The 72089-nt window shown below is 38.6% G+C and overlaps 6 protein-coding genes across 6 annotated transcripts in view; all 6 read left to right on the top strand.

Moving 5' to 3' along the window:
• LOC140697500 (olfactory receptor-like protein OLF3) overlaps nucleotides 1-520 on the top strand; it is a 2432-nt gene extending 1912 nt beyond the window's left edge. Inside the window, exon 2 of the mRNA XM_072965344.1 lies at nucleotides 138-520. Within this exon, the coding sequence (XP_072821445.1) occupies nucleotides 138-520 (383 nt within the window). The remainder of the gene's footprint in view (nucleotides 1-137) is intronic.
• A 6534-nt stretch (nucleotides 521-7054) lies between these two features.
• LOC102536191 (olfactory receptor-like protein OLF3) lies at nucleotides 7055-8008 on the top strand. Its single transcript, XM_006210065.1, has one exon. The coding sequence runs from the start codon at nucleotides 7055-7057 to the stop codon at nucleotides 8006-8008; it is 954 nt and encodes a 317-aa protein (XP_006210127.1).
• Nucleotides 8009-23821: 15813 nt separating this feature from the next.
• On the top strand, nucleotides 23822-24900 carry LOC102536441 (olfactory receptor-like protein OLF3). Its single transcript, XM_006210066.2, has one exon. The coding sequence runs from the start codon at nucleotides 23858-23860 to the stop codon at nucleotides 24809-24811; it is 954 nt and encodes a 317-aa protein (XP_006210128.1). The 5' UTR covers nucleotides 23822-23857; the 3' UTR covers nucleotides 24812-24900.
• A 15495-nt stretch (nucleotides 24901-40395) lies between these two features.
• Nucleotides 40396-41349, top strand: LOC140697287 (olfactory receptor-like protein OLF3). Its single transcript, XM_072964300.1, has one exon. It carries the CDS (start codon nucleotides 40396-40398, stop codon nucleotides 41347-41349), a length of 954 nt encoding a protein of 317 aa, XP_072820401.1.
• A 15339-nt stretch (nucleotides 41350-56688) lies between these two features.
• Nucleotides 56689-57624, top strand: LOC102529591 (olfactory receptor-like protein OLF3). Its single transcript, XM_006210097.1, has one exon. The coding sequence runs from the start codon at nucleotides 56689-56691 to the stop codon at nucleotides 57622-57624; it is 936 nt and encodes a 311-aa protein (XP_006210159.1).
• A 13595-nt stretch (nucleotides 57625-71219) lies between these two features.
• The window catches only part of LOC102529870 (olfactory receptor-like protein OLF3), a 942-nt gene continuing 72 nt past the window's right edge, over nucleotides 71220-72089 (top strand). The window contains exon 1 of the mRNA XM_006210098.3: nucleotides 71220-72089. This exon is cut by the window's right edge and continues 72 nt beyond it. Within this exon, the coding sequence (XP_006210160.2) occupies nucleotides 71220-72089 (870 nt within the window).

Here is a 72089-nt window from a genome sequence, read left to right as displayed (position 1 = left end):
TATTTTTTTTTGACTCAGTTGGTTGGCTCTGATTTCCTCCACAGATTAAAAATCTTCACATTTAACAGGAACAGATAATCAGACTTCAGTGAGAGAGTTTATTCTGTTTTGTCTTGTCCAGTGACTGGGACATTCAGGTCTCTCTGTCCTGTCCTTGATCACGTACCTGGTGACAGTGCTGGGGAACTTCCTCGTTGTTCTTCTGATCAGACTGGACAGCCGGCTCCACACCTCCGTGTATTTCTTCCTCACCACCCTCTCCATTGTTGATGTCTCTTATGCCACGAGCATCGTCCCTCAGATGCTGGTGCATTTTCTTGCAGAACGTAAAGGAATCCCGCCTGTGCGCTGTGCAGCCCAGCTATTTTTCTCCCTGGGCCTGGGTGGGATTGAGTTTGTTCTCCTGGCAGTGATGGCCTATGACTGCTACGTGGCTGTGTGTGACCCCCTGAGATACTGGGTCATCAAGATGGAGGCCTTTATGCTGGTGGCTGCCAATCCTGGGTCAGTGGCTCAATGAACTCTCTCATGCAACAGCTGAAAAATGAAATAATTATTTGTAAATCTGACAGAACATGTACAGAATTTATATGCTGAGAACAACTTCATCTGTGTTACAGCTTATTAAAAAGTTAAGTCAAAAAGTATCATAGACTTATAAAATGTAAATCTATAAATTTTTAGAAAAAAACAAATAGGAGAATAACCTTGGGATCTAGGGTAGGCAATGTTTTCTTACATTGGACAGGAAAAGCATGGGCTATAGAATGAAAAATTTTCATTGGTCTTCACCAAACTATAAAATCCTACTCTGAGAAAGACTTTGTTAAGACGATAATGGGAAACCAAAAATATTTGCAAAACACATATCTAAAACAAAGGACTAGTGTCTAGAATACATGAAGAACTATTAAATTTCAACATTAAGTAAACAAACAGTCCAGTTAGAACCTGACAAGAGACATGATGAAGCATTTTACCGAAGAAGACAGACAGATGGCAAATAACCACGTGAGAAGAATTTCGACATCATTAACTTTTAAGAAAATGCAAATAAAAACTATCAGAATAGAAATAACAATACTGACAATACCAAATGCTGATGAGGATGAGGAGAAACTAGACCATCCATTTGTTGCTGGGAGGGGGAATGTAAATGATGCATCTGCTTTGGAAAATGGATTGGTAGTTTCATGAACCATAAAACAAAACAAAAAGCCAAAAACATCAAATCACGCAAATGCCATACAACCCAGACATTGCACGTCTGGGCAGTTTGTCCAGTCAGATGAACACTATGGTCACACAAAAACCTGTAAATGAACATTTATAACACCTTTATTTATAATAGCCTCAAACCAGAAAACAACTCAGATGTCCTGTAACATGTTAATGGTGAAACAAAAGGAATTTCATACATAGAGTAGAATATTCATCAGCGATTTAAAAAAAATTGACTATTGATATGCACAACAGCCTGGATGCATCTCCAGAGAATTATATTGACTGAAAAAGCCAATTCTAAAGGAATATACTGTTTGAGTTTATTTATATATATTTCTTAAAATGCCAACATTATAGATACAGAGAATAGACAGTGATACCCAGAGGCTAAGACAGAGGCTAAGGAGAGAGCAGAGACTGGGCAGATACAGGTGTGGCTATGAAAGGACAGCATGGGGGATTCTTGTGGGGATGGAGGTGTTCTGGGTCTTGACTGTCTCAATACCAATCTGTTTTGATACTGTATTTTACATCATCATATTATATCAATTGTACAATATGATTATAATTTAATTATACAATTACGTTATATACCATATTATCTTATTCTGTTTAGCTTTGCAGGATGTTACCATTGGGGGAAACTGGCCAAAGGGTACAAGTGATACTTCAGTATTATTTCATACAGTAGCATGCAAATCCACAATTTCTATAAGCACAAACTTTAATTAAAAATAAAGTTTGAGGATGTGTAGAAGTTTCATCCTCTATGTTAATGATTTTGGATGACCTTGTTGCTTTTCCATGTTATTTTTTCAGTAATTGCTAATACTCCCTTTATTAACTTTTTGTAGATTTGGATATTTATTTATTTATTTATTTATTTATTTATTTAATCTAAATGTAATTTCATGGCTTGTAGATGATCCTTTTATTTTTAATTTTTCTACAATTTAAAGACTACTTTCCATTTTAAAGTTATTACAAAATATTGGCTGTACTCCCCTTGTTTGTACTATACATCCGTGAGCCTGTCTCATACCCAGTAGTTTGTACCTCCCTCTCCCCCACCCCAAACTGCCCTTCACCTCTCTTCTCCCCATTAGTAACTATTAGTTTGTTCTCTTTCTCTGTGAGTCTGCTTCTTTTCTTTTTAATTACATTCACTAGTTTGTTGTATTTTTTTGATTCCACTTACAGGTGATATCACTTAGTATAATATCCTCCAGTTCCATTCATGTTGCTGCAAATGGCAAAATTTCATGGTTTATTTCTATGGCTGAGTAGCAATCCACTGCATATATGTATATACCACATCTTCTGTATCCATTCATCTGTTAATGGACGCTTGGTTGCTTCCGTGTCCTGGATTTTTATATCTGTCTATGTGACGCTGTTAGTTTTGGAGCTTAAGTAGTACCATGAGACTTACACTGGGTTATCTGTCATACTGGCAGTGCTCACAGAAGCTCATGAGACTGTTTACACATACATCAGGGGGGTGAAGCACATCTCTCCTGTCTCTAGGAGAAGAAATAAAGGCACCTGGAGCCAAAAGGGAAAGAATTGGTTTTTACACTAGATTTAGATACAGCCCCAGTTGCTGCTTCCTAGATTAGGGGATTGCAGGCTAAAGTTTGATTTGGGTCCTGGGAGAACAGCCTAAAAGCTCAGTAAACTGGCTTCTCTGACTTTTCAGAATGACTTAAGGCTCTGATGAAGATGTTGGTGGGAGAAGGATGGAGAAGAGCCTTCCACAGGGAGAAGGGCAGCATGGAGGCCCCACCCTTGTGAATTGGGTATGGGGACAGCAATTAACATTGTAAAGCATAGAGCTCCTGAGGGGAATCTGAGGGCCCTACACTGCCAGTGCAGCTGCTGCCAAAGCTCATTAGGTCTGTGTTGGAGCTGGTTTTGGAGCTCTTGTGACCTTCCTCCCAGTAGTGTCCCTCACAATCACACTTAGTCCCAGGTGCCTTATGAGCCTGGAGCCCAAGCAATTTGGGATGACTCTCCTATATGGTCCCTCCCTTTGTTGGAAGAGAAAACACTTTAGACTGACTTAAACACAGTTGGAAGCAAAGATGTTTATTTTGTCAGACACTGTTTAATATTTGAGAGGCATCAACATCATGTGGGAGTGCGGGTTTAGAAGGGATAGAAATAGTAGTTATGTGACTTACAGGGACTTAGGAGCAGGGATATGAAGCATGACTGGTGAAATCATCCACCCTAAGTGTTGCAGCAAATTTAGTAAAATAACTGCTTTACTGAAGTTTTAGGCTTGGGTACAATTTTTTTTCAACAGGCTTCTCAATTCTGAGCCTTAGTACTGACATAAAGAGATGAAGACAAGAAAGAAACCAAAAGTATAAAATCTTTAGTTAGGTGTTGATATTAAATAGCAGATGGTAGGAATATTATATTACATTTCCAGAAAAGATAATTGTCAATTACTTGAAAGCCTCTTGTTTCAATTTTTTCTGAAGGTTTTTGTACGTAAGATATCATGATTTTCCTTTTTAATAACAGAAAGTCAAGATGTAAGACAGTTAATGGCTTATGCAGAGACCTTTGGCACACAAGACAGGGAACTGGAATTAGGATTTAGGTCTCCTAACTCATTCCAGGGTTTGTTCCTTTGGAATTGGCTGTAGGGACTGCTGTATGGAGACCTGACGGACAGAGGGAATTACACTGCAAATGAAAACCTTAGTCTTAGCAACAGGGAAAAAGAGATATAAATAATGTGAGGATTTATCAGTTGAGATGATAATAAAATAAATCACCAAAGGTGAATATCAGGATTGCACATGTTTGAGAAATGGGATCTCAGAATTGGTCTCAGATTGTGTGAAACATCAGGTAACCAAATCAGGTTGGAAGAAGATCATAAGACCCAAAAGAGAATAAGTTAATTGTTCTTTCAGCACGTCAAACCCATCTTTGAAATATCAGCTGCACAAAGGGTGTGAGCTCTCTGTTTCCATACAGTAAGATGATGCACGTGCTCCTTCTCAGGATGGAGGCACTCACTGTCTACATCAACCAGCTCTTTGGTTACAGTCAGAGAAATCTTTCTCTAAATGAAAGTAACATTTCCATGGATAGTTCAACTTTATATAAAGGTATGGGCTCTGAGTTGTTCCGATCAGCATGAAAGAAACATATCCGTATGTTGTGAGACCTACCTTGATGTGTTCTGCTTCTGTTTTCAGGATTTTCACTCTTCCCAGCCAAGATTGTGAAGAACACCAATAGATTTAAGCTTTAAGCTTAAAGGGATACGTTTTCTTTATTTAAGCAAAAAAATCATAACTGACTAAAGTTGGACTTTCTAGTTAGTTATATTAAGGTATATTAAATGACTTGTATTAGGAATCTGAAAACTTATTTTTTATTCCCTTTTCTCTGTCATAGGGGGAAGGCATTTGCTCTAAGTTTAATAACTGGAATAATGGGAGAAGGCACATGGAACTAGGCTTGGGTACAATTTTAACTAGGGTCATCAAAGGTTATATTTTAAGAGTGAAGACTTGGTCTTTGGTCTCCAAAGCTCATACCTAAATTTTCCTGTAATTTCTGTGTTATTTCTCATCCATCCCCCATTTGTGAGGATCTCAGTTTTTACTCTTAAATCACTTATTTTAAAGGGTCACAATAAGATCAGATCATTCATATTTTTAAAGTCCCATTTTAGAATAATAATGCCTAAAAAATTCGCAAGGATAATAATATCAATATAAAAGGAATGAATTACTAATATTTGAGTTTCAAGCATCCCTGATTGGGCCAGAAAGAGATAATTTGTAACAGAATAGTTAAATGGTGACTTCATATTTTATCACTTATTATATCTATTCATTATGGCCACAATAATTTTCCTACATCCACCACAGTCCATAAAGGATGAGCATGAAATCCTTCCTTCATGGTGCCCATGCCTACGGAGTTGAACCACAGGGGTACATCACTATTCAGTACTATGTTTTGTGCAGACAGCACGGATTATTTATTTCTGAATAGACAAAAAAGGCTCAAAACATTTTTAGCAAGGTGTGGTTTGAAGTTTGTTGAGTGTGAGGAAGATATGGCCCAAACCATATAAAATAGCATTTTATGGTTTATTAAAGGAACATGAGGTACCTGCAGAAAGATACAGTAGCTGGAGCTGGGACACATACTGAGAAACAAACACGAACCATCTTGTGTAGAAGGAAGAGTTAACAAGACCAGCTCTTAACTGTGTTTATTGATCAAACCTGGCTTTTGAACGAGAGCTATGTTCCTAGTCCTATGTGAGGACGGCTTGCTATCTCATTTCTGTTGTGAAAAATGGGACAAATACCCATAAAAGTCTGTCTTACCTGTTCATATCATTGAGTAACACAGGTTTGTGGCTAGCATCAGATCCCTGGAATCCATTAGAGTTGAAAAGATCAAGCTTTAGATTTCTGAAATCAAGTGTCCAGATACACACCTCTGGACCAGGTATTTCACTGTACACCCTGAGGTCCACTGAAAGCTGAGCAAAGATAATATTGGAGATAGTGTTCATTGCAGGTGTGTGAACATTATCTGACAAATTCATTTTCTCTCCTTTACTTGGCTTTAAAAACATAAATGCTATTTCTATGTTCTTAATCTACCAGAAGTCCAAAAAGGAACTCTGTGATGGTAGAAAACAGGAATATTGGATGTCAAGTAATTTGAATTTAAATTATTTTAAAATTAAGGAAATTATCTTTAGAAATATGTATGTTCTTTGATGGATTAAAAATAATTAGCTGACATATCCATGAAAGGTATTTAAGTATTAGCAGAATATTTTAATAGAATGCTTTGCTCTGAAACACATACATGATTATGAATACTAACAATCAATAAAAGACAGTGCAGGTCTAAATTAATGAGTATTCGGACACTTCCCCATTCATGATATTCCTGATTCCGTTAGTAGTTATCCATCACAAGATTTGTTTGTGCATGAAAGATGTATGATTATATTTGTATTTTAGGACAGTCATGCTAGTGTTGAGTGTAGAGAGAAGACTTGTCAGGGAAAGCACAGCTGTGCTCTCTCTCTCCCAGGAAGGAGCTCATGTTACAACCAACACCTGTACTGCTAAAGTACCACTCACTACCCGTAAGTTTATAAAGTAACGTCCTCATAAATTATTTACATTTGATCTTAAATATACTTGTAAATTATGAAATATTATCACATTCTCCAGGTAAAACTTTACATCTCTAACCCAGTCACACATCTGGTAAGTCATAAAAACAAGATTCAAATCCAGGTTCCCTAATTTCAAATCTATTCGTGAGACACTAGCCTTGTTTGTACTATACATCTGCCAGTGCCAAATGTCTCTCTCTCTCTTCCTTTTTGGTGGTTTATTTATTCATTTCATCATGTTTGATGTAGTAGATTTATGTACGGTTCTCCTTGACTTTGAACCATGTTTATTTTCGTTGTTCATCACTTTACCTCCTGTTGTCACCTACCATCCTCTTTTGCTCTGGAACCTAAGATATGTGGGAGGGATATAGAGCTTCTAAAATTGCACTTCGTTATCTCCAGGTGTTAATGAACTCCCTGAGACCATCTTGTTCTACTGAAGGCAATGACTCTTCTTATGTACAGTAGATATAATGCATAATAGGATCAGGCCTGTTACTTAGGCCCATAAAAGATCTAAAACATCTGGCTAAGGCTGGAAGGTTGTATACAGTATGTATTCTTTTAAGAAGTTATTCTTACAGTTATTTCAACAGGTTCTGCTATTTCTGTCTCTCTCCATAGGTTAATAACCCTCTCTTTTTTTTAATGGGAACAGATAACCAGACTTGGGTGAGAGAGTTTATTCTCCTTGGCCTGTCCAGTGACCGGAACACACAGGTCTCTCTCTTTGTCCTGTTCTCGCTCATGTACCTGGTCACGGTGCTGGGGAATTTCCTCATTGTTCTTCTGATCAGACTGGACAGCCAGCTCCACACCCCCATGTATTTCTTCCTCACCAATCTCTCCATTGTTGATGTCTCTTATGCCACAAGCATCGTCCCTCAGATGCTGGTGCATTTTCTTGCAGAACATAAAGGAATCCCACCTGTGCGCTGTGCAGCCCAGCTGTTTTTCTCCCTGGGCCTGGGTGGGATTGAGTTTGTTCTCCTGGCAGTGATGGCCTACGACCGCTACGTGGCTGTGTGTGACCCCCTGAGATACTCAGTCGTCATGCACGGAGGGCTCTGTGCTAGGTTGGCCATCACATCCTGGGTCAGTGGCTCTGTCAACTCTCTCATGCAGACCACCATCACCTTTCAGTTGCCCACGTGCATAAACAAGTGTATTGATCACATGTCCTGTGAAATCCTAGCTGTGGTCAGGCTGGCCTATGTGGACACGTCCTCCAGTGAGGTTGCAGTCATGGTTTCTAGCATTGTGTTGCTGATGACCCCTTTCTGCCTGGTTCTCTTGTCCTACATCAAGAACATCTCCACCATCCTCAAGATCCGGTCCATGGAGGGGAGAGAGAAGGGCTTCCACACCTGTGCCTCTCACCTGACGGTGGTCGTCCTGTGCTATGGCATGACCATTTTCACTTATATCCAGCCCAGTTCCAACCCCTTTGTCCTTCAAGAGAAGTTGATTTCTGTCTTTTATGCCATTTTGATGCCTGTGCTGAACCCCCTGATCTATAGTCTCAGAAATAAGGAGGTGAAGGGGGCCTGGCAGAAACTACTAGGGCAATTACCTGGATTAACGTCAAAACTGGCAACTTGATGAATCATGAACATCACTTAGAGAAAAGAGCTTTGCCTTTGTGTTCTCCCACCCAGCTGAGATCTGAAGCATTAACTGCATCACCCTGGCAACCAGGAAGGAGATGACAAAATGTGTGCTGGTGATGTTGGGTGGGAGGCTGAGTGGCTGGGCTAGGATATGGAATGTGGAGGTATTTTTATGTCATAGCAGCATGTTCAGAGAAATTAAGCACTACTGTAATAGAAATTGCCACACCTACTCAATCACCATTCATTTAACCCAAGATTAATGATAAAAATATATCATTTCCTGTTGTGATGTATCATAGTGTTTGTAGTCATGGATCTATTCATGGATCTTACTTTGGACCACTGTTTCTTAAACATGCAAATTTTTAATGAGATTATTGTGTTTCCATTGGGAACAAAAACATTTTCACTTTTTAGATTTACTTACAATAATGTATGGTGTATGTATCTGCATCTAGTAATTGTGTGAGTCACTCTTTTGTGGTGAATGTTGCTCTCCAGGCTGAATTAAATGTTTTGTGCAGGACCTCTGACATGTGGACATAAAGACTTTGTCTCAATGCTGGAGGTAACTCAGTGGAAGAATCATCTAAATATCTCATGTTTACATTGATAGTGTATAACTAAAGGTGTTTGTACACATGGCTCTTATTGGCCAAGGAAAAGTGAAGTTTCAAGCTTCCCTTGATGTTATACAAAATGAGAGGAATTTTCATGCATTTATAAGCAGTACTATTCAAATGTTAAAACTGTCCAATCTGTGATAAATCTAATTCTTTTCCTATGTTAGATACAGAATTAGCACATAAAATTTGAAATAATGAATAAAATATATCAATTATGTAGTTAACCTATGAAAAGGCAGATTCCTCAGTGAAAACTGAGGGAAGATAAGACAACTTTGATATGGATTCGGGGACTCAGGATAGTTCCGTCAGCTGGGCAGATGTCACTCTCCAGGCTCCACATTAAACACCTTCTCCCATCCCTCCTCACACACAGTGGGGTCCTCACTGATCTTTGTAAATCTAGTGAGTTGGATTATTCTGGAATAGACCTCACCTCAGAAAAAGCCTAAATAAGGAAAAACAAAGGGAAGGAATAATTGTACGAGAGACAAGGAAGGAGAAAGATGAAAGAATGTGATAGCAGCTCATCTTCATCCTCCCTTGAAATCTCAGAGTCCTTCCCCCTGCTGTCTCTTCTCTAGATCAGGTGATGTGCACTTCTTCCGTTTGTGAACATGTGTCACACAGTCTCAGTGTTCAAGCAGAGCTGAAATCCCACTTGATATTCAATTTTACCTTAAAGTAATTTAGTTCTATAATTTGTGTTGTAGGTAAGCATCCACAAACATGTCAGTGCTGGTGGACTGAATGTCTCTTGGCGTTAATTCAGTAAATGGTCATGAAGAGTCTACTATGTGTATGACAATGAATTGTTTTTGAGACACAGGAATCCATATGATACAGTTCTGGCAATAATATGACCCTGCGAGGGGATGACAGAACACACTGTGATAAAAGTCACAGAGACTAAGGCTTCAGGGCTGATTTCAGAAGTCTTCTGTATGAAAGGACCAGAAAAAGTTCAGGTGGAGACCCAGAAAAACGAGAAAGGTACCTAGATGGCAACAACCCAGTGAAACAACCTGTGAAAAGCGTAGAGCTAAAACATGAGCGTTCAAAAATGTGCTGAGGCCTCGCGTGCAAGGCAGGGAAGACTGAGGCAGTTGTGATAGTGAGGCAGGCAGGTAAAGAAGGGTCAGAGCATGGAGGGCACTGATGTCAAATAATCTTTTAACTTTATCTGATAGCCATGTGGAGCTAGTAAAGATTTTTAAGCAGAATCATGGCTTGATAAAATTGACATTTCTGAATTATCACTTAAAATTTTTTTAATAGACGTGTAGTTGATTTACAATGTGAGTTTCAGGTGTACAGCAAAGCAATTCAGTTATACACATACATACATATATATACAAATATTTTCTCCCATTTCTTTTCCATTGTATGTTAATACAAGAAATTGAATATAGTTCCCTGTGCTCTACAGTAGGTCCTTGTTGTTTATCTATTTTATATATAGTAGTGTGTATATGTTAATCCCAAACTCCTAATTTATCCCTACGCCCCTCCTTCCTCTTTGGTAACCATAGTTTGTTTTCTATGTCCATCAATTGTCACTCTTGCAAAGGAGTCAAAGGAAGAAGAGATGAGAGGCAAGGAGACCATGTAGGGGGCTGCTCAGTGATTGAGACATAAATGGACTCTGAACTAAGGTAGAGGCAATGGGCAAAGAGAAAAGTCAAGTAAAGCCACATGATAAAAGGTTTCAGAGGAACATTTCATGTTTTCCCAGATTGGAATTCCTATATGGACCTACCACCTCCTCTAAATGTTATAAACCTCCCTGTATTTTCTGTAAATTATGAAGTAAACAGGAAAACATACCAGCAGGAGCACACAGTGTATAAAATGGTAGGAAAAGGAGATGAAAGAAGCAGAAAATCAAAGATACAAGTGTACACATGTCAAACATACACATGACACTTAAAGAAAAAAAAAGTGTGAACATACCGATTCTCATTTCTGCACCTGGTCGAAACGTTTGCAACTCTTTACTCTTCATCCCGTGAACCCGTTGCCTTCACCCAGCCTCCACTTCTTTGCTCATGGCCCCTTCTCCCACCTTCAAGGTCAGCAGCACAGGAAACCTCTCTCTGAATCTGATCCCCTGCTTCTGTTTTCACATCTTTCTTCTGACACTGCTCCCATCTCTCTTGAAGGATTCTTCTTATTGCACGGGACCATTAAGATTATCCAGAATAAATCCTTAATTTAATACATGTGCCAGTTTCTTTAACATAAAAGGCAGCATATTCACGGGTCCTAGGAACGAGGACATAGACACCTGCAGGGGGTCATTACTCAGCCCACCACAGAGCCTATTCAGCTTGGACACGTAGTCCTTCCACATGACCCTAGTAATCTTCAGGAGCTTCCTTACTGACGTGATACAGTATACGCCCCCATTTCTTACATTTCCTGCTTTATAATGGAAATTATTTCTCTGAAGAGTTCATCAACATTTCTTGTGAAATGCTGCTGGAAAATAATTCAGTTTGTTTGCCTTAAAATACCTTTATTTCTCCTTCATTCTAAAGATGCTTTCTCTACATAAACAATTCTTTGTTGACCATCTTCTCACACCCCTGATCTCTAAAAACGTCCCTCATGTGTCTTCTGGTTTGCATAGTTTCTGAGATGAATTCTGCTTTAGTTTAGATCTTGGTTCTTCTGTACGTGGTGTATCTGTTTCATCTTGGGCTGCCGTCAGTATTTTCACTTTACTTTTGGCTTGTATACAGTTAGAACATCGTGTGTCTAGGTTTTTATTCTTTCTTTATTTTTCAGTCCTATTTGGCTGAGTTTCTTGGATTTGTGCTTTGATTTCTTTCACTATTTTCTTTTTCAGACATTATCTCTTTGCTGCTTCCTGTAATTCTGTCGCTGTTTTCTTTGTGGAGTTTTCCAATTTCAGGCAGGTTAGATTGTTTGTTATTGTCCCACAGGCCCAGGAGGCTCTTTTCTCTTTTTATGATTACAGTTTTTCCTCTTTATGCCCCAGTTTTGCTGACTTCTACTGACTTATCTTTATCCTCACTGGCTGTTTCTTGGCTCTATTGAGTCTACTCATAAGCAGTCTTTGTTTCTGTGACTGTGCCTTTCATGTCTAGCATTTCCGTTTACTTCTTCCATATAGTTTTCAATTCTCTGTTGAATTTCCCTAAGGACTTAGGACGCTGTCCGTCTTTTCTGCTAGATACTTTAACTCATTTATGAGTTACTTTAAGGCCCCGTGCGGCAGTTCTTATAATCCAAGTATATCTGATTCTGCTTTTTAAAATTTCTTTGTTCAGCACAGTGTACATTTTCTTGCCTTTTCCTCTGACCTTTAATTTTGACTGGAACGCATTCATTTTGTGAGTACAATAATTGACGCGGAGATAAATAGCATTCTACCTTGAAATGGACACATCTCTTCTGTTTCATGTAGTCTTGTGAAGAGGCTGGAATCAGTGCAGTCCTGGGTGGAGCTTGGTTTGGGTTTTGTGTTGCTATGGTTATCCTCAGTGCAACATCAATTCCATTTTTTCTGTGTTTCTGAAGAGTTATTTGTATTTAGGGTGGGATATTCAGTCATTGGAGGATTTTTCCAGCCTTTCTGTTCCTCCCTCAGTTTAAGCTCTCCCTGTGAGACTGCATGTCACAGAGTGTGTCGGTCCACATGCTCTCTCTAATCCGTGGTAAACTGCTGTCACATGTCCCTCCGTTCTTGCTAGCCTGGTGACAGAGGGTGAGGGCTTATCCTCTGTGGTCCTGGGTCTGTCTCAGGCTTGGGCACATCCTTAACCCCGTGTGTCTCAGGGTTGGGGCTTTCTTAGCGGTCTTGCAGTTTCTGCATAGTGAGGAGGTAGATGGCTCATGGTCTATGTGCAGAGTGATTCCCTGCCCCAAAGACCCCACATGAGAATTTATGTATTTCTGTTATTTTTCTGTTTTCCATCTTTAATGAATCTTCAGCTGTCTCTGAGGAAAACAGCGATTGCTGCCCTTCCCCCAGTGGCTTCAGGCTTTTGTTCCATAATGAAGGTGCTTTGGCGGTTGGAGCGTTCCCTCTGCTCCCTGCAGCGACTGTGGCTGCCTTCACCTAGGCAGACACCGCGAAGGATTTCTCTGATTTTCCACTTTCCCCCAAGTGTTCTTGTGAGGGCTGTTCTAAGCCTGTGGAGAAAATATTGAGAATTGGTGGGAACTTCTTTTTTCGCTGTGGCCCTCCGCCATTCTATACTGACAGTAGCCCACACTCAAATGTTAGCAATTTGTGAAAGCAGTTCTCACCGGTTAGTTAGTTGGGGAGCCCTATTTTCCTTCCATGCTCTGGTCCAGGTAAGTAAGAGCTCACATCCTATCTCTTTCTGGAGGTACCTATCTTTTCTGAGATTTCATTCTGTTTGTTTGCCCTGCAGCCTTAGTTTACTAATGATTTCAAGAATTATGATTTTGTAGATTATCAAAATTTACCTTGCTTTAGGATGGAATCATTATTCCTTCCAGCTTTCTACAACCTAAGTGGAAGCTAGAGCAAGCTCAATTTCTTTCTTTTCAGAAGACTTTCTTTATTAGAGCAGTTTTAAAATCACAGCAAAGTTTGAGCAGAAAGGAGAGCGAGTTCCCATATAGTATATCTGCCCCCAACCCCCCTGCAACAGACACATAACCTTTCCACTGTAAATATCCTGCATCAGAGTTGACATTTTCAAATTTTTAAAGGTCAGTTTTAAAGATAGAGTATACATGGGGGATGTGGGTGATAATTTACAGCTCAGTAATATATAACAGTGAAAATAATGTTTTTTAAGCTAAGGAATTTTAAGTCAGAGAATCCACTTTTTGGAAGCAGCTTACCCAAATTATATGCATAATTTTGGAGCAAATAATGTGTTGTATTCATGCTCTTCTTACAAACCCAAGGATACGTACTGATAACATATATAAGTGTGTCTGACACAAATGCTTCTTGAAGAACTATTTCAATTTCTAGGTAGACATCTATGAGATAAACTTCCCGGGTAGAAGATAGCATTTCCTGTTTGGGGAACAGCAAGAATTTTAGAATTGTAGGGGCTCACATGAGGGAGAAGCAGGGAAACTCTCAAATTGTGGAGACTCTGGTTGACTTTACAATTCTCTCTTAGGTAATTGAGATATGGCATTAAAGTCATTGGAAACTAGATCAAATATTTGTAGAGTGGTTAATGGTAGAAAAACAGTGTTGTAGTGAAAATTAATGTGACAGTGATCTACACAGTAAATTGTTCAGTAGTTCTCAAATTTTATTCTCTCAGAAACACCTGAAAAGTGTTTTATTCCATCAGAAAATCTGAGAGGCTCCTTAAAACACAGTCTGCTGGATCTTATCTGCATAGTTTCTGATGCAGCAAGTCTGCGTAGAATGAAGCCTACCACACTTTGAAAAGCACTGAGTTACATCACATTTAGGAACAAAATGCTAAAGTAACTGAGACCAGCAGCATTAATCATGGAAAGGAAGGGTCCATGTAACAGACACTTAGAAGTGAGAGCTGATGTAACTTGCTGAATGATAGAGGTTGAATGAGGAGGAAGATTTCCCCAGGTTTTGAGCAGGAGTGACTGAGAGGGCTGTGAGTCCTTGTGAAAAGCTTGGCGTTTGGGAGTTGACCTCTGTTGTCTGCACACGAGAGGAGAAACCAGTAGTGATGTGAAGTCCTAGATACTGTGACCAGAACCCTCATGGTAATGGAATTTTTCTAACTTGCTCAGAGGAAATATGCAATGAACCTGTCCATTCTGTGAGAGTTTGGGAATTCAGGTGAGGAGTGAGAAGCCTCTCCACTTTCCCTTTCTGTTGCCTGGGACATCCAGAGGCACTGGGGCTGTGATGTCAGAAGCCATGGGAACATGATGGAATACGCCAGCAGGTTAGCAGAAGCATGATATGTTGAGTGAGTATAAGAGACTTGGCCAATAATGAATGGATGTTAGGTAAAGAGATGAGTGGGCATGTGGATGAGGGAATACATAAATGCTTGGATGAGCAGATGAGCAAAGGGATGAAAGAATGTTGAGATGGTTGTAGACGGTCAGGTAAATGGTGGTGCTGAGAATTACTGGGCACTTCACTTGGCAGCTGAATAAATAAATGGATAAATGATTCATTTGAAGGGAGTATGATGCCTAATGAATATTTCAGAGACTGATAAATTAATTATATTCTGTCTGAATTACACTGACTCTTTGGATAAATATCAAAAATTTGAAGAGGTATACAAAGTTCACACTCTGTATTTAAGGACTTTGCATCCTCTTTTCCTTTTTTTTTTTTGAACTTGGATACCATAAAACGTTATTTTTGTACATTTTATTTGGAGTTTTTAATGTCTTATAACGTTGCAATATTGCAACAAGTTTTGGAACTTAAATAGTACCATGAACATTGTACTTGGGTGTCCATCTAAAATGCAGTGCTCACAACAGCCCAGTACACTCCTGGCACATAGTTCAAGGGAGTGAAAACAACTCTTTTATCTCTAGAAGGAGAGGTAAGGGCATCTTGGAGCAGAAGAGGATCCTTGCTTTTCACCTGGTGGATGCAGGCCTAGTCACTGCTCACTACAGTAGGGGCATGAGGGCTAAAATCAGTTTGGGCTATAGGAGAACTTCCTAAAACCTGGCTTCACTGAGTTTTTCGATGACCTAAGGCTTTGGTGGAGTGTTTCAGTTTGAGGAGGGTGGAGGGAACTTTCTTGCGCAGGGAGAGGAAGGGTAGCATCAAGGGCCCGCCCTTGAGAATTAGGAGTGGTGGCAGCAGTGAAGACTCTACTGCATACAGCTCCCGAGGGGAATCTGTCAGCCCACATCGCTGACTCAGCCACTGAGAAACCTCCCTGGGTCTGCGTCTGAGCCAATTGTGGGGCACCTGTGAACCCCCTCCCAGCAGCTTCCCTCCCAGGCTAAACTAGTCCCAGGTGGTCTTAGTCTGGGAGCCAAGGGGCCTGGACCACTCTCTGGTCCATCACTTTGTTGGGGGAAGCACTCTTTAGAAATCAACACAGACCTAGACTAGAGGAGACATACCTGTTTTATCTGGCACTAGTCAGTGACTGAAAGCTCTGACAGAGGTATCCACAGAGTGTGTGTAAACAGAGGTAGGAAGGCAGAAATGGATCTTATCTGATTTGTTAGAGATTTTAGATCAGTCATATGAACCATGAATGTTGAAATCTTTTCACCTTCATAAGTATGGCAAAGGTAATGAAGTAATTCTGCTTTATAGAACTTGGGGGCTTAGGTATATTTCTGTTCTCAAGGTTCTCAATTCCAAATGTTAGTACTGGCAGAAAGAGTAATAGTGGAACAGAGGGAAGGAGGAAGAGAATGATTAATATTTAGAAACTGAAGATGCTATGGCTGAATTCTAGCATAATTGAGTGAGATGCTAAGGAACAAACCAAGATCTGTAAAACGATAGTAAGGTGCTTACATTCATGAAGATGTAGTAGAAGTGTATTACTTTTCCAAAAAAGATAAATTGTTAAGTGCTATGAAGTCTGTTATCTCAGTTATCTCCCTGGGAGCATATATACAGAGTATCTTGATTTTCCTTTGAGTTTTAGGAAATAGAAATGTAAGATGATGAAATGGATTACTCAAAGTCATAAAATACTCAGAGTGTTAAGTGGGACTAGAGTTGAGGTCTCCTGACTCTAATCTCAAGGCTGGTGATTCTAGAATGGGCTGTAGGGATGGATCATGCCGTGGAGACATGGTTAACTGGGGGCATTACACTGCAGAGGAATGCCCTGGGCTTACCTATAGAACAAGACATATGAAGAAGGTGAGCATTTACAAAATGATGTCATGATAACACAAATCATCAAAGGATTCCTGGTTTGCATTTACTGGAGAAGCTTGGTCTCTATAATTGTTGATTATGTGAAAAGCCAGGCAGCCAAATCCAGACAGTAGAAGAAAGCTAATTGCCTTCTGAAGATATAAAACCATTTTTTTGAGAAATCACCCATCCCACTGGTCTTGGGCTCTCTGTTCCAAACGTTAGGATGATGCAAATATTCCTGCCCATGATAAATGCATTCAATGTATACAAGAACCATACATTCAGCCACAGATCAGGTGACTATTTGTCTAAATTAAAGTGGCACTTTCATTGACAACTGTGTAAAGGTATGGTTTGCTTTATTTTGATCAGCATGGAAGAGAACATATCTTACGTTGTGGGACTCGCCTTCACGTGCTCTGCTTTTGTATTCAGGATGTCTCTTTGTATCAACCAAGATTGTCGAGGACTCTAATAAGAAGTCCAATATGATCGACTCAAAAGAGTGTTACAAAACGTGTGCACTGATGAAACTTTCAGGAGAGAAAAAGACTTCGGCTTTTTATCCCTTAGTTACAGGGCACCTTTTTTATAACGAAATAGAACATAGGATGGGTAATAGGCTCACCCCGAAGCCTCACTATGTTTCAGATGGGATTTTTGAGGCTGATTGAAGGTTTTGTCCAATTATGTAGTCTTTGAATTGGCATGGATATTGGGAAGACTATTACTCTGAAATATAATACAATTCTGGAAGGTAAGGTATTCAGGAGCACTTCTATTGTGTGCATAATTCCTGAACCTTTTCAAATCAATACTTCTCTTTTCCGAGCATCGGAGGAGAGGGAGGAGATGACTTATTGAAGCAGACAGCTAATGGAGTTAGAAAATGCTGTTAGAGAGTTTTAAATGTCTGATACACCAGGGTAGGATAGTAAAATGTGGTCATGAATTGTTGCCGGTAGAAAAGTTAGCCATGTATTAAGCCCTGAATACTTCCATCTTTGCAAAATTTAGTCGACTGTTTTGGAATGTTTGTTCACAGAGTAGCAATGGAAACTTAATGCAATTAATAAATGATTTAAAAATGGGAACATTAGCCTCTGAAGACAGTTCCAGAGAACTGCAAGTAATGATCCTGTCTATGTGACATCCACATAATGAAAGTTCTGTCAATATTCATTTGGTTTTGTCTGTGGGTGAGTTTTCTAATCTTTCCTGATGAGCAATTGCTGTTTCAGTCGAGGCCATAGTCATACTACTAGAGCAGGGAAGGTGGGGGGAGGAAATGGTAAAAAGTTAAAGAGTTCTTCATGTTGAGAAGCCACATGGTCACTCGGGGCTACACCTGAAGGGTGCACGGTAGAGCTATAAGGGAGTTTGACCCCGAGGGCCTTTCATCTGGGAGATCTCCTGCTCAGAGTTTAAGTAAATTGTAACAGACTAGTTGGAGATGCCTGATTTCCATGACTATAAGTTACCAGGTGTTTACAAATTTTACCAAAAATTACTGCCAGAGAATTTAGAAGTAGAAATATATTTAACTTAAGATCTTAACTTTCCTGATACTCTTTTTAAGAAGAGGAAAGGGCAACCTTTGAGCATGGGCCATTTCTATTGGAAGGAGGCCTTGGTGTGGTAAGTTACCGAGATAAACTCTGACCCATAGATGAAGAGTTGGAGGACAGACCCAGAGAAAGGGGGACAGGAGCACGCTAAAGCCAAATTTTATCTTCCTCCTCCAGACCCTCACATGAAGACTGGTCCTGGTTTAATACCAGCTAGCATGGTTGTCAGAATTTTACACTCATCATCTTGCTCAGGTGATGTGTATTTTCAGCTAAAGATGTTATTAAGAAGTAGAAGATTGAAATAATAGGAAAAATAATTGTGGCTGAATTTATGGAGGTAGAATAGGTTGAAAAATAACATTTAACTTGTTACAATTTACATCAAGTTTTATAATCCAGAGACTGTAACAGTTCCCATGGAATCAATGAATAAATTCACTTTTATACAACAAAGACAATGACTGACTAAAATTTAACTTTTAAATTAGAGGTATTTTGTCATGTAAATGGTGTTGTGTGAGAAATACATTCACCTACTTTTTATTCCTTTGTCATCAGGAAAAGAATATGTCAGTCCTGATATTTATGTAACTAATAATTACTGGATAATGGGAGAAGGAACATGGAGGTAGTTTTAACCAGGGTCTGTGCAGGCAATATTTTAACTGATAAAATTTGGTCTTGCTGTTCATACCTCACCTCTGACTTCTCCTGCAATTTCCATGTCATTCACACACGGGTTTACAATAAGATTAGGTACTTTGTGTTTTAAATTCCCTATTTAATGTTATTTCACATTTAAACACTTCATCAAAAGAACAATGCTCAACAAAAAAGTAGCAGATTTCAGGCATTAGTAACAGTTCTTTAGAGAGAGAATTTTTCATGGACTGTTTCAATGGCATCTGTAATATTAAGTTGCATAGTGGGCTCTCCTAATTTTCGCCACAGCACTTTTCCCATATCCACCATAATTCATAAAACACAGGCATGAAGACATCCTTCCTTCATGGTGCTCATATCTAAGGAGATGAACAACAGGGCTACATCATTCTTCAGTACTATGTTCTGAACCAGCAGCATGGATTGCTTATTTTTGAATAGATAAAGAAAGCTCAGGACAAATGGAGAGGTGTGGTTTGAGATTTGTTGAATGTGAGCATGAAACAACCCAAAAGATGTAAAATGGAATTTTGTTTCTTTATTAATGGAGCACTGTGAACCTGGAAAGAAGATGAATTAGCCAGAGTTAAAATGGATACTGAGAAGAGAATACAAAACACACTTGTACTGAAGCAAGACCTAAACAATCTGGCTCTTAACGATGGTCATTGTTCAGTCCTGCTTTTGAACATCAGCTGCATGACCAGCATGTACTAAGGTTTTTGTTGTCTTGTTTGTGCAGACAAATGGTGCAAGTATTCTCACATTTCCCCCTTAGTGATTTGACTTCACACACACACACACACACACACACAATTTAGGTAGAGTTAAATATCCTGCAAATGAGTTTGGGCTGAGCAGACCAAGCTCTGGCTTCCTGATAGGAGCAGTGAGATATGAAGTACATTGTCAGGCACTAGTCCACTCTCCACCCCAAGCCAGGATGGAAACCCAGCTCTGTTGAAACGGGGCTGATCCCAAAGAAATACGGAGACAGTATTAACTGCGCGTTGTGTTAAAAGCATCTGATGAACGTATGCTTCCTCCCTCATTTGGATTTCCGAATGCTGCTGCTATTTCTATTTTATTTATCTACTCTGAGTCCCAGAAGGGACTATGTGAGTGTGGTTAAAAGCTGTATTTGGATATAAATAATTTTGAAATAAAACATGGTGTTTGAAGCCTTGGGTTAAAAATTATCAGGTAACTTATCAATGAAAGATATTTCCGCTATTTTAATAAAATGCTTTGCTGTAAAACACAGCACGATAACACTACAGATGATAACATTTAGAAGTAGGGCAGCTGGAGGTTGTGGAGTGTGTGGGAATTCTGTTCAGAATAAGCTTAGTTCTGCATACACTTGGACATCATGGGTCGGTTTGTGTATGACAGTGATATGAGTACATTAGTCTTTTGCATAATTAATGAGGAGGGCATGTGGAGGAGGTGTGGAGTGGGTAGAGGTTACATCAGGGGAGTTTACAAGGAAGCCCTTGCACTCCTCAAGGTGGGACTGATAAGGGCAAATGTAAGTGTGAGTGAACCCTCAGTGAAAGATGGAAGATATGCAATTAAAAACCAAAGAATTATTTACTCATTTGAAGATTAAGTAAAAGAGAATTTATTCAGTGGAGTGATGAGAAGGAGGAAAAAAATCAGACAAGGTATATTGGGAGAGTGGGAGAACGTTTAGTTCCATTGACAGACATGATGTCGGGAAGGAATACAGTGTGTGGGGAGCTGAGTGGAGACGCTGGTGAGATGTTTATGAAACATTCGTTACGTTGCTGGTGAAAGCATCTGCACCTTTGGAGGCAAGTCTAGGAGATAAGTGCAGAATTGAGGGTGAGCTGCATATAGTTGATAATAATTGTAGTTAGAAATCACAAACTCTTCAAGAAAAAATAAGTTTAGAACGAGGAGTACAAACTGTGAGCACACAAACTTACAAAATTCTCTAATGGAGGAGGAGAGTTTAGAAAAACTACTCAAGAATGCAGATGAGGAATAATTGGAGGAAAATCAGATCAGAAGTCAATGATAGAACTGAGAGAGAAGGAAAGAGTAATTAGTTAACATTGTTAAAAGATGACAATGAAAATCAAATGACAGTCTCCCGGTATGATGCCTAGAAAGCCGTGAGTGACCTTAAAGAGTTTCTATGGATTAGTGAAGGTGAAAACTACATTTCCATGGCCTTAAAGATAAACATTTGGAGGAGATAAGCCTGGCAAGTGGACACCAATCATTTGAAAACTCTGGATGTGAACGGAGGAAATAATTAGAATGATAAATAGCAAAGATTCCTCTCTCCATGTTGAGAAGTCTGTATAATTTTTGTAATGAGGGAAAAGGAGTTGATCGGGAGTAGGAGAAACCCCAGGATGGCAAAGAGAGACACTAAATGAAGGAATAAGATCCTGAAAAGGGTGGGGGGGGAAGCATGAAATCAAGGCTTTGATCGATTATCATCACCAAGGGGTGGGTACCTGTCCTAATTCAGTCACTAGAATAGGAATGTTGGATCCTCAACCCCTTAATTTCACCAGTGATCTTTTCAATTGGCCAATATTATCCACATTTTACAGATGAAGAATTAGGAGACTCATGGAGACCAAATGGCTTGTTTCAGAAAGTGGAAGAGAATGAATTCAAAGCAGAAATTACTAGATTCTGAAGCTCATACTTGCAATAAGATGTGATACTGTCACTTGCAATGAGGCAAAAGCTATGTTAGAGAGATATGCAGGGTGAGTCCAAGGAGCAGAGGGAGGCATGGTCTGGCGTGTTCTCCAGGCACCTTGCACATTCACCAGGGAAACAGATGATGTGATGATGCTCTGTTTTGTGGATGGTTCAGGCCTTTGAATACAGATAGCATAATAGTCACCTTGAAACACCAGCATCTGGCAAAGATGGCACTTTATGGATATTTGCCATATTAATAGAAAAAGAAATACCTGATTTTTGCTATGGATCTGCTATTTATTCAGCAACAGTTAACCTATTTTTAAAATTGAACAGTCTCCTGTAGTTTTAGGATTAAATTTCAATGCCCTCTTTGAGGCAAGCAGATGTTTTCTGAGTCTGACCTTGATTGAAGAAAAGCAAAGTGAGGGTAGTGTTAGTAGTATCTTGATAGAGCTGCAGAGGAGGAACATAAAAGGAGAGGTCAGGTTTGAGAACATTAGGAAACAGGTTTATACAAATATCTACATCTGAACCATGAAACAGAAGGGCATTTCTAGACCTACTTGCTTTGTTTTGTCCTCTACCAGGTTTTGACCTTAAAAATAAAACAGCTATTTTACCAGCAAAATGGGTTTATTTGGGAATAGCAAGATGAGTTGTAATTTGAGACAAAAGCCATAGGCAAGTCCCACAAACAAAGGAGAGGAATCTCATTTTATAGAGAAAAAGGAGAATGCTGGAAAGGGTGGTTTTGAACAAAAGTCCTTTGGAGGACAGTGAGAATTTAGATTGATGACAGTTTCATTGGCTGAGTTGCTGGGGTAGCTGCTTTCTTATAGGACATGCAGTGTGTGTCTTTTCCTGTTGGGGCTTGTAACAGGCGATTCATTCTGTTGATGATTCTTCTTCAAGATCTGTAATTGACAATCTTTCCAGCAATTTGTATTGATGGTCTGCTCAGACGCCCCGTCTGGTCTCCTTACTCCATTTTAGTGAGGGTTTCCCTTGATTAATTTTCACAGAGGGGAGAGAGCTGAAGCCTAGACAGTACTCAGTTTTCTGCTCAGAAACCCCATCCTAACTCCTCCGGGTTTGGGGACAACACAAGGACCTCCGTTTCTGCCCTCGAACCCTTTTACCACCTTGTCTCCTACTTTCCCTTATTTTGTACACCGCAAGAAAAGGAAAGTTAGTGAATTAGGCAGACATGGAGAAATAATAGAATGAATCAGTCCTATAAAAATGTTTAAGAAATATAAATGGCTTCTGATTAAATTTCAAAATTGAGATGATAACATACAGTTCCACTGGAAAAGTGCTTTGTGGGTGAAAGAAAACAAAGTGTCGACTCCATTCCATTGTACACCTACCTGAATTCATACCTCCTTCTCTGCCTTGGGCAAGGAAGAAGGGTGCTCGGATCCTTGCTTTTCTTCCTCTCTTGTCATTATAAAGCCGAGTATCCACACTCTTATGTCTTTAATTTTGAGCCAATATAAAAAGGTAGATTCTTAAACAGCAAGTTGAAAAGAGAAAAATGAAAAGAACAAGATACAATCACAATCATCTACCCCATCGTATCACACCGAGGCTGAAGAGACCCAGACTATCAGAAAGACAAGTGGTCCCCCAGGTCCTCAGAGTGACCCAACTATTCCAAGCCCTGAGTTCTGTTAAAACTTTCCTCCAGTATCATTTATGTCTGAATCTGTGGGAGGTGGGGTGCATGCGAAAATCATGTTTGCTGCTTTGCTCACCCTGAGACAGAGGTCATGTTACGACTAATACCCATACTCCTGTGGTACTACTGCCAGGAACAGTGCACAAAGTACTTTTTCCGTAAGTTACCTACATTTGAGCTTGAATGTACTCATGAGTTGTATAAAATTGTCTTGTTTCATATATAAAAGTTTGTCACTAATGCAAAATCACATAGCTGGTAAATAAAATCAGTTTTCAGACCTATGTTCTCTGATACGAGATCTTTTCACAAGCCCCTGCCTTCTCCGAGTATCTCCTTTTATGATTGACTTTTCCATTTCATCATGATGGGTCCAGTTGACATAATTAGGTAGTTTTTGTAACTTTCCAAGCAAGTTTTTCTTCACTGTTTGTCATTTTACCATTATTACCTGCCATCCTTTTCTTGCCCTAGAATCTGAGGTAAGTTGGTAAAGATGTGGAGCTCCTGAAATTGTACTGCGTTATCATCAGGCTTTACCTGAGTGCCCCAGGGACCACATCATGTCCTTATCAAGGCACTGGCCTGTTCTCGTGATGCAGAATGGATACAGTGTATTCAGGATAGAGCCTGTCATCCTGGCCCACAAGTAATCTTAAACATTAGACCAAGGTCAGTTGTATGCAGTATGTATAGATAAAATTTCTTTTATCTTTGTGGTTCTGTGATTCAACGGCTTCTGTTATTTCTGACTCTCTCTGCAGGTTAATAATCCTTACATTTTTTAATGGGAACAGATAACCAGACTTGGGTGAGAGAGTTTGTTCTCCTTGGCCTGTCCAGTGACCGGAACACACAGGTCTCTCTCTTTGTCCTGTTCTCGCTCATGTACCTGGTGACAGTGCTGGGAAACTTCCTCATTGTTCTTCTGATCAGACTGGACAGCCGGCTCCACACCCCCATGTATTTCTTCCTCACCAACCTCTCCATTGTTGATGTCTCTTATGCCACAAGCATCGTCCCTCAGATGCTGGTGCATTTTCTTGCAGAACATAAAGGAATCCCACCTGTGAGCTGTGCAGCCCAGCTATTTTTCTCCCTGGGCCTAGGTGGGATTGAATTTGTTCTCCTGGCAGTGATGGCCTACGACCGCTACGTGGCTGTGTGTGACCCCCTGAGATACTCAGTCGTCATGCACGGAGGGCTCTGTGCTAGGTTGGCCATCACATCCTGGGTCAGTGGCTCTGTCAACTCTCTCATGCAGACCACCATCACCTTTCAGTTGCCCATGTGCACAAACAAGTATATTGATCACATATCCTGTGAACTCCTAGCTGTGGTCAGGCTGGCCTGTGTGGACACGTCCTCCAGTGAGGTTGCAATCATGGTTTCTAGCATTGTGTTGCTGATGACCCCTTTCTGCCTGGTTCTCTTGTCCTACATCAAGATCATCTCCACCATCCTCAAGATCCGGTCCACGGAGGGAAGAGAGAAGGCCTTCCACACCTGTGCCTCTCACCTGACGGTGGTTGCCCTGTGCTATGGCATGGCTATTTTCACTTATATCCAGCCCAGTTCCAGCCCCTCTGTCCTTCAGGAGAAGTTGGTCTTTCTCTTCTATGCCATTTTGACACCCATGCTGAACCCCCTGATCTATAGTCTCAGGAATAAGGAGGTGAAGGGGGCCTGGCAGAAACTACTAGGGCAATTATCTGGATTAACGTCAAAACTGGCAACTTGATGAATCATGAGCATCACTTAGAGAAAAGAGCTTTGCCTTTGTGTTCTCCCACCCAACTCATATATGACAAACATCAGCTTCATTGCCATGGCAACCAGGGAGGAGATGATGAAGCGTGTACTTGGGTAGGAGGCTGAGGAGTTAGGTTGGGGTGTTAAGGCAGGGACCTTTTGTGTCACAGCAGCATGTTCAGAGAAATTAAGAACTGCTATCATAGAACTTCTTGTGCTTGCTTGTTTCCGTTCATATAGCCTGAGAATAATTGAAAAAAAATCATTTGCCGTCTTGATTTGTCATATTGTTTGTAATCATGAATCTATTCATGAATCTTACTTTGGATCACTGGTTCTTACATTGTACAAGGTTATAGTGTTTCCATTGGGAACAAAAACGTTTTCACATTTTAGACTTATATAAAATAATGTATGTGCTATGTATCTACATCCAATACTTGTGTGAGTCACTGTTCCTAGGAAAGTATTGCTCTCAAGGCTGATTAAAATGTTTCTGTGCTGGACCTATGACATGTGGACATACAGCCACATGTCTGAGTGCTGGAGGTAAGCCAGTGGAAGGATCCATTAAAGGTCTTGTTTTACACTCATATAACTGAAGGTGTTTGTACATCAAGCTGTTACTGGTCAAGGAAAAGTTGCATTTCAAACTCTTCTTGATACTGTACACACAATTTGAGAGAAATTTTACTGCATGTGTAATGGGTACCATTTAAATCTTAAAACGGTCCAATCTCTGGAAAATCTAAAATCTGTTTTTCTAAGATCTTAGAAATAAATAAGCACACAAAACAGGAAATTATATACACAACATTAAAAGTGTAGTTAATCTAAGGAAGGACAGATTCCTCAGCCAAAGGAAGTGAAAGATAAGACAACTTTAATATTGTCTTAAATTGGGGACTCAGGATAGTTCAGTCAGCTGGGCAGATGTCACCCTCCAGTCTCCGTATTAAACACCTTCTCCCCTCCCGCCTCCCACACACATAACAGGGCCCTCACAGATCATTTGTAAATCTACTCAGCTGGAGTAGTCTGAGAGCAGACCTCACCTCTGAGAGAAAGCTTAAATAAGGTAAAAGGGGTCTGGGAAGAAATAACAGTACAAAGGATAAGGATGGAGAAAGAGGAGAAAGAATGTGACGGTAGCTCATCTCACTCCCTTAAAGATGTCTCAAAGTCCTTTCTTCCATTGTCTTTTCTTTAGGTCAGGTGATGTACAGTCTTTCCATCTATGAACATATTATCACACAATCTCACTGAAGTTTCATATAATCCAAAGTCCATTCAACATTGTAAATTTACTTTAAAGTATCAATACTAAATTTTGCAATATAGGCAGGCACCCTCAAAGATGTCAGTGCTCGGGGGCTTGTTGTTCATTCAGAAATATCAGCAGAGGTGTCAGTGGCATGTATGGTTCTTGAGAGATGATAGTTAACATACAATCCTGATGGGGATATGACCATATAGCAGGGATACAGCAGACGCTTCCCAGAAATGAGAATCCTTCAGGGGTGACTACAGAAATCTTCCTGTATGAAAGGACCAGGAAAGGTCTGGATGGGGACCAGACAAGCGAAAACAATTTATCTAGATGACAAGCAACCTCAGCAAAGGAGCAACTTGTAAGGCGCTGAGCTGGAAGAGAGATGAGAGTTCAGACATGTGCTGGAGGCTCACTTGCAGGCAGAGAAGACTCAGGAAGTAGTGAGGATGAAGCAGGTGGCAGGGAGGAGTCAGGTCTTGGAAGCCATCAAATGCTAAATTACTTTGAACTTTATCCTCACAGCAATCAGTAAAGATTTTTAAGTAGGAGCATTGCTGTTTGAAATTTACATTTTTAAATGATCCCTCTGGCAAGTGAGTCAAAGGAAGAAAAGATTGGAGAAAAGGAGACCAGCTTGAGGACTGCTCCAGTGATACTGTTGAGACATTAGGGAGATCTGCAGTAAGAAACCGGCAGTGGGCAAAGAGAAAAGTCACGTCACAGGATTTAGAAGAGATTTCAGAGGAACATTTCATCTTTTCCTGGATTGGAGTTCCCTTATCAATCCCATTCCTCCTCAAAAATGTCATAATTCTGTCTGAAACTTCCCTAAATTGTGGAGTAAACATCAACTTTTATCACCATGACCAAACCCTCAGTAAAAGTGGTGGGAGGAAGAGATGAAAGAAGAAGGAAATTAGTCCATAATACAAATGCAGAATGCACATGCACTTCAACGAGGAAGTCACGTGAGAATCCTGTCTCTTCATTTCTGCAGCTGCCATGTGGTCACAATTGCACTTTTCCCCACCACCTTCCATGACCCCTTTGCCCTTACCCAGCTCCTCGGCCTGTTTGGGTTCCTCTGAAGAATTATACCCATCTTCATTTCGCAGGAAGCAGATGTGTTGAGAACGGGCTTTAGGTCTGTAGAAACAGACTAGTGTAATCCTATATTCCATGTGTTGTTTCTACTTTTATCTCTTTTATTATAGACGCCTTTTTTCAACACAGTCTTTTCTCAGTAAGTTAAATTCTCAATAAATTAAATTACTTGGATCACTTAGATATGACAGACATTTCTAATTAGTAGTTGCTTGTGAAGGACATTCCCAGTATAGGGGAGGAGAGAACTGTTGGAACAGGAGCAAAATAAGATGATGATGTTGTTGTAAACAACAAAGTCATCAAATGTAACTTTTGAAAGCTGGACACTGAAAAATATTTAAGAATGAAATATTGTTCCTTATTTAATAACCATAAAAAAATCATGAGATTTCCTGGAAAAAAAATGCCTAGCACTTATAAAAACTATGGCTTGTTCAAATAATAATCCAAATAAATCCATACATTGTAATTGTCTACTATGTCTCTGAAGAACCATTCAATCTATAGGGTCACCCTCAATTTTCTTTTTCCCCCTTGGAAGTATTTGTTCACTAAAATAGGGCTGTTTGTCCCAGTTGGGTTTCCATGCATCTGGATTTTTTGATGATAGCCTATTGGTGTAGTTTTTCATGTTCTGTTGGCCCACCCTGTGTCTCCTTGACCAGATTTGTGGGTTTTTTTTTTTTTCTTGGCAAGGATATTTTCTAGATGGTAGCATATACATCTATAAAAGGGTGTATAGTGTTTGATTTCTCTTTTCTAGGTTTTATGCAGTTACTTAATTGCCAAGTTCAGGGTTTCTCAGTAGCAGCAAACGTCCATTGACACTTTGGGCTGGATAAATGTTTCTTGTAGGGGCTATTTTGTGCTCTGTGGGATATTTGGTAACATTCCTGACCATTTCCCACTAGATGGCAGCTGCATCCCCTCCCCGCCATCTTCCAGTTTTGACAATGAGAGAAGTCTCCAGACATTACCAAATGTCCCCTGGGAGGGCAAAGTCACTCCTGGTGGAAGACTACTGACCTAGCTCCATTTATTTATTAGAGGTTTCAAGGAGGTGATATATCTCTCACCCCTTTTTATCTTTATTATCTGGAATATATTTATAAATAGAAACTTCCTCCTCACCATCATTTCATCTTCCTGAGTTATAGTTGGTATAGAAAGGCAGGATATGTTTTTCATTTTTCCCTTTCTTTAACACTTTTTTAATACAACAAACAAGTTTTTTTAATCCTTATGAACTCATCCATGTAAACTTATTTGCAGTGTTTTAATTCATTGCAGTTATATTCTTATTGATGATCAAATCTGCCCATGTTTACTGAATGGGAGCGTATTTTTATTTCCTTCTGCCACTGTAACAAATCGCCACAAACCCTGTGGCTTAAAACAACAAAAGATTTTTATCTTACAGTTCTGAAGGTCAGAAGTCTGAAATGCATTTCACTGGGCAAAATCTAGGTGTCCACAAGGCTTCATTCCTTTTTGAAGGGTTAGGGAAGAATCAGATTTCTTGCTTTACCCAAGGAAGCCTTCATTCATTCGTTCATGGCCCCTTCTAGCTTGAAGGCCAGCAGCACAGCATCTTCAGAATCTCTCAACTCTGATTCCATCATCACGTCTCTTTCTTTGGTCTCTGATCCTCTCACCTTGCTCTTATAAGGACCCTTGTAATTGAAATGAGATCACACAGATAATCCAGAATAATTTCCCTACTTTAAGATCCTCAATATGAATAAATGCATGTGCAAGTTCCTTTAAATGTGAAAAATATTCACAGGTTATGGATATTAGGACATAGACGTCTTTAAGGATTCATTACTTTGTTTATAAAAGAGCCTATTAAAATTGGCTTCTCATTTTTTAACCACATGATCCTAATAATCTTTAAAAGCTTCCTTACGTTCTGGTGTGATACAGGATTACAGTCCCATCCTTTACACTTCTTGCCTTCTAATGGGAATTGTATCTCCAAGAAGCTTTGGTTCCTTTTGGTGGAAAATGTTATTTAGAGAACACAGTCTGAGTACTGTGGCTTACTGGACGTTTAGGGTTGGTTCTGCTGTTGGCCAGATGGACAGTTAGTAATGACAGCAAATGAATTAGTCTTGGCTAACTGGAGTCCAAGTTACTAAACTCATAGGTAGTCATCGTCTTTGCTGCTGTAGCTACTGGTGTGCTTAGGAAATGAGGCTGATTGACTCCTAAGTTGTGCCATATTCTTGTCCATATGAAAACAGAAAATCTTCTTTGCCATGAACAGTCACATGGCGCACTCATGAATCTACTTCTGTTTCTTTCCTATGGCTCTGTGTCTACAATCCTGGGAATTTTATCTTTTATATTCAAGCAAAAGATTAGGCAAGGCCTTTAAATCCATGTGTATCCTGGCTTCAGATCATTTTCCTTCCAGGCAAAGTGATGGTGAAATGTACTGTTTTAAACTCTTCCCATTAGGAGAAATACTTTCTCCATGGTCTTTCTGGGCCAAGCTTATTAGGAAGTAGTCCTACTGATTCCACGGGAGGACATAATTGTGGGTTGAAGTCTTGGATAGGGTGGCAGAAACAGACATGGTGGGCATATGAACCAATTGTTTATGAGGTTGCTTGAATCGTATGCTCAGGTCTAGTTCTATATATAATTTAAGATTTGTTCCTCAAAGCAGACTTTAATGTACAGCCTTGGGTGCGTGATGACTTGGTTTCTGATGGCCTGGCATTCGGTTACCAGTATGGCCCAATAGCAATCAAGAGCTGTCTCTCAAAAGAACAGCCACCTCCCTGAAGAGGCATGGTTTTTCTCCAAAACCCCGTGGACCACCACTTTGAGCTTCTGTTTATTATCTCAATCTGATGTAGAAACTTCAAGTACCAATGGAAATGTCAGGCCATCAGGACCAAGTAATAGAACTGTTTGTACTACAGATGGACCATCTGGAGAGTCTTCTCTTACTTTGGGCTCCACTGGAGGCTAGCATGGATGTACCCTAGACTGACTGGCCTTCTCACAGTAAACCCCGAAATGGACCAACATGGAAAATACTGAGTCTTGAAACACAGGTGCAGGTAAAAGGGAGATTGCATTGGTGTTACCACACTAAAAATTTCAAGGCTGGGTCTCCAGACATTAGGCCTTGAAAACATAATGTATTGATTAGAGAAGTTATTGCCTTGTATGATATAATGTCTCTCTGCCTGGGCTGCAAGGATCACTGCCTTACAGTGAGTTTCCATGAAATACAACCTGTTCCCCCGCCTGCAATTTAAAGTATTCTTTGTACTGCTTATTTCTTAGATCAGGAGCAAACCAATTTAGAAGCAGACTAAATCTCCAGTCTGGGTCAGTTTCTTTGGTCTGGGCTGTTGAGGGTGAAGATCACTGCTGTTGGGTTTCTCTCCTGACATGACACTGAGAGGGAGTAGGAAATGACAAAGCTAAACGCTGCTCAACATTTACTCGTCAGCGTGATTTCACTTCTTACTGTCAAGGACTTTCTTCTATGGGGTTTGAATATTCTAAATAGCTCTCTTAAATTGTAGATTTCTGAAATAAACTCATGACCTCAAATGTAGCCTGATCAAGTCAGAGTCCAGTGCTTGTGGCAGAGACTGGCTACTTGCTCATTAAATTTATTTCCTCTTCTTCCTGGTACACAGTTAGGCTAAATGTGAGTTTCTCCTCCACGGTGAACTGCTGTTACTTGTTGCTCCATTCTTGCTGGCTTGGTGATGGAGGGTGAGGACTTACTCTGTTGTCCTGGTTCTGTCTCGGTCTGAGGCACATTCTTTGTCCCAATGTCCCAGGGTTGGGACTTTCTTAGTGGTCTTGCCCCCTCCCCAGCCAGAGGAGATAGCTCCTGGACCAGACCTAGAATGGTCTCCTGCCCCATGGGAACCCAAGAGCTGGAAGGTTTTTTGTTTTTTGTTTTTCTCCTGTTCCCTCTCCTCAGCAATGAGTCCTCACCTGTCTCTGAGAAGAAACAGGGTTTGCTGCCCTTCCCACAGTGGCTTCAGGCTTTTGTTCAGTAAGGGAGACAAACGTGGTGGCAGGAGCGGGTTTTCTCCTTACTGCAGCCACTGTGGCTGCCTTCACCTAGACCTGCACCACGAAGAATGCATTTTCCGCTTTTCCGACCTCCTCCAGACGCTCTTGTGAGGACTGTTACAAGTATGTGGGGGCAATTTTGAGAATTGATGTGAACTCTTTTTTCTGTGGCCCCTAGCCATCGCGTGCTTGTATTACTCTCACTTTCAGCCTTGAACAATCTGATAAAGCACTTCTTACAGGCAAGCATGGTGGCCCCACATTCTTCCCATACCCTCTAGCCCAGGTAAGGCAGAGCGTACGCCCCGTCTCCTTAGAGGTACTTATTTCTCCTGGGACATCTTTCTAGTTGATTTTCCTGCAACCTCAACTTTATGATGATTTCAATATAGTTATGATTTTGTAGATTATCTGGTCTTTTCTTATTTAAAATGGAGGCATTGTTCTTTCAAACTTCCAACAACCTAAATAGGATCTAGAAGAAGCTAAATTACTTTTTAAGGTCAATTGATTGATTTACTTACTTCAGGGTAACTTTTTTTTCTTTTTCATATTCTTTTTCATTAAAAGTTATTACAAGATATTGAATATAGGTCCCTGTGCTATACAGAAGAAATTTGTTTTGTTATCTGTTTTTATACATAGTAGTTAATATTTGTAGATTTTGAACGTCCGAATTTATCCCTTCCCACCCACTTTCCCCCAGTAACCATAAGATTGTTTACTGTGTGAGTCTGTTTCTGTTTTGTAGATGAATTTAAGGTCTGTTTTAACAGACAGAGTAAAACAGGGAAATGGGTGCTATTTTTAAAAATTTATTTTAAAATTATTTTTTATTATTTTTAATTTTTAATTGAGGTATAGTTGATTTACAATATTGTGTTTGTTTCAGGTGTACAGCATAGTGATTCAGGGTTTTTGTGGATTATAGTCCATTATAGGTTATTACAAGATAATAGGTATGATTTCCTGTGCTATACAGTATATCCTTGTTACTTATCTATTTTATAAACTTTGTGTCTGTTAATCCCATACTCCTAATTTGCCGCCTCCATCCCACTTCTTCCATCTCCCCTCTCCCCTTTGATAACCACAAGTTTATTTTCTTATTTGTGAGTCTGTTTCTATTTTGCATATACATTTACTTATATTATTTTTTAATGATATAAGTGATATCACACATATTTGTCTTTCCCTGTTTGACTTATTTCACTCAGCATAATATTCTCTAGGCCATCCATGTTGCTGTAAATGACAGTATTTTATTCTTTTTTATGACTGAGTAATATTCCACATTGTTTGTATACTGCATCTTTTTAATCCAGTTGTCTGTTGATGGGCACTTCAGTTGCTTTCATGTCTTGGCTACCGCAAGTAGTGCTGCTATGAATATAAGAATTCATATACCTTTTTGAATTACTGTTTTAATTTTTTCCAGGTATATAGCCAGCAGTGGAATTTCTGGGTCATATGGTAGTTCTATTTGTTTTTTAAGGAACTGCCATCCTGTTTCCCATAGTAGAAACACCAATTTACATTCTCACCAAAGTATACTAAGGTTTCCTTTTTCCACATCCTCTCCAACACTTGTTATTTGTCAGTTTTTGATAATAACCATTCTTATAGGTATGAGGTGATACCTCATTTATGGTTTTGATTTACATTTCTCTAATAATTAGTGATGCTGAGCATCTTTTCATGTGCCTGTTGGCCTTTGTATGTCTTCTTTGGAAAAATGGCTATTCAAGTCTTCTGCCCATTTTTTGATTCGATTGTTTGTTTTTTTGATATTGGGTTGTATGAGCTGTTTATATATTTTGGATATTAACCCCTTATCAGTCATACCATTTGCAAATATTTTCTCCCATTTGGTAGGTTGTTTTTTCATTTTGTCTATGGTTTCCTTGGCTGCACAGAAGCTTTTAAATTTAATTAGGTCCCATTTGTTTATTTTTGCTTTTATTTCTTTTGCCTTTGGAGATTGATCCAAGAAAATACTGCTACAATTTATGCTGAGTGTTCTGCTAATGTTCTCTTCTAGGAGTTTATGGTTTCAGGTCTTACATTTGGTCTTTAAACCATTTTGAGTTTATTTTTGTGTATGGTGTGAGGGAATGTTCTAATCTCATTGTTTACATGTGTCTGCCCAGTTTTCCCAGCACCACTGAAAGAGCTTATCTTTTCTCCACTGTATATTCTTGCCTCCTTTTTTGTATATTAATTGACCATAGCTGTGTGGGCCTGTTATTTCTTGGCTCTCTATTCTATTCTGCTGATCTATATGTGTCTCTTTTTTGGTCAATACCATGCTGTTTTGATTACTGTGGCTTTTTAGTATAGTCTTAAGTCTGAGAGGGTTATACTTCCAGCTTTGTTCTTTCCTCTCAGGATAGCTTTGGCATTTCTGGGTCTTCTGTGGTTCCACACAAACTTTAGGATTACTTGTTCTAGTTATGTGAAAAATGTCCTGGGTATTTTGATAGGGATTGCATTAAATCTGTAGATTGCTTTGGATAGTATGGCCATTTTGATGATATTAATTCTTCTAATCCAGAAAGTGGGATAGCTTTCCATTTTTTGAATCATCTTCAATTTCCTTCATCAGTGTTTTATAGTTTTCACCTCAATGGATAAATTTATTTCTGGGTATTTTATTTTCTGATGCAATTTTAAATTGGATTTTAAAAATTTTCTCTTTCTGATTTTTCATTATTAGTGTACAGGAATGCAGCAGATTTCTGTATTTTAATCTTGTATCCTGTAACCTTGCTGAATTCATTCATTAGTCTAATAGTTTTTAGGTGGTGGGTGCTATTTTCAACTAAGTAATATAACAATGGCAATACTCTTTAGGCTGAGGAATATTAGGTCAAACAAACCACTTACCTGGTATCAGCTTATCCAAATTATATATATAGTGTTTGAAAGAAATAATGTGGTGTATTTATGCTCTTCTTGCAAACCTAGGCCTACAGATTGAAAGTAAATGTTAGTGTGTCTGTCATAAATGCTTCTTGAAGGAATTATTTCAATTTTAGGTAGACACCTAGAAGATAAACTTCCTGGTCAGAAGAGAGAGCATTTCCTTTTGGGGAACAGCAGGAATTGTAGGATGGGTGAGGGCTCATATGGGAGAGAAGCAGAGGAACCCTGAGATTGTGGATATCTTTGGAATTCTTCACTCTCAGTTGAAATATGGGATTAAAGTCATTGGAAATTTTGTATTAAATATTGTGAAGTGGGGTAAAGTGTTACAATGAAAGATTAATGTGACAGTGGTCTACCAAATAGATTGCTACAGTAGTTCTCAAATTTTATTCTCTCAGAAACACCTGAAAAGTGTTTTATTCCATCAGAAAACCTGAGAGGCTCCTTAAAAAACAATCTGTGGATCTTATCTGCATAGTTTCTAATTCAGCAAGTCTGCATAGAATGAAGCCTACCATACCTTGAAAGGCACTGAATTATGTCACAGTTAGAAACAAAATGCTAAAATAATCAAGACCAGCAGCATTAATCCTGGAAAGGAAGGGTCCATGTAACAGACATTTTGAAATAAGAGTTGATGTAACTTGCTGAATGATAGAGGTTGGATGAGGAGGCAGATTTCCCCAGGTTTTGAGCAGGAGTGAGTGAGAAGTTGTGAGTCCTTGTTAAAAGCTTGGCCTTTGGGAGTTGACCTCTGTTGTCTGCAGATGAGAGGAGAAAACCAGTAGTGATGTGAAGTTCTAGATACTGTGACCAGAACCCCTCACGGTAATGGAATTTTTCTAACTTTGCTCAGAGAAAATATGCAACCAGTCTGTCAATTCTGTGAGATATGGAAATTCAGGTGAGGAGTGAGAAGCCTCTCCACTTTCCCTTTCTATTGCCTGGGACATCACAGAAGGCTTGTCAGAGGCACTGGGCCCTGTAATGTCAGAAGCCACGGGATCATGATGGAATGTGTTCCTGGATTAGTAGATGGATAATTCATTGGATGAGGACTAGAACGTTTTGAGTTTATAATTAATGAATAATAAGAATATAGGCAGGTTATGATGTAGATGATTTACGGAATACATAAATGGTTGGATGAGCAGATGAGCAAAGGGATGAGAGAGTAATGAGATGATTGTAGATGGCTGGGTAAATGAGTGGATATGTATAGTGATGTTGAGAGTTGTTAGTATTTGCCTGGGAGATAAATGACTCACTTAAAGTGAGCATGATCCATAAAGAATGTATTAGAGAATGTTAATGTGACTGCATTTTGTCAAAATTACATTGAATCTTTTTATAAAAATTAAAGATTTGAAGAGGTAGAGAAAGTTAATTTCAGATGCCTTTTTCCTTTCCTCCGTTTCCCCTTTTAAATCATAAAATTTTCTTCATCTTCTTTTTTGGGATCTTATTTGGAGTCTTAAATCTTTCTATGCGATGTTACTGTTTTTAAAAGTTGAATACCAGTGTAGGAGATGCACTTGGGTGTTCATCCGTCCTTTCATTGCTCACCGCACTCCGTTAGACTCTGTGCTCATATCTCATGAAATGAGATGAAGCACACTTTATTTTCAGAAGGAGAGATGAAGGTATCCTGGAGCCGAAGGGTATAACTGGGTTTTTTAATTAATTTGGATGCAGGTCTACTTACTGCTCACCAGAAAAGGGGTATTGAAGGCTAAATATCACATTTGGGCTGTACAGGAATATCCTATCCTTAGAAAGACGGCATCTCTAACTTTTTAGAGTTTTGACTTAGCCCTCCGTGGATTGTTGTGGTTTGAAGAGGCTGGAAAACCACCTTCCACAGGGAGGAGAAGGGTGACATCAAGGCCCTGCCCTTGATAATTAGGAGTGGTAGCAACAATTAACCCTCTAACATTTAAAGCCCCTGAGGGGAACCTGTCAGCTCACATTGCTGATTCAGCCACTGAGAAACCTTATTAGTTCGCGTTTGAGCCAATTGTGGGGCACCTGTGCACTTGCTCCCAGCAGTTTCCCTTCCACTCTAAGCTAGTTCCGGGTGAATTCTTAGCCTGGAAACCAAGGAGTCTGGGACTCCACTTTGATGGTCCATCACTTTTCGGGGGGAAAGCACCCTTTAGAAAGCAGCATAAACCGTGACTAGAGAAGACATGCCCATGTTGTCTGGCACTAATTAATGTCTGAAAGCTCATGACAGAGGTAGTAACAGAGGGTGGGTGTAAGCAGAGGTTTTTACAGAGGCAGCAATAGATCTGATCTGATTTGTTAGGGACTTTGGATCGGAGATATGAACCATGAGTGTGGAATCTTCTCACCCTGAAGAGTACAGCAAATGTAGCAGGATAATGCAGCTTCCCAGAAGCTGGAGGCTTCTGTGGTATTGGATTGTAAAGGTTTCTCAATTCCAAACTTAAATACTGGGAGGAGATAGATTGAAACAGAGGGGAATGGGGGAGCAATGGTGAACAGTTAAAGACTGGAGTTCCTATGGATGAATTCTGCATCTTTTTTTTCAGGAAGACACATCTATAAAATAATTAATAGATACTGATATTCTTGAACCTATGGAAGTATATTACATTTCCAGATAAGATAAATTATCAATAGTTTTAAAGTGTCTTTTCTCAAAGCATTTGGATTTTCCTTTCAATGATAGAAATTTGAAATGTAAAATTATCAAATGGATTGCTTAAACTCATAAATACTGAGAATGTGACCTGGGACTAGAAATGAGGTCTCCTGACTCTCATTTCAGGGTCAATGCCTCTAGAATGAGCTGTAGAGATTGTGCTATGTAGATTTACCAGACAGGGAATTAATTATACTGCAAAAGAATACCCAAGTCTTATTTATAGGGGACAAGCGATATAAAGAAGGTGAGTATTTACAAATGAAATCATGGTAACATGTCATCAGTGGTAAATTTCAGACTTGTACATATTGGAGAAACTGTCTCAATAATTGGACTCAGTTTATATGAAAAGTCAGACAACAAAATTTAGATATGATGTAGATAATAAGACCACAAAGAAGAAAAGCTGACTGTCCTCTCAGATTATAAAACCATATTTGAAACTTCACCTACCTAAGTGGTCCTGGGATCTTTTGTTTCCAGACATTAGGATGATGCAAATATTTCTGCTTATGCTGGAGGCATTTAGTGTATACAACCACCAAGTATTCAGCCACAGGCCAGATGACTCTTCAAGTGAAAGTGCATTTCTATTGACTACTCGAATGTGAAAAGGTATGGTTCTGCTTTGACTAGCATGAAAGAAAGCATATCCTTGGGTTGTGGGACCTACCTTCATGTGCTCTGCTTCTGTGTTCAGGAAATCTATTTGTCTCTGCTGAGATTGCAGAGGACTGCAATAAGAAGGCCAATGTGATTAAGCCTTAAAAGAGTGTTACAAAAGATGATGCACAGACTCTCTGGAGAGACAAAAGCTTTTGGCTTTTTATCCCTTAGCTAGAGCTGTCATCTCTACAATGAATGGGATACAATATGGGTAATGGGCTCACCTGCAAGCCTGACACTTTGAGATTGTATTTTTGAGGTGTAGCCAAGGTTTATCCATCCACACTCTCTTTGAATTGGTATGAATAGTGGAAGGTGTAATTATTCTGAAATAAAGTATAATTCTGGGAGATGAGACACTGAGGAATTCTAGAGTGTACGGGCCTGCTAAGTTTTTTCAGTGCTTTCTTCTTCATAATGTGGGGGAAAGGGACGAGGTAATTTATGAAGCTGTCAGCCAGTAGAAGTGGAAGGTATTGTTAGATGGTTTTAAGTTTGTAATACAGTTACCAGGGTAGGATAATCAAGTGTGGCCATCAGTGAATGTGTCTCAGCTTCTTCTACCAGTTTTGAAGTGGGTATTTTTTCAGTCATTTAATGTGTAGGAGTCTCAGGACTAGTTTCTGGATTTCTCTCAAAGGGAACTGATCTGTGTGTAGGTGTTTATTTGATGCATCCATGGGAGCCTCCTATTTTGCCATCTAGAGAACACAAACAAACTTACACAGGCGAGGGGGCTAAATAGGGCTGACTCTTAACTCAGTCCTTGTTCAGCTCTGGTTTCCAGGCAAGTAGACATTTTTTTTTTTCAGATTGATCATGCTTGAGAGAAGCAAAGTTATGAGACTAGCGTGATACAGCAGGAAAGAAGGAACTATTGAAAGGGGAGGTCAAGTTCTGAGGAGGACATTAGGAAGGAGGTTTATGAAAATGTATGTGTCTGAATCATGAATGAGAAGGGCATTTGTAGAACTAATTGTTTGTTTGGTCTTCACCTTTCTGCTCAGAGCCCCTGGCCCAACCCCTTCATGGGTTCTGAGATGAGACAAGCTGCTCCGTTGGTGCTCTCCGTCTCCTTTGCTGCCTTTCTGTCCTGGTTTCATTGCTTTGTCCACTGCAAGGAAAGGACGTCAGTGCACAGGCAGGCTTGGAGGAATAGTAAGAATGAGTCCGTGCTTCTTTAGATATGTCTAAAAATTTTAAATATTTCTATTTTATGTTCAAAACTGATATTAAAACATTTTAGGTCTACCGAAAAACACTTCTTGAGCAAAAGAAAACAAAAGGGAAATTCTATTCCAATGTATATCTGCGAGAATTCATACCTTCTTCTCTGCCTTGAGCAATAAGAAAGGGCCCTTAACCATATGCTTTCCTTTCCCTCTCATATTGAGAAAGTCTAAACGTTCATACCCTTCTTTGCTTTCTTTTGAACCAATATGCAAAGGGTAGATTATTAATAGCAGTAAGTTGAAGAGGAAAAATAAAACAGGACACAATTAAAATTCTCTTTCCCACCTCATCCCTTTCAGGCTGAAGAGACGAGAGTCTATCAAAAATACCAAAAGAAAGGAAAGTTCTCAAAGTGTCCCATTAACCTAAGCCCTGAGATTCATTAAATGTTGCCTACAATTTTATTTTTTTTAAATATATTTTATATGTGTCTGAACTTATAGAGGAGATCGAGGAAGCTAACATTCGCTGCCTTATTTCCCCCAGGGCAGAGGCCATGTTACTGCCAGCACTCCCACTCCCATAGCACTGCGACCAGGAACAGCTCACAAGGTGCTTTCTCCGGAAGTTACCTACATGTGAGCTTACATGTGCTTGTAAGTTGTATAATATTACCTTTCTTGTATATAAAAGTTTGTCACCAAGCCATAATCATACGGCTGCTAAATAAAATATGTTTTCAAACCCAGATCCTCTGATTCCAGATGTTTCTACAAGTTCCTCCCTCTTCCCAGCATTTCCTTTTATAATAGATTTATCCATTTCATCATAATGGGTCTAGTTGACATATTTAAGGTAGCTTTTTTGTTTGTTTGTTTTTCATCTTTCATGTCAGGTTATTCTTCATTGTTTGTGATTTTACCTATCACTGTCACCTACCATCCTTTCCGTGTCCTAGAATCGGAGGTAAATTAGTAAAGATATAGCTTTGTACCAACATCGTACTGCATTATCTTCAAGATTTAACTGGGTCTCGCAAAGACTATATTGTGTTCTTATGAAAGCACTGGCATATCTCTGATACAGATATAATGTGTATTGTATAAAGCCTGCATCTTGGCCCATAAATGATCTGAAATATCTGACTAAGGCTGGCCAGATTCATACAGTATGTGGTGATAAAAGAACTATTTTTATGATTCTTTGATTCAATAGCTTCTGTCATTTCTGACTCTCTCTGCCGATTAATAATCTTCAGATTTTTACACATTTTTATTGAGTTATAGTCATTTTACAATGTTGTGTCAAATTCCAGTGTAGAGCACAATTTTTCAGTTATACATGGACATACATATATTCATGGTCACATTTTTTTTTTGCTGTGAACTACCACAAGATCTTGTATATATTTCCTTGTGCTATACAGTATAATCTTGTTTATCTATTCTGCATATACCTGTCAGTATCTCCAAATTTTGAAATCCCAGTCTGTCTCTTCCCACCCCTCTCCTCCTTGGCAACCACAAGTTTGTATTCTATGTCTATGAGTCTGTTTCTGTTTTGTACTTACGTTCTTTTCTTTCTTTTTCTTGTTTTTTTTTTTTTAAATTCCACATATGAGTGATCTGATATGGTACTTTTCTTTCTCTTTCTGGCTTACTTCACTTAGAATGACATTGTCCAGGAATCTTCATATTTTTTAATGGGAACAGATAACCAGACTTGGGTGAGAGAGTTTATTCTCCTTGGCCTGTCCAGTGACCGGAACACACAGGTCTCTCTCTTTGTCCTGTTCTCGCTCATGTACCTGGTCACGGTGCTGGGGAACTTCCTCATTGTTCTTCTGATCAGACTGGACAGCCGGCTCCACACCCCCATGTATTTCTTCCTCACCAACCTCTCCATTGTTGATGTCTCTTATGCCACAAGCATCGTCCCTCAAATGCTGGTGCATTTTCTTGCAGAACATAAAGGAATCCCACCTGTGAGCTGTGCAGCCCAGCTGTTTTTCTCCCTGGGCCTGGGTGGGATTGAGTTTGTTCTCCTGGCAGTGATGGCCTACGACCGCTACGTGGCTGTGTGTGACCCCCTGAGATACTCGGTCGTCATGCACGGAGGGCTCTGTGCTAGGTTGGCCATCACATCCTGGGTCAGTGGCTCTGTCAACTCTCTCATGCAGACCACCATCACCTTCCAGTTGCCCATGTGCACAAACAAGTATATTGATCACATATCCTGTGAAATCCTAGCTGTGGTCAGGCTGGCCTGTGTGGACACGTCCTCCAATGAGGTTGCAATCGTGGTTTCTAGCATTGTGTTGCTGATGACCCCTTTCTGCCTGGTTCTCTTGTCCTACATCAAGATCATCTCCACCATCCTCAAGATCCGGTCCACGGAGGGGAGAAAGAAGGCCTTCCACACCTGTGCCTCCCACCTGACGGTGGTCGTCCTGTGCTATGGCATGGCCATTTTCACTTATATCCAGCCCAGTTCCAGCCCCTCTGTCCTTCAGGAGAAGTTGGTCTTTCTCTTCTATGCCATTTTGACACCCATGCTGAACCCCCTGATTTACAGTCTCAGGAATAAGGAAGTGAAGGGGGCCTGGCAGAAACTACTAGGGCAATTATCTGGATTAACGTCAAAACTGGCAACTTGATGAATCTTGAGCATCACTTAGAGAAAAGAGCTTTGCCTTTGTGTTCTCCCACCCAACTCAGGTATGACAAATATCAGCTTCATTGTCATGGCAACCAGGGAGGAGGTGATGGAGCGTGTACTGGCGATGTTGGGTAGGAGGCTGAGAGGTTGGATTAGGGTATAGGATGTAGGAGTATTTTTATGTCGGAGTAGCATGTTCAGTGGAGTTAGGCACTGCTGTAATAGAACTTCCCATCATTACTCAGTGTCCATTCGTATGGCCTGAGAGTAATTTTTTGGCCCCCGAGTGTGGGAACAAAGGAACGAGCCTTGGGCCGGAATGGTAAACAAGTTACAAAAAGCTGCAGACTCAAGAGGTGAGAAGGCTGGTTAGCCAAGGACGGGTAGGATCCCCAGAGGGGGGCAACCTAAGGCAGGCACAGCTGCCTGAGTCCAAGAAGAATATTGTGAAGCAGCCATTTCTCATACATTCTGCCCTGATAAGCTGTAAGGCTCGTTGGTGCCAACAGGAACATGATTTACCAAAACATAAAGGGTCTTCTGACCTTGAGCCGGACACTGCCTGCTAACCATTTCCCTTATCATTCTTCTTTGCTACATAAGACTGTGCAACTTAATAAAGCTTCAGAGTAGCCATCAGCTCTCTCCGCATACAGCGTGTATGTGTACATGGTATCTGACACTGACATAATTGAGGAAATATCACTTATTGTTTTGATTTTTCATACTCTTCGTAATCATGGACCTATTCATGGATCTTGCCTTGGAACACTGGTTTTATTCATCCACATTTTAAAGGTGCTATTGTGTTTCCATTGTGAGCAAAACACATTTTCATATTTGAACACTCACTTAAAACAATGTGTGGTGTATGTAGTCATATCCAGTAATTGTGTGTCACTCATCTAAGGAGGGTGTTGCTATCAAGGCTGATTACAATGTCTTTGTGTAGGATCTACTTTATGTGGATATACAGAGTCTGAGTAATGAAAATATTTGAGGGGAGAAACATTAACTAAGTCCTTATTTTACTCTGATAAGAATAGAACTAAAAGTTGTATGTACCGAATGGTATTATTTAAGGAAAATATGAACTTCATTTACTACTAAATAGCATATGAATAATTTGATAAGAAAATTATTGTATATATATTGGGAATCATGCAGAAGGTAAAATTGTCTAATTTTTGAAAATTCATCAAACCTTTCTTTTCTTTGAAGCTTTGGGAAAAAAATAAGCAAATAAACAAGGAGATGTATGAATACAGTATCAAGACATGGTTAATTTAAGAAGAGCAGTTTCCTTAGGTAAGGCAGTGGAGGATAATGCAGCGCTAGTGTGGGTTTGGGGCTATCAGGACAGGTCAGTCTGCAGTGCTGATGTTACTCTCACGTCTCCACGTTAAGGGCCTCCTTGTGCTCCGCCTCTCAGACACAAGGCCCTGCTTAACCTCTGTAAACCTTGTGAACTGTCATGGTCTGTGAGTGCACCTGGCCTCCGAGGATCTAAATGAGATAAAAGTAGGAGAAGAAATGATCAAATAAGGGATAGGTAAAGGAAGGGGACAAAGAATGTGGTAATAGTTGGTCTTCTCCCTCTGTTGAAGGAGTCTCTAAGAGGGACTTCCCTTCTTCTCTCTCTCTCTCTTTATTACATCAGTTGGTTGGCTCTTGGTTGGTTTGCACTTGGGAGCTGGTGATCAGAAGTTGAAGGGTTTCCATGGGCACGTATGTTCTCTGTGAAGCAAGATGGCGCCCCCGCTACTGAGGATGCTGTGGAAGAGATGCAGAAGTTTAACCATCCAGATAGGGTAGAGATAAATGTGCCTCCTTTACCTGTGGACAACTCTCTCTGCCTGGAGTGCCTCTGGATTACATCCCAGCATCTTCAATTACAAGGTCTTGTGGTCAAATTTTTCTCTAACATGACCAACTTCATCTTTAGTCTCAGCCTTCTCTGATATAAAGTGACAGATGATCATTTTTTTGAGCATTGATTTTGTTGAAGGCTCTGCTGTAAGAATCTGGGGTATCAAAGTTGTGTTTAGATATGGCCACTACCTCAGGAAGTTTGCAGTCCAGGGCAGGGGTTGGGAAACTGTTTCTGTGATAAGCCAGATAGAAAATGTTTTAGGCTTCCTGGGCCATATAGTGTAAATCACACTGTCCTTTTCTTGTGAGCCATACAAAAACAAATGACAGGACAAATCTGGCCTATGGACAATAGTTTGCTACTCCATTATAGAATGAAAATGAAAAATTATAACACAAGGTATGCACAGAAAGAGCTCTGGAATTCAAAGGAAGAAGGAATTTTTTTTTCCCCGCATGTAGACTGAGGTTATAATGGTGAGGCTTCTAAGAGAAAATGAAATGGTTCCCATTTCAGTTTGCATTTCAGAAAGCATGTCATTTCTCACAGTCATTTAGGTTCAGTTGCCCAAGATCTAAGGGCTCCGTACTAATGGCTGAGTGGAGAAGGTGATTCATGCATTGATTACCATCTTAGGTATTTGCTGAGTACTAATTGGGTGATTTGTATTACTTCTTAGCCCTAGCAGCATTTAACTGCAGTGATAGGTCTTTTGGGGATACATTTCCTTAAATATAAACTGAATTTTTCACTTTGTATTGTCCCTTATTCTGATATTGAGGACCATCAGGTTCTCCCCCATTCATTCCACTAAAATCTAGAATTTTGAGTCCTACGTCTCTGCTCTAAAATATAGGTGCACACTGCCAAGTGGTTGTGTATCTTGTCAGAGTGTTGAGATTTGGTTGTTCTTCCAGTTCCAACTCTGAGTTAGGCTGTACTCAGTGAAATCTGATTCTCAGCCTCATGAGGGTTTTTTTCCCAGCTCATAGAAAATGTCTCAACCCTGTATGCATGCAGTTTCCTGACTTCTTTGAGCCTTCTGCATCTTCCTCATCAAAACACAGCAAGATAATAAAACAGTAAGTGCAATCCTGGACATGGTACAAAACCTCCTTAAGACTAAGCTTTCTTTTTCATAGCTTATGAAGAATGATAAGCTCCTCATGAGAATTTTGAGAGGATAAAATGGAATATTATATGTAAAGCATTTAGTCAAGCGGCTGACATACAAAAAGCACTTGGTAACTGTTAGCTATTATCTTTTTTTTTCTAGTAGAGTATCTTTCCAATTTCCCCCACCTCCTGTCCTCCATGACACTCTGGCAAATGTTTTAGGCCAACTAGCTGTTCCACCCCAAACAATCTAAGGGGTCTAACAGAAGAGTAGATGTCAGAAAAGTGTCTGGAAAATGGACCTCTTAATTTTTGACAGTAAAGAACAAATTCTGTCTCATGCATTCTCATTGGGAGAGATATCACCCCCAAAGGGAAGAAAATTGATCTTCATAGAGGGGACAAAAATATCTTAGATATTTTAATGGTTTAAGGTCCTTCAAAGGGTCTATATAAATAGATACACAATATATAAACAGATATACAGTATATCTATGGCATTAAATTTTCATGGGGGGGTGATTAAGAAAAAGATGTCTGAAAAATTTCCTTAGGGGGATAATAATGAATGAAAGTTTGAGAAATACTGCTCTATCTGTAGAGAACTGTTCCTTCATTGGACACCAATACTCACAAGTGAATCATAAGCTCAGAGGACAGATGACAAATAGTCTAGGGTTAATTCACTGTGGACTTGATGTCTGTCCCATCTGTTTTTGCCTATCTTAGTCTGTATCCCTGGACTTTGTCTACTTTGACTTATTCTATCTAAGCAGGTCCTTCTGCCCAATTTGTTTCTACCCTTTTTTTTTTTTTTTGGCCTTTACAGCCCCTTGGGTATGGACAACTGAATGTTGTTGAGCTTATCCTGCTATGGGTCCCGAGTCACAGGAGACCCTGTTAAACTTTGGCCAAGCCCTTGGTGGCAGTGCTGTGGTACTTCCTCACCAAACCCCTCTGAGCAGTCTAGATATTTGATCCCCTATTTTATATAGTTCTAATTTAGTGACTATGTTTTGTGGTGTGCTGTTAGTCAGTAGTATTGTTTCACACATGTTTATTTACTTTTTGGGAGCCAAGAGGTCTACAAAGTTGTAAAGGGGGTATTGAATTCCCATCAGTTATATAAATATGATATTTAAGTTAGAGTCATAAAAATCTGAAAGAACAGAGCTATCTTAGCTAAATCTGTGCTATACTTACAAATTTTAAACTTTAAAGGCCTCATAAATCCTATAAATTTGTATTAATACCTCTTCAAAATACAGATATTATTACCCACATTTTACAGAGGAAAAACATGAGAACATGAGTTTCAAGTATATGTACCTCACGCTATTTCAGACAGCTAGTAATCTCCCCTTGAACCTAGATTCAGTTCAACCTTGCTTGTCTGAATCCAAAGTCATCCTAAATCTCAGCAAGGCCACTCCTTTTGGGATACCACAGTGTGTTTTGACATTTCAAGTCTGTTGTGTGTGGGTCAGTATTAGCTGAAGATGTGAAAAACTCACAGTGCCATCATGTAACCACTATAGTTAGGACTCTTATAATTCCAAGTGATAAAAACGAAAACAAATTGGCCTAAACAAAATTAACAACTAAGAAAATTAAATAACTTAACTGTGAAATATAGTAATGAACTGGTATGAATCTAGACTGTAGCGTCTAAATGAATCCAGAGTCTGAAAAATATTTTTAAGTTTGTTTATTTTTCTCTTTCTTTTTTCCTGCCTCTTGCTTTGCTTCTCTCCATGGGCCTTGTTCAATTCTATCACTCATAGATTTCCTCCATGAGATGGAAAAAGTGATCCTTAGAGGTCCCAGATGCACAACATGATATGAGAGACAAAATCCTGACTTATCTGCCAGCTCTACCAGGAAAGTCTCAGATGGATCCAAGTTGGCTTAGCCTGGGTTGTGTGGCCCTTCCGCAGCCAAGCCCTCTGTTAGAGCTATGAGGCATTAACATATTAACATATTTTTGACTTGAATCATTTTGATTTATAGCAACTTATTTTATCACCTATCATAAATTCAATCTTTATAAATGCTCCATACATTAAAAAAACCCATGTTTTCTGTTATTGTTGATTGGAGCATTCTATAAATTTCAACTAGATCAAGGTTGATAGTGCTGTTCAAGTTTTCTATTTCCTTACCATTTCCATACTGTTCCCTTCCTTCTACTTCTATCAGTTATTGAGAAGTATTAAAATCTCTGTAATTGTGCATTTGCCAGTTTCTTCTTTCATTTCTTTCAGTTTTTGCTTCATGTGTTTTGAAGCTCTGTTATTAAGCACCTCAGTATTTATGATTATTCCGTATTCTTGATGAATTGAATTTTTTTCCTATTGTGAAATGCCTTTCTTGATCCCTGGTAGTGTTCTTTGCTCTGAAATTCTACTTGGACTGGTATTAATACAGAGGCTTCACCTTTCTTTCGATTAGTGTCAACATGGTATTTCTCTCCAATATCTCAAGGATCATTATCCTTCATTGCCTGATACCAATTGCCTTGCCTTGAAAATTGTGACTTAATATATTTTCCCCTGATCTGTAGTTGCTTCAGGTGGGAGGGTAAATTCAATGCTGATTTCTCTCTCTGGGCTAGAAACAAGCCTTTTTTTGAGTTTTTAAATCTTACTTAAAAAAAATTTGTGTTTGGCTTCTGGAGAGATTTTTCTTATTGTGACAAATATAAGAAAACATCTCTTAAGCTGGTTATCAAAATCTTTTCACTTTTCTTAGTTGGTGCTTAGGATGTCTGGCCTTAGAAAGTCTGTTCTGAACCATTGTCCCTCTCTGCTTCTAAAAAGTTTCACTACTTCTAGCAGTGACAAAAATGAAGATCTGAGGAGAACCTCTTACCTCCAGGGCTTCCAGTGGAAAAAGATATTCTATTTTTATTTGAGAAATTTTTGATAAAGGTAGGCCTATGAAATATAATGTCTCCATTGTTAGTAATTATTTACACAAAATAAAAATAGTATTTGAAACGTGTGTTCTATAAAACCCAGCATTCAAAGCATGGTAATTCTGGAGCTAGCTAGATCTAATTTCCTAAATCCCTTTGTGATTTGGGGCAAGGCATTTCATTTCTCTAGACTTTGTTAAAGTAAACCATTTTTAAGAGAAAAATTGCTGCATATAGATATGGGTGCCAACATTACTGTTATTATTGTTGATTTGGGCAACATAATTTTACCTTAGAATTATTTTAATTTTTAAAGTACTTTAATATCCATCATCTCATTTCTGTTGTTTTACTCATTCACTGTAAGACCACTATAACGAAGCACTACCGACTGGGTGGCTTAAACAGCAAATGTATTTTCTCACAATTCTGGAAACTAGAAGTCCAAGATCCAGGTGTTGGCAGGATTGTTTTCTTCTGAGACTGCTCTCCTTGTGTCTTCACGTGGTCTTCCTTCTGTGCACGTCTGTGTCTTCATCTCCTCTTATAAGGACACCAGTCATGTTGGATTAAGGCCCACCCCAATGACCTCATTTTACTTTAATTACCTCTTTACAGACCCTGTTTCCAAATACAGTCACATTCTGTGTTACTGGTGGTTAAAAATTCAACATATGAATTTGGGGGATGTGCACACAATTCAAACTAAAACATCCACGTTTTCAAAAATTATTGCCGTGATGGCTATTGCCCTGTTCCTTTTTCCTTTGTCCAGTAAGGTAGGGAAGTCTGGCATTATTATTCCTATTCAAAGTATGAGAACACCAATGTCAGGAGAGAATTTGGAAAGGCCACCAAGAGTCTAATTTGCTTGATATTTTATTTTCTTTAAAATTACTGAGACATTATAAGACAAGACAAGGTCTTTAAAATAAATTTTTATTGCAGACAGCTTTACAGAGATGCATTTCTGCTAAGAGCGATCACAAGTGCCAAGTGCCATCTAACTATTACTTAAGTATTTATAAGTATTATATAAGAACTTGCTATGTGCACTCACTAAATGTTAAGTGCTATTTAAGTACCATTGCTAGGGGTCAAGTGAAAGTAAAACTTGTGATAACCCATGAGCATTTAGAGATCTGTAAGAAGACAATATAAGAGAAGGAAACTGACTTTGAACAATCCCTGGTAGTTTCTTGATTTTTCTTATTTTTTTTGAAATGAAAAGATATGATCCTATGGTACGTGAATATAGAATTTAGGAAGAAGAGCCAGTTTGTGAAAAGAGAATAATTTTGTTTTAAGATGAATTATCATAAACTTATGTGATGAAGACAGGATAAATGTAGACATCACATGACCCAGCTAAGTAAGACCGGCATGGTCTTTGTTCCAACAAAAAAAAGGCATCCCTTTAGGAAAAAAAATTCCATATGAGGGCACATCCATTACTAAGTAAAACATGGGCCAAGTAAAATATAGTTGTATTACTACCTCATCTCTGTACCTTTGTGTAATGTGCAACTACATGCTTGTTGCAGAGTGTAAGACTGAAATGACTCTGTGTTATGAAAGTTTGATGAAACTCACCTATACAGCTATCTTTGTGAGAATACTACTTTTAATACAGAATTCATTTTTCTAATGCTTCTAGGATATTTTTTCAGGCTATTTTATATTCCATCAACTTCTGGCAAGTTGTATTTTACCAAAACTTTGTCCATTTGACTTGTTTTCAAATATGTTGAGATAAATTTATTTATAGTTTTGTATATTGTCCTTCGAATGTGTATTGAACTTGTGTCTCATCCCTCCCCTCCTCTCTTTTTCTTTTCTTTTCTTTTTTTTTCAGCTCCATTATGGTCAGTACTGCTCTCTCCTTTAAATTATTTCAGTATCTTTGTCAAAAATCAGTTGACTAAATTAGTAAATTTGGAATAGTTCTGGACTCTCTTGTCTATTCCACTGATTGATATCTCCACTGCTAAAGCAGTGTTATACTGTATAGATCCCTGTAGCGTTATAGTAAGTCTTTAAATCAGAGAATATGTCACTCCAAATTGGTTCTACATTTTAAAAATTACTTTATATGTGTTCTAGGTTCCTTGTTTTCCACATATATTTTATATTTAGCTCATCAAAAGTTTCAAAAAAGCCTAATGGAAACTTGATTAGAATTACACTGAATTTATTAGTCAAATTGGGGAGATCTGTCATCTAGGCAATATTGAATCTTGCAGTCCATGAACATGCAGTCTTTCCATTTATTTAGGTTTTCTTTAATGTCTCTAATCAGTTTATAGTTTCCATGATTAAAATGTTGCATGTTCATTAGCTCTTTCTCTAGTATGCCATGATTTTATGCTATTTTAATGATACTTTATTATAATTTTAGTTTCCACTTGTTCATTGATAGAATATAGAAATAAAATTTAGCATTTCATATTGATGTGCATCCTTTATCATTGTTAAAACCTCTTATTAGATTTCCATTTTTTTCCCCTTGGTGGATTCTTCTTTTATTTCTTTTGTTTTCCTTATTTCAGAGAATAGAACCTTCAGTACAGTGTTGAATAGAAGTGTTGAGAGTGAATATGCTTGAATGTTCTGGACCTTAGAGAAAAAACATTCAGTCATTCACCATTAAGAATGATGTTAATTATTAGAACTTTGCCCTTTTTTAGAATTGAGGAAATTCTCTTCTATTTCTAGATTCCTTAGTTTTTATCATTAATGGATATTGAATTTTGTCTAATAATTTTTACTGATCTATTGAGATACTGCACACATACATAATCTCTGTAGTCTCTTGATTTGGTAAATTACATTTGTTAATTTTTCAAAAAGTATCAGTTTTCTCACTAATTACTTTTTAAAAATTTAGAACATTATCTGGGATCCCATGTTGTATTTGCTTATTATTTCTCTTTAATCTCCTTTATTCTGTAACACGTTGAGTCTTTCCTTATCTTTCATGCCTTGACACATCTGAAGAATATTGATCAATTGAATTTTGTACTAGCTTTGCATTTCTGGGATAAACTCAACTTGGAAATAATATATTATTTTTTATATATTTGGATTCAATTTACCAGTATTTTAAATGTATTTTTGTATCTATGATGATGAGTGATTTTGATCTGTAGTTTTCTTTCTTTCTTTCTTTCTTTCTTTCTTTCTTTCTTTCTTTCTTTCTTTCTTTCTTTCTTTCTTTCTTTCTTTCTTTCTTTCTTTCTTTCTTTTTAAATTTGTGGTGTTTTTGTTTAGTTTAGATATCAGGGTAATCCTTAAAGAATTAGTGGTAGAAAGTTACGAACTAGAAACAACATAAATGTCTATCAGTGGAATGGATATCAGATTTGAGTTGCTTAAAGTAGGTAGTAAATCTCTGTAGTATTTTCAGAATACAAAGAAAGATATCTAGATGCGAAAATAAATAATGTGACAATGCTCAGTTAAAAGGAACCTCCCATAGTGAGACAAAATGGGGAAAAGTCCTTATGAAATAGCTGCATCAGTTGTGAAGATAATATATGATCTTAACTCATGTACAACTTCAGAACCTTGTTACAGGAGATACTGCTCAAAGATCCCACTGATGGTCCATGAATAATTGGGTACTTTGGGTCAAATAATCTCAAACATGAATACATGGACAGAAAGTCATGGGCAAGCTACAACTTCCTTAAGTTTTTTTTTTTTTTTTACAGAATAATCTTTTTATTGGAATTACAAGGTTGTGACCAAAGCTTTGCTACCCTGGGTTACAGTGCTCAAAAGTGCCCCTTTAGTTCTTTTTTTTTTTAACATTTTTTATTGATTTATAATCATTTTACAATGTTGTGTCAAATTCCAGTGTTCAGCATAATTTTTCAGTCATTCATGGACATATACACACTCATTGTCACATTTTTTTCTCTGTGATTTGTCATAACATTTTGTGTATATTTCCCTGGGCTAGACAGTGTAATCTTTTTTATCTATTCTACAATTTTGAAATCCCAGTCTATCCCTTCCCACCCTCTACCCCCCTGGTAACCACAAGTCTGTATTCTCTGTCCATGAGTCTATTTCTGTCCTGTATTTATGCTTTGTTTTTGCTTGTTTGTTTGTTTGTTTTTGTTTTTGCTTTTTAGATTCCACATAAGAGCAATATCATATGGTATTTTTCTTTCTCTTTCTGGCTTACTTTACTTAGAATGACATTCTCCAGGAGCATCCATGTTGCTGCAAATGGCATTATGTTGTCAGTTTTTATGGCTGAGTAGTATTCCATTGTATAAATATACCACCTCTTCTTTATCCAGTCACCTGTTGATGGACATTTAGGCTGTTTCCATGTTTTGGCTATTGTAAATAGTGCTGCTATGAACATTGGGGTGCAGGTGTCACCCTGAAGTAGATTTCCTTCTGGATACAAGCCCAGGAGTGGGATTCCTGGGTCATATGGTAAGTCTATTCCTAGTCTTTTGAGGAATCTCCACATTGTTTTCCACAGTGGCTGCACCAAACTGCATTCCCACCAGCAGTGTAGGAGGGTTCCCCTTTCTCCACAGCCTCTCCAGCATTTGTCATTTGTGGAATTTTGAATGACGGCCATTCTGACTGGTGTGAGGTGATACCTCATTGTAGTTTTGATTTGCATTTCTCTGATAATTAGTGATACTGAGCATTTTTTCATGTGCTTTTTGATCATTTGTATGTCTTCCTTGGAGAATTGCTTGTTTAGGTCTTCTGCCCATTTTTGGATTGGGTTGTTTATTTTTTTCTTATTGAGTCGTATGAGCTGCTTATATATTTTGGAGCTCAAGCCTTTGTCGGTTTCACTTGCAAAAATTTTCTCCCATTCCGTAGGTTGTCTTCTTGTTTTACTTCTGGTTTCCTTTGCTCTGCAGAAGCTTGTAAGTTTCATTAGGTCCCATTTGTTTATTCTTGCTTTTATTTCTTCTAGGAGAAAATTTTTGAAATGTATGTCAGATAATGTTTTGCCTATGTTTTCCTCTAGGAGGTTTATTGTATCTTGTCTTATGTTTAAGTCTTTAATCCATTTTGAGTTGATTTTTGTATATGGTGTAAGGGTGTGTTCTAGCTTCATTGTTTTACATGCTGCTGTCCAGCTTTCCCAACACCATTTGCTGAAGAGACTGTCTTTATTCCATCGTATATTCTTGCCTCCTTTGTCGAAGATGAGTTGACCAGAAGTTTGTGGGTTCATTTCTGGGCTCTCTATTCTGTTCCATTGGTCCATATGTCTGTTTTGGTACCAATACCATGCTGTCTTGATGACTGTAGCTCTATAGTATTGTCTGAAGTCTGGGAGAGTTATTCCTCCATCCTCTTTCTTTCTCTTCAGTAATGCTTTGGCAATTCTAGGTCTTTGATGGTTCCATATAAATTTTATTATGATTTGTTCTAGTTCTGTGAAATATGTCCTGGGTAATTGGATAGGGATTGCATTAAATCTGTAGATTGCCTTGGGCAGTGTGACCATTTTAACAATATTGATTCTTCCATCCAAGAGCATGGAATATCTTTCCATTTTTTAAAGTCTTCTTTAATTTCCTTCATCAATGGTTTATAGTTTTCTGTGTATAATTCTTTCGCCTCCTTGGTTAGATTTATTCCCAGATATTTTATTACTTTGGGTGCTATTTTAAACTTCCTTAAGTTATAACTTCAGCAAAGACAGGAGAATATCTCCAGGGGAACTGGGGATTTAGAGTCTCTTCTTATGTTTCTGGATCAGGAAAAACAGAATTCTCATTTTAAAATTCTTTTAAAAGCAGATGAGAGTTTGTGAGAGAATCACCATACAGAGAAGGAGAAAAAGTAACAGAAGTCTAACGAGCACAGTGTAATTGGCCTGTAGAGATTTTACCTCTGAGGGAAAAGAGTTGCTTTTTCCCAATCCTACATCTTGCCCAGCCCTGCTCTTCCTGGGACAATGCTGTCCTCTTGTGCTAGAGGTAAGGCATTCATGCTCAGAGGCTCTCCAATGGTTTCTTAGGATTATGAGTCAAGAAACAAGGATTTCCTTAACACACAGCCTCCTTCTAGGCTCATGTGACAATTAGTTTGAATTTGGTTACTACAGAGATAAACATCCCATTTTGGCAGTTGGTTTTAAGAAAATATATTTGGGTGGCCAAATAGGGGAGAAATTTCTTTCAAATACCCCTGAGAAATGAGATACTTAGCACCGGGCTTTTACTGCATTCATAGGAACCATTGAGTCTAGTTAATACAGGTCGTGTTCCCTGTGTCACATTGCACCCTCCCAGCACCTGTCCACTCTTTGAAATTGGGGCCGGAGAACAGATTTGTGCTAACCAGAAGGTCACTTCACCTGGATAACTGGCTTTAAACCTTCTGTTGCTCCAGGCAGTGCAGGTATGCATTAGGAAGTGGGAATAAGGTGGGGAGAATAATTTAGTCAATTAACAATTTGGGGAAATCTCACGCTTTCCAGGTGGCTTCTTTTTTGAGAAGAACACTTCTGATGTGTAACTTTAGGAAGCTTGAGTCACAGTTCTGGGAAGGAAAGTTGGTTCAGGAATGTTCTTTATTTTATTATTATTGTCAGTTAAAACATCAACTTCCTTTCAAAAATCTGTTTTTAACTTTTATTTACGTAGCAAATTTTCAAAAATGTTTTAAACTTTTTTTTGTTGTTTTACTTTTTAACCTTTTATTTTTGGTTAAAAAAATCATTCTTTTTTACTATTGGTGTTATATCCTTATTCCATTATCCTCCTTACCTCCCTTGCTCCAATGAATTGGGATAGACTTGAATGTATGCTCTCTTTAGGCAGATGAAAAAAGTGCAGTTGGTCCTCCAAATCCACGAGTTCCATGTCCATGAATTCAACCAATGGTTGATTCAAAATATAAAAAAAAAATTCCAGAAAGTTCCAAAAATTTGAATTTGCTGCAGGCTGGCAAGTATTTACAGAGCATTAGTTTGTATTAGATATTATAAGCAATCTAGAGATGAGTTAAAGTATACAGGAGAATGTGTGCATGTTATATGCAAATACTAAGCCATTTTATATAAGGTACTTGAGCATCCATAGATTTTGGTGTACACTGGGGTCCTAAACCCCGTGGATACTGAGGGATGACTACAGATCATGACACTTGAACTGGGAGGGGCAAGTTCATTGGCAAAGTAGTTTGTTTACTTCCAGAAAGAAGGAATTTATAAAACATGAAGATGGTACAGAAACATGACATGTAACTCCGAGTGTTTCTATTTGTAATCAATACCTTGCTGAGCCTTTAAAGGAAACTATTGACCCAAGATCAGGGATTCCTACATTTTCTTTGTCAAGCCCTTAACTATTATTACTGATTAAGGAGTGAAAGACTCAAAGCCACCAGAGATTATCATCAGATTTTTCAGCTAAGTCTTCTTATTTGGTATCTAAGAATACATTAAATAATCATTAACAACTTCTTGCACTGTATTTTTTCCTTTTATCCCTCTCCTGGTGAACTCGTGTTGCATGAATTGTTTCATATATTATAGCAGAATTAGAAACTACCTAATTCATCTTCTAGAAATAACTCATAAAATATTATTTGTATGTGGTCAAGTTCCACTGCCAGGTCTTAGGCCCTGATTTTGCCTTTTGAGGTCACTTGTCTCTCTTTCATACCTGAGGTCTTTGCCAGTGATAATTTTGTATTCCAACTTTCTCCTTTCATTAGCATGGAAAGATAGGTTTCCTCCTTCTTTGATAGAAATATTACAAAGTGACTTGCTAATCTGAAGCTCTAGAGTAAATTCTAAAGAATTAGAGAACATTTTGTACTTTTATTGCTTCCCCTTGTAACTTACATAAATTCTCTCTCGGAGTGGGAATGGTTTATTAAGTTTAGTTTATTCACAAATAAAAGAAAAATTATCACATGCAAATACCCATAGACCCTTCTCTGCTGGCTAATCTAAGCACCTCTGCAGTTAGCTGTTCTTACTGTCATGAATACCCCCAAAACAAAGTATGATTCTCATTATATATTCAATGGCACTGTCTGATCACAGAGAGCAAGCAGATAATATCTCCTTGGGGCAGCTGTGCACTTTCTGTACCCAAAGGGCAGAGTGATTAGAGGGACAGAGTATGTCGGAAATCTAGAGTAGACTTTGTTCAGTCCATGAGGTTTTTGGAAGTCACCTGTGATTTAAATAAGGCACAAACAAGGTTACCAAGAGTTCCAGATAGAGCACCAGAGCCCTTGAGCTCTCTGAAATACTAATATATCAACAGGATTAGAAAGTTTGGGCATGGTATCGGGCAGACTAGAGTATTACTTTGGTCATGTGACTCAAAGTAGAGGGAGAATAGCACAAGGATGAGAGAAGATGAAGTTGCCTAAGGTGGGGGGAATGGGTATATATTTCAGATGGAGACAAAAGTAAGGAGGGTTAAAGGACAGAGATAGTCAATGGTCATTTCACTGCATCAATTCCAATTAATTATTTTCCCATCACATTATCGTCTCCAAACTATAACGATCACTATCCAGAATACATATAAATAGAATCAGAGGAAATATACAGCCAGTTTCCCATGATCCCTTAGTTAATAGGCTAGCATGTGTGGCAATTATTTGAGCTCCCATCATGTCCTAAGGAAGACAGTTAATGCAACTTTGATTTGTTTCTTGACAGTCGCACCTTGCTGTTGATCCCATGCTCTGCTGTTCTTCTGAAGGAGGAGAAATACAATACTGCAGAGTCTTTCCTCTTAGTCTCCCAGGCAGGTAAAACAAGTAGGTGAAGACTTTTCAGAACTGAGCCTGATCACCCAGGTCTTCATTTTTCATCTCACTGATTCTGAAACGTAGTTTTTACAGTCAAATGCTCTACCCCTGAGCTATACCTCCTGAAATGCAATTTTTGACAATGTTTAGCTACTAAGAAATCTACCTTTTAACTTACAACCCCAAATTTATGATTTTAAAAGGGTGAAAATTTAGTATTCCATTTTCATAGAGAATCCAGAAGTGAAAAAGTAAATAAAAAGCAAAAACTGTTCGTACCTGTTAGGTTCCATTCAATATGTGTTTGGGATAATGAGGGAAAAACTAGTATCCAGCAAAGAAGTAAAGAAAACAAAACAAAAAAGTCGGGAACTGGCTTGAAAGAAAATGAATACATTTTATACTTAATCTTTTTGACTTAAATGTCTAAGCATTTTAATGAAACCTTTCCTCCCTAAGGAAGAAGGAGCGTTTTCTTTTCTCCTTGGATCTGAGCCACATCAGTGGGTTCTGTTGTGACCCCAAACCCAGAGGAGACATCTAATTGGGAAAACCACACTATTTAGTGTGAGATGGCCATTTGACCTAAGTAACTTCGTAAGATCTTCTGGCACTTTAAATATTGTTTTGATTTATAATTTGGGTTTGGTCCTCAGAGGCTCATGGGCAGGGAAAACCAGACATGGATGAGTGAGTTCATTCTGCTGGGGCTGTCCAGCTGCTGGGAGACTCAGGTCTCCCTCTTCGTCCTTTTCCTTGTCATGTATGTGGTGACCATGCTGGGGAATTTCATCATCGTCCTCCTTATTAGATTGGACAGCAGGCTGAACACACCCATGTACTTTTTCCTCAGTGTCCTGTCATTTGTGGACATCTGTTACACCAACAGCACTGTCCCCCAGATGCTTGTTCACTTCCTGTCAGCCTGGAAATCCATCCCGTTCTACAGCTGTGTGCTCCAGCTGTCTGTCTCTCTGGCATTGGGTGGGTCTGAGTTCTTCCTGCTGGGAGCCATGGCCTATGACCGCTATGTGGCCGTGTGCCACCCGCTGCGCTACACAGTCATCATGCACGGAGGGCTGTGCCTGGGGCTGGCTGCCGGCTGCTTGGTGGCTGGTTTTGTGAATTCGCTGATGGAAACAATCATTACCTTTCAGCTCCCTCTGTGCCATAATGTTATTAATCACTTTGCCTGTGAGGTGTTGGCTGTGCTGAGGCTGAGCTGTGTGGACATCTCCTTCAACATGGTCATGGTGACCATCTCAGGATTTCTGGTGATCATGCTTCCCTGCGTCCTTGTCCTCTTCTCCTATGGTCACATAGTTGCTGCCATTCTGCGTATACGCTCCACCCAAGGACGCCACAAAGCCTTTGGGACGTGTGCCTCCCACCTCACTGTGGTTTCCATGTGCTTTGGAACAGTCATCTTCACATACGTGAGACCCGCGGCTGGCTCCTCAGCAGAACAGGAGAAGATGGTGTCCCTGTTCTATGCTGTGGTGACCCCAATGATGAATCCTTTCATCTATAGCTTGAGGAACAAGGAGGTGATGAGTGCCTCAAGAAGAGTGCTGGGGAAATTTAATGAAAAAAAGTAAAGATTCAAAGAAATTCTTCCTTCCAACAGCCCATAGAATGACATTCTAAACAAAGAGAAACTGATGGACATGCCCTTTCTCCTCAGATTTGTTGAGACAGTAGATTATGGTGAGCAAGTTCTTCTAGACTGACTTTCACGTTCATCCACATTTTGACACTATGTGTTACTATTATACATATGGTTAAAAAAAAGCCTTCAGTTATTAAACTGAGGTCTGCTGGGTAATCTGTCCTCCTAGACTTCATATTCCCCCTTTTCCTTTCCTATTCTTCCTGCGTATTTCTTCAGGAAATGCAATATGAACAGTAAAAAGTCTCAGGGTGAGAACAGCCACACTTTGTATCACGACCCCACCCCTCACCAGCAGTGTGGCTTTGAAGAATGTACTTAACATCTCTGACCTCTAATTTCCTCAACTATAAAAAGAAGTAATCATATCCAGTATGTATGATTATTTTGAAGATTGGGCATTAATCTATGTAAATACCTGGTCGAACAGTGGCACAGAATAGATAATCAACCATTTAAAAAAATGGCTTGTAGGGCACAATTACAGGGCTACACATTACACAACCTTCTCTCTCTATACAATTATTCAAAATGAACTTTTTTCCTTTTGCGGTGGCTCTAGTAGACCACTGTTCTATGTCTGCTCCAGGTAATCACCTTACCCAGAACCATGGCATCCATCCATCCATCCTTCCATCCATCTAATTTATCGTCTCTCTCTCTCTCTTATATATCTATCCACTCATCCATCCATCTATCTAACTTATCTATCTGTATACATCACACATATTTTTTTAGTTCCAAGCCAGATAAGACCTTTCTCATGATCTCCAAATATATGCATCAGTGCTTGCTTAATGCCTTCACTCACTTTATATAAACCTCAGTCTTAACATAGTTAAAATAGGGCTATTGTGCTTGCTTCCTCTATTGTAAACTACTCTCCTCTTGCCCCAGTACACCTCCACTGCGTTCGTAAAAGGAACCATCATGCATCAGACTAATGTCTTGTTTTCTTTTTTTTTTAATACCCTATCCAGCAATAGATTTCACTAGCTTTGTCAACAAAATATGTGATCTATCTGGTCTCTCTGTTCCACCTCTGCTTTCCACATTCTATTCTGCACATAACAGCTTTAATTTTTAAAATTATTTGTTTCTGACTTTATGTTGTAAATTAAAACACAGGCAGAACACCACCCTAAGCAAGTGTGTAGCTTAGTGAATTATTGTAAGACAAACCCCCTTGTAACCACCTCTCAAGTAAAAAAAAGCAGATCTGCCAGCTACTGCAGTAGACCCTCACGTGCCCCATCCTAATCGCTACTCCTTTTTCCCAGAGTAACTGCCATCTTGACCTTTATAGTAATCACTTCCTTGCGTTTCTCTATGGCTTTATTACTCAAGAAAGCATCCCTAGTCACTGTAGTTTAGTTTTGCCTGTGTTTTTCAACTTGATACATCTTTGAAGTCTCTTTATAGGTCCCCTCCAACTCTTTCTTTTCCCTGCAATTTACTTGAGTGACCTGGGCCATTTGACCTGCAGAAGTCTCCTTTATCTTAGAAAATAAATCAGGTCACACTTTTTCCTGCTTAGAATAAAATTCAAACTCCACATGTGCAGGGCCGGATGTGGTCTCTTTTCCTGCTCTCATGACACACTGGTTGTCTACCAGGGGAAGAAGAAAGCACATAAATCTCTATAAAAAGAAAATTTATTTTTCTATAAGTCATGCATATTCATGGAGAAAATAATTGTAGACCTGTAAGTTTTTTTGTATGTGAAATCTGTGACTTACTCAATCTATTAATAATTTATTAAGAAATACTAATTAATTTAGTAATAAATACTACCTTTTCACTGAAAACTCTGAAATCTATCTGTTAGCATGGTGAATAACTGGGCTCAAATTTCTGAGTAAAATCTCAAGAGTAAAGATGTTTTGATCTCCCACTTTTAAAAAGGGTAAAATACAAGTTTCTGCCTTGGAAGGGGCAAAGTGTTGTGTTAACCAGTTAAGACTGTAAGCTTCTTGAGAGCAAGGACAATACATTTTATCTTATTTGTGTTCCCAGTGCCTTAACAATGAGACTAATTTCCTGCTGATTGAGTAACTTACTGATTGAAATGTTCTTTACTATTTTAAGGGTTGCATTTTATGAAATATATAAAGATAATACATGTTGAAATTTAGGATAATAGTAAATAAGGCTTTAAAAAAATCTCAGGTACAGAGTTCATTGGTTAATAACATCCCATCCACTGAAAAGTATTATTACCTGTACGAAGCTTCTTTTATTAATTAAAAATTAATTCTCTTTTATCCCCTTTTTCCTTTCTGTGTGGACAACTATTCTAATATGTTTAACGCATGTAATTATGCTTTAGAGTGCATTTATATATTTTTTAGAGAAGCATTATATTGTTAAGTACTCATATTATATCTTAGTTTTTTTTTTTAACTCAATGCTGTATTTTTAAGATTCAGACATACTGCTAGTCCACTACTTGTAACTGTTCAGAGTAATCCATGGTGTTCACCATATTTTAGCTATGACTCTTTGTTATGATACCCAGCTCCCCACCACAACATATAGCCCCATCATAATACATGTGCCCTGAAGGACCTGTGAGAATTTATTTAGGAAATAAATACAGAAGTCAAATTGCTAGGTAATAGATAATGCTCTCCAGCATGGTGTTATGAGTCTATACTCTTACTTCAGGGCATGAGGGGTCTTATCTATCCACAGCCTGCATGTTTTGAGTTTTTTCTAGCCTAAAAGATATAAAATTGTTTTACTTTGTATTACTTTGATAAGCAATCAGTATGAACACATCTTCACATTCTGAACTCCTGATTTCATCTGCCATCACCCCCACCATTCTATCCATGCCTTCCCCACCTCAGCTCATGATAACTCCATCACTGCAGGGCTTGGGCCATTTCCCACTCTTTTCCTCACATCTTTAAAGTGATTTAAATTGGCAAATGTAGCCTGTTTTCTATTTTCAAAATATACACACCGTATAATCAGTTCTCCACATCTCCACTCTCACACCCTGGGGTGAGCCACCATCACCGCCCCCTCGAGTTACTGCGGTCACCTGCATCAGATTTCTCTGCCTCTGTTCTTGCGTCTGAGCACTCGGAGTGATCTCTTGAAAACATATATCAGGTCATTCCTCTTCTCAATCCTGCAGTTACTCAGAGTAATACCCAAAGTCTCTACAATGGGCACGGCCTTTTCTCCTAACTCTGCTCTCTACCTGGCGTGCTGCTTTCTCAGGTAGCCACTTCCTCAGCTCCTCCAGTGCTTCATTTAACTATCATTACTGCCCTGTTTGATACTGCAGACGTTCTCCTTGCCCCCACTCCTGTACCCTCTTACCTTGTTATTTATTTTTTCCAGAGAATTTATCTTTTCTAACATATTTGCAATTAACTCATTGTTTAATGTCTGTCTCCCATCCTTCCACTGCCCTCAGAAAATAAGGCCCTTGAAAGCTTTGTTTGGTTCATACATATATATACGCACACACACACACCAAGTGTCTAGGATAGTGTCTGTCTCATAGTACACAATAGGTATTTTTTTCTGAGTGAACCATGTTGTCAGCCTTCTGGGTTCTATTGTTATGCACTGTTCATTTTCTATGCTTTTGGGGGCGGTTTTTTGGGGGGTTTTCTACCATTTTCTTGTTGGTGTGTATATTATAGATATGAATCTTTTTCTGTTATAGCCATTGGAAAAACATACCTTTGATCTGTCACCTCTCTGTCAACTTTATTTATGGAGTCCTTTGTTGGACAAAAACCCTTCATTTTGATATAATCCGATTTATCACCTTTTTGTCCTATAATTTATTCTTATGAAGTTTTCTTTTCAAAAAAATCCCTGCATCTAGGTCGTAAAATATTCTTTTTTAAATTTAATTAGGAGTTCCACGTTTACCTTTCACAGTATTTCTTTAGTTTATTTTTTACTATTTTTGTATTTCTTTAGACATTCACTTCTGCATATGTTGTTAAATATGGATCTAGTGTTTTTTCCATGTCGTGGCCTTTTATTAAATAATATTCCTTATTCGATCATTTAAAATAACTTTCATGTACATTAAGTTTACATATGTATGGGTCTGTCTTTGAACTCTGTCCTTTTCTGTTTGTTCATTTGATCTTGTACCATGCAATTCTGTTGTTCTCCTTTTAAAAATTGAAGTATAGTTGACATATACTAGCATGTCAGTTTCAAATGTAAAACAGTGGTTTAACATTTATATACATTAAGAATTGATCACCACAAGTCTAGTAACCATTTGTCACCAATCAAAGCTATATTTCCTATGCTGTACATCACAGTCCATGATTAATTTTTTTATAACTGGAAGTTTATAACTCTTAACCTCTCTCACCTATTTTGCCCAACCTCCCACCCCTCTTCCAATCTCTGGTTTGTTCTCTTTATCTAAAGATATATTTCTGTTTTGTTTTGTCAGTTGGTTTGTTTAATTTTTTAGATTCTGCATATAAGTAAAATCACACAGTATTTCTCTTTCTCTGTCTGATTTATTTCACTCTTTTTTTCCCATTCTTTTTTATAGTTGAGTAATATCCCATTGTGTATATACATACATACCACGTCTTCTTTCTTTCCTTATCTATCTATAGATCCTTCGGTTGCTGCCTTATCTTGACTACTGTAAATAATGCTGCAGTGAAAAGCACTCCTGTAGTACATACATCTTTTTGAATTGGTGTCTTTGTTTTCTTCAGAAAAACACCCTGGAGTGGAATTACTAGATTGTGTAGTAGTTCTATTTTTCATTTTTTGAGGAACTTCCATACTGTTTTCCATAGTGGCTGCACCAATTTACATTCTTAACCAACTGTCTACAAGGGTTCCCTTTTCTCTGCATCCTTGCCAACACTTATTTGTTGGCTTTTTATAATAGCATTCTAACAGGTGTGAGGTGATAACCTCATTACGATTTCGATTCGCATTTCCCTGAATGATCAGTGATGTTGAGCATCTTTTCAAGTAGTTTCTGTTGGCCATCTGTATGTTTTCTTGGAAAAACATCTATTCAGATCCCCTGCCCATGTTTAATAGACTAATTTGTTTTTTGACATTGAGTGTGTGGTTTCTTTATATATTTTGAATATTAACCCCTTACGGAATATACCATTTGCAAATATTTTCTCCCATTCAGTAGGTTGTCTTTTCATCTTGTTGGTGAGTTCTTTCACTGTGCAAAAATTTTTGAGTTTGATGTAGTCCCATTTGTTTATTTTTGCTTTTGTTTCCTTTGCCTGAGGAGACAGATACAAAAATAGTAACTGCTCAGATCAGTGTAAAAGAGTGTACTGCCTGTGTTTTCTTGTAGAGTTCTATGGTTTCAGGTCTTATAATAAAATAGTTAATCAATTTAGAGTTTATTTTTCTATATGGTGTAGAAAGTGGTCCAGTTTCATTCGTTTGCATGTAGTTCTCCAGTTTTCCCAACACCATTTATGGAAGAGACCATGTGTTCCCCAGTGTATATTCTTGCCTCTTTTCTCATAGATTAACTGACTATAGGTGTGTGGGCTTATTTCTGAGCTTTCTATTCTGTTCCATTGATGTATGTATCTGTTTTTGTGCCAACATCATACTATTTTGATTACTGTAGTTTTGTAATATAGTTTGAAATCAGGGAGCATAATACCTCCAGCTTTGTTCTTCTTTATTAGGATTGTTTTGACTGTTTAGAGTCTTCTGTGGTTCCATACAAATCTGAGGATTATTCCTGTTCTGGAAAAATGCCATTGATATTTTGATAGGGATTGCATTGAACATGGAGATTGTTTTTGGTGGTGTAGACATCTTAATATTAATTCTTCTAATCCATGAACACAGCATATGTTTCCATTTATTTGTGTCATCTTCAGTTTCTTTCATCAGTGTCTTACAGTGTTTCAAGTACAGGTTTTTCACCTCATTTGTTAAATTTATTCCTAAATATTTTATTCTTTTTGATGCAATTGTACATGGGATTGTTTTTAAATTTATCTTTCTGATAGTTCCTTATTAGTGTATAGAAATGCCACAGGTTTCTGTATATTGATTTTTTATCCTACAACTTTACTGAATTCATTTATTAGCTCTAACAGCTACATAGTGGAATCTTAAAGATTTTTTATATATAGTATCATGTCATCTCTCTCTCTCTCTCTTTTTTTTTGGTCTGACTGCTATAGCTAGGACTTCTAACACTATGTTGAGTAGAAGTGACAAGAGTGGGCGTCTTGTATTATTCCTGATCTTAGAGAAAAAGCTTTTAGTATTGAGTATTATGTTGGCTGTGGCTTTGTCATATTTGGCTTTTATTATGTTGTGATATGGTTCGTTTATAGTCAGCTCTTTATAGAGTGATGTATTCCATACATTTTTTTGAGTAATTTTTTAAAGTTCCCTGAAAAGTTCACCTGAATTTTCATTAGGCTTGCATTGAATTTGTAGATTCATTTTAGAGCACTGAGATCTTTATGCTATTAAATTGCCCCATCCAAATCATGAGATATATTTATAGTTATTCAGATAATCTTTAATGTCCTACCTGAATTTTTCATATTTTCTCCATATTTGTTTAACAAGCATTAATTAAAGATCTATTATATGTTAGACATTCTTCTGGATGTTTTGGATACAACAGTGAAAAGCAGATAGAAATACGCACCTTCATGGAGATTACATCCTACGTAAGGGAAATAGACAGCAAATACAGAAAATAAGTAATGATATAGTATGTCATATGGTGTTGATTACCCTGGGAAAAATAAAATGGGAAAAGTAGGTAAAGAGCATAGGAAGGACGGAAAGTTTTGGCAGACAGCACCATAGAATTCATGTGTACTCCCTGCTGAGAAATTCCTGAATACTTTATAATTTCTAAATACTTGATAGCTATTCTACTTTTAATATTTATTTATTTATTTATTTATTTATTTATTTATTTATTTATGTTATTGAAATACAATTTATTTTGTTTTCCTAGTTAGAAATTGCTGGTGTACAGAAATGCTATTGATTTCTATAAGATGCTCCTGTGTCTGGTTCTCGCCTAATAAATCTAATATACTGTTGAAAATGTTCCTAGAGATATAGTCATATCATCTGTGAATAGTGATAGTTTTCCTTACACTCTTTTGTACACCTTAATCTGTTTTCTTTTCTTGTATCATAGTCTCGAACCTCTAATATCATGTCAAACAGTGGATATAAAGCTGGCATCCTTTCTTGTCCCTGATCTAAAGAAAGGAATCTACAGACTCTCCATTAAGTATACTATGCTCTGTAGATTTAAGAGTGTTTAATATGTACTAAGTTAAGTTTTTAAGACTGAAGTGTGATAAAGTAAGGGAGTACTAACTCTAGTGTAGATCAAAGCATAAAGTAACTACAATTAAAGCTGTGGTATTGATACAGAAAAAGACATGCATCAATAAATCAAAATATAACCCCAAAAGAAAATTTTATATATGGAAATTTAGTATTTCATAATTAATTTCAAATTGATTTAGGAAAATATGTTCTACTAATAAATGATATTGGGACAAATGACTATATTAACAGGAAAAAGAAATGTCACCTTTCCTATTATACGCCATAAAAGATTAATTACTAATATCTGAAGGTGAAAAATGAATCTTACAGATGAGTTTGTTTGTTCCCTTTTAAAACCATGCTGAATAAGAAATGGCAATAAGTCCCCAAAGCAAAAAGAACAATAAGTAAGAACAAAGTATTTTGTAAGAAATGCCAGCAACATTTTGGAATCTAGAGAGCAAGCCCTCCCCCCCGCCCCTTCTCTTATCTTTTCAAAGTCCAGCTAACTTAGGCTACACTTCCCCTTTCAATGCCAATGCTCACATAGGTAGTATTTCTCAGGCAGGTTGCTTATTCTGCTTAGAAAGTGGTTCTCAAACCACTGGCTGGAAGATGCTATTGTTACCAGCTCCCAGAATAAGCCCTTTTCTGGGGCAATGTCAGGTAGCTGAGCAGAGGATGAGAGCAACATGGTCACTCTCACATAGACAAGGCGCACAGTGGAAATCTCCCCTCCTACTCTTGGGGAAGGGGAATGGGAAATAGAGGTACTATTGCACAATTCTTAACATCCTCACTAGAGATTTTCCACAGAGAATGGTTGTACTTTTATTTAAGATTCTGAACAGTGAAAATCCTTAAGTACAAACCAGGCTATGGAAGTTCGTCTTCCTGAAAGTGAAGGGAAGGGTGAAAATTCTAAGGCTACAGGATGTCATGGTAGAATTCCAAGCTGGAGAGCAGCCAAATAATATGCAACATTTGTCTAGGGACTGACATAAAAAAAGTCTCCCTGCCCCATGCTCAGATTAGACAATGTACCACAGAGCAGCCCAGTGATCCCCTGAGCTGCGTGGCCCAGGGACTATTGCTCATATGAATGTGGAGATAGATGAATTGGAATGAAGAAGTTGCAATCTAATCTTCATGGTCATAAACTTGGGTAAAAATTCCCATCATCCAAAGGAGTTATCACTGAACACTCAGACACACCTCCCTTGAGAAATTAAAGTTTGGTGAGCTCCTTCCCGAGCTCCAGGGGCAAGGAGACAAAACTCTGATTTGCAGAGTTGAAATGTAGGTTAAGGTGTTAGATGCAGAAGTGACCAGACAGAGGGGGAGGGAAAATAAAAGAAATGTAATAAACAAAAAATAATTGGCCCCTTGAGATTTTATCACTAAAGTTAGAAAGTTACCTATTCCAATTGCACTTGCTTCAAATTCCACAACTTTCCCAGCCCTGCCATCTTTTCAAGGCACACAGTGGGCTCCTCCATTCTCCAGAGGTGAGTCAGGCATTTTCCATCTTTCTTCAGCACTTATTTAGGAACATAAATTGTGACACCAGTTTCCTGTGAAACCAGTTTCCATGCCCTCTCCTGTATTCTTCATGCCTAAGCGTATGGTGGCTTGATATAGTTGTCCTCTAGTAGAAATTTATTCTCAAAAATATGTTCTGGCTATTCAAACTTTGTTTGTGAGCATACAGCCAAGTAGATTTGAGGAGAAGTTTGTGAACAGCTTGAGCATGAGTGAGTGTGTTGATGTGTGGCACCAAGGTGGGACACCATGGAAAACATTCCTACAATGGTAGGAAGAACTCCTGGTTCTTTTCTCCACCTGGGTGATAATTTTGGCTTACCTACATAGCCACTCAACATTTTATGTCTGCTTTTGGTGTGTTTGCCAAGTGACCTGGAAACAAAGCCCATCTTTTATGTTAGTGTGATAGTAACCATTTACATAAACAGTGGGGGATACATTGGTACTATTTATAAGCACTTACCACTACAGAGAATAAATTCCAAGTTCTCCCTGGGAGACGGCTCAGAAGGGGCAGATCTTCCCAACCCTCAGTCCAGGACACGTCATCATGCCACACCTCTTATTTGTTAGGGATATTCGTTTGGCTAGACTAGTTTTGTTAACCTTAATTTCAAATCTTCTTTTGAAAGCTGATTTTTAAAAATTGGCCCTTGATTTATCCATTTCTGATATTAGATCATTTTTGTTTCCTTATTTTTCATGACCAGACTTCTTAATTTTTTCTTAGAAAAGGAAGAAATGGCTCCTGCCATGGATCCACTATAAGATGTGTGTTCATCACCATATGAGACACGAAGCAGAAGCATGATCACCTTCTCAAGTTTATAAGAGGGGCCAGTTAGTTGTGCACTGCAAGAAGAGAGTTCCAGATGGGGGAGGTGTCCTGTGTTTCTTCTAATGTTGCTGATGTGGCTTGAAGGCCAGACTTCAACTTCACAGGTGAGTGGGAGGGGCCAACTCTGGTCCACCATGGGCTCAAAATGGGATCAAAAGTAGGAACTCAATCAGTCCTCTTGATATATCTCCTGATTTTCATGTTAGGTGAATCCACAGCTTTTTTAAAATGGCTGTTGCTGTGCTATACACAGGGTCATGCTATAAATAGGAGCAGCTTAATGGCTGTGCCCCAGGCTATCAGATAATCCTGTTTACCTGCTGACCCTCCACTGCCTGTCCCTTAACCTCTTTTTCCCATCTGTAAAAATAGAGATAACAAGCTGAAGTTCAGTATTGTTGTAAAGATTAATAGTAATATTATATTACATTAGTGTATATATAAAGTATGTAGTATAATGCTTGGTACAAGTAAGTGTTCTACAAATAAAGTGTTTATAACAACTCTATATAAAATTAAGTGTAATTGTGATTTTATTTCTTCTCTTACCATTCTTCCCACCTCAGTGAATGTTTGCACCATTGCTGGGCAAAAGTATTTCAGAGGCTTGTTTATTTTCTTCCTGTCATCTACCTCCAAAATAATAGACAAGACTGAGAAAGATGTTCTAAAACTGAAACTGACCATTCAGTGATTCACAGGGCAATTGACTTGGTTTATGACAGACAATTTTACAACTAAATAGGCTTTACTTTGACATTACAGATCACTTTTTAAAATAATATTAAACATATTTTATTTAAAAATTACTTGCAAGTAATGTGTCACTTGGAAATACACTTGCCTGACTTACTGAGCAATACCAACATGGCTTTAAGCACAAATACTCCTTTTTTTAAAATATGTACTTGAAGATAGGCAGAAAAACACTCTTTGTTTTATTGTTGTTTGATTGATTTTTAAAAACTGACATTTCTTCCTGGTTGTAGAAGTGTAAACAATGCAAATGAACCCATAATTAGTCACCACCTTCACATCCACACCAACTATGTGCACATACATACCTGCTGGTAAACCTGGATGAGCTGCTGTGTGACAGGTACATTTGAGCCCTGGCAGTCAGGACTGAGCTTGCCATGTAGGACCGATCACTGGTATTCCTTTAAAGAGCAGGTCACAGTAGAAACACTTCTTGGAAACAGTTCACCCCACTTTGGTATGTCTTAGGTTTTCTTTGTGATTTACATAGTTGTTTAGTTTAATGAAATCCTAATACCAAGCATGAAGCACAAAATAACTATGAATTTCTTCTATTTCTATGTTAGCAATTTTGAAATATATATATGTATATACGTGTATACACACACACAAATACACATACAGTTGACCCTTAAACAACGTGGTTTTGAGCTGCATGGGTCCACTAATATGCATATTTGTTTCAGTGGTAAATACTACAACACTACGTGATTCATGGTTTGTTGAATCTGTGGTTGCAGAACTGCAGATATGGAGGGCCAACTGTAAGTTATATGAGGATTTTCGACTGCATGGAGGGTCACTACTGCTAACGACCATGTTGTTCAAGGGTCAGCTGTATCTGTGTGTGGGTGTGGGTGTGTGTGTGGGTGGGTGGGTGTGCGCACGTGCGTATGATGGCTGTCTATAGCCATCATAGTATTAGGAGGGAAGGAGAAAATTTAAAAAAAAACAAACACTTCCATGTGGAGAAAATATAGTTAAAATATTTAGGTGTAAAAATGACATCCCTAGATGAACTAGTTATAATGAATTTTCCATTAAACTCCCTTGCCTGTCCCAGTAGACCTGACGACTGCCTCCGTCCAGATATTCTGAAAACTCTAAGTGTACCTACTCATATATTGGAAGAAAGTGGTTGGATAGGGAAGGATGGATGGGCCTTACATTTAGCTGTATTTTGTAGTGTTCTCTTTAGCTATTGGCACATCTGTGAAAAGCACTAGAATGCCAGAAGTACAATCACATAAGGATAGGAAAGCAGAGTAGACATTACCACAGCCCACATTTTTATCAAGACTTTCATGACTAGGAAAATTTCCAACCAGTGTAATGACAGTATTCTTTATTCTAAGGTAAAATGTAGCAGAACAAAAAGAAATTGATGTACAAATAAATATAATGCAAAATAAAATTACAAAGAAGAGAATACACAATAATGAAGACTAGGCTATTCATTTGTAGCCATGAGGCTGTATAAGCTGTTAATTTTGAAAATGCTAGAAAAAACATCATTCTTGATTGTAAACTACCTATTTGTCATCAAGATTTTGATTTTTTAATCTTTTCATAGTGAAGAATATTGCCCATATCTTTAAATAGTGTGCATTTCTTTGCCAATGGTGCAGCTGAGTACCTTGTTCCAGTCGATTTTGGTGTAAGTGACCGAAAGCTTCCAGTCCAAGGCCCTGAATGTGGTATCTGACATTTTGATCATTTCTACTAATTTCTGTGTGATATTCAATTTCTGAAAAGCTCTGCTTTTAGTAAATTCTTAACATTTTGAACTTACTCAAAACAATACTGAATCCAGAATATTTAATGACCAACCGTATGATAATAAACTATAATTTTAAGTCCTCCAACCATCTGTGTTATAAGTGGTGTGATCTCTAACAATCTTTCTAAAAGTTTTTTTGGATGAAACTGGAAACTTTCAATGAATATAATTGTAATCTGCTGTCCATCTATAGTTATAGCATGAATAGGGCAGAAGACATTGGGATAAGCATCTCTCATGTGGAGCCTTCTCATGCTACCACAGGGCTGTTTCAGAGACCTCAAGCTCCCGTCTGTACGCTTTCATTATGGGTTGCTTTTTCTTTCTTTAGGTGAGCAAACATAAAAGAGATTTTGGTTTTGGCTGAACAACTCTGACTGCCTCTGTCGTCATGTTCTGTAATTAAGACCTGATTTTCTATCCTCCTACCTTCACTGGTGAGGACTGATCACTGCTTTATTGGGAATTGAATGAGTTGTCCCTTCCTTGAGAAAACATTGTTGTTAAGTAATAACCTACCATCATTAAACACTTTATTAAATTCCCCTTGGGGGACATGAGATAAATTTTAGCAGCTATGTATACCTTCTCTTTATTCAACATCTGATTCTTCAAGTTGGCCATCTTGGGTTGACCTTGACCAGCTGGGCCACTGGTGTGAGGTAGGTGTAGCGGAGTTCTTCCACCTGACACTCAAAATAAAAGGGCAAATTACAGAAAATAAATTCAAAGTAACTTAGCAATTAAAAGTATGAAAATATTACTTAAAACATTCAGGATTTCACGGATACATTCCACTGAGGAGAGGTGAGTAGAGTTGTGTCTGAGATTGCTAGAGAAGAAACACAGTAAACAAAAAGAAGTTAAATGACACTGAACATCATGCAGAATTCAGAAATGTGTCTTTCATGTGGGCTTAAAACTTTCTAACCAGAAAGACAGGAATTTTCTCGATAATTACTAAATTGAGTAGGATTTTAAGTCTAAATACTTCATTGATTTCCTTCCTCCATCTAAAGGCAGATGTGTGGGAGAAGAAATTATATTCCAATAAACTGAATTTCAAGAAGGTAACATCTTTTCTCCTTGATTTGCAGCTGCACAGCTGGGTCCCACTGTGTCCTTCATCCATGGATATGTTCAAGCAACGTTTGGATGATGATTTGGCTGAGACATTCTAGGAGAACTTTAAGGTCAGGTGGGTAGGCTCTCCACATGGTCTAAAAACCACCTTCCAATCCCGAGTTTCCATGATTTGTTATTTTGACATCTTTACTTTGTTCCTCAGAAACTCATGGGCCAGGGAAATAAAACACAGACAGGGGTGAATGAGTTCATTCTGCTAGGGCTTTCCAGTGACTGGGGGACTCAGGTCTTCCTCTTTGTCTTGATCTTGGCCATGTACTTGGTGACTATTGTAGGAAATTTCCTCATTCTTCTTCTGATCAGGCTGGACAGCAGGCTTCATACCCCCATGTATTTCTTCCTTAGTGTTTTATCTTTGGTGGACCTTTGTTATACAAACAGTTTTGCCCCACAAATGTTGGCCCACCTGCTTTCAGTCCAGAAGTCCATCCCATTCATGAGTTGTGTGCTCCAGCTCTACATATCCCTGTCATTGGGTGGATCTGAGTTCTTCCTGCTGGGAGCCATGGCCTATGACCGCTATGTGGCCGTGTGCCACCCGCTGCACTACACAGTCATCATGCACGGAGGGCTGTGCCTGGGGCTGGCTGCCGGCTGCTTGGTGGTTGGTTTTGTGAATTCGCTGATGCAAACAATCATTACCTTTCGGCTTCCGCTGTGTCACAATGTTATTAATCACTTTGCCTGTGAGATCTTAGCAGTTCTACGGCTAGCCTGTGTGGACATCTCCTTCAACAAGGTCATGGTGGCCATCTCAGGATTTCTGCTGATCATGCTTCCCTTTTCCCTTGTTCTGTTCTCCTACGGTCGTATAGTTGCTGCCGTTCTGCACCTTCGTTCTTCTCAGGGACGTAGCAAAGCCTTTGGGACATGCGCCTCCCACCTTACTGTGGTTTGTATGTGCTTTGGGGCTACCATTTTCACCTACCTGAGGCCACGGTCAGCATCCTCAGTGGAAGAGGAGAAGACAGTTGCTTTAGTCTATGCTGTGGTGGCACCTATGTTGAACCCCTTGATT

The sequence above is a fragment of the Vicugna pacos genome, chromosome 7 (assembly GCF_048564905.1).
Source record: "Vicugna pacos chromosome 7, VicPac4, whole genome shotgun sequence".
Taxonomy (NCBI): domain Eukaryota; kingdom Metazoa; phylum Chordata; class Mammalia; order Artiodactyla; family Camelidae; genus Vicugna; species Vicugna pacos.
The sequence above is the reverse complement of the archived record's forward strand: the minus strand, read 5'-3'. Positions and strand labels throughout refer to the sequence as shown.

What these genes read in the sequence shown, in the direction of transcription:
- LOC102536191 (XM_006210065.1), top strand. Translation starts at nt 7,055, where the DNA reads ATGGGAACAGATAACCAGACTTGGGTGAGAGAGTTTATTCTCCTTGGC.
- LOC102536441 (XM_006210066.2), top strand. Translation starts at nt 23,858, where the DNA reads ATGGGAACAGATAACCAGACTTGGGTGAGAGAGTTTGTTCTCCTTGGC.
- LOC140697287 (XM_072964300.1), top strand. Translation starts at nt 40,396, where the DNA reads ATGGGAACAGATAACCAGACTTGGGTGAGAGAGTTTATTCTCCTTGGC.
- LOC102529591 (XM_006210097.1), top strand. Translation starts at nt 56,689, where the DNA reads ATGGGCAGGGAAAACCAGACATGGATGAGTGAGTTCATTCTGCTGGGG.